General features: G+C 46.0%; 6 protein-coding genes and 1 pseudogene across 6 annotated transcripts in view; 4 read left to right on the forward strand and 3 right to left on the reverse strand.

Annotated features, from left to right (window-relative positions):
• Positions 1–11,377: 11,377 nt before the first annotated feature.
• On the reverse strand, positions 11,378–15,662 carry LOC117862707 (protein NRT1/ PTR FAMILY 4.3). Its single transcript, XM_034746208.2, has 5 exons — positions 15,027–15,662; positions 14,683–14,900; positions 13,560–14,000; positions 12,597–12,721; positions 11,378–12,473 (listed from the first exon to the last, which is right to left on the reverse strand). Exons 1-5 carry the CDS (start codon positions 15,142–15,144, stop codon positions 11,594–11,596), a joined length of 1,782 nt encoding a protein of 593 aa, XP_034602099.1. The 5' UTR covers positions 15,145–15,662; the 3' UTR covers positions 11,378–11,593.
• A 9,318-nt stretch (positions 15,663–24,980) lies between these two features.
• On the reverse strand, positions 24,981–30,619 carry LOC117864043 (uncharacterized). The gene is made up of 12 exons (XM_034748013.2): positions 30,327–30,619; positions 28,879–29,025; positions 28,679–28,793; positions 28,498–28,589; positions 28,307–28,404; positions 27,663–27,700; positions 27,189–27,424; positions 26,839–26,932; positions 26,541–26,731; positions 25,877–26,096; positions 25,623–25,790; positions 24,981–25,525 (listed from the first exon to the last, which is right to left on the reverse strand). The coding sequence occupies exons 1-12, from the start codon at positions 30,537–30,539 to the stop codon at positions 25,320–25,322; spliced, it is 1,818 nt and encodes a 605-aa protein (XP_034603904.1). The 5' UTR covers positions 30,540–30,619; the 3' UTR covers positions 24,981–25,319.
• A 9,077-nt stretch (positions 30,620–39,696) lies between these two features.
• On the forward strand, positions 39,697–45,156 carry LOC117864077 (auxin response factor 9). Its single transcript, XM_034748067.2, has 14 exons — positions 39,697–40,198; positions 40,977–41,092; positions 41,232–41,327; positions 41,454–41,510; positions 41,617–41,769; positions 41,850–41,934; positions 42,131–42,221; positions 42,363–42,527; positions 42,859–42,978; positions 43,078–43,162; positions 43,285–43,453; positions 43,608–44,080; positions 44,162–44,352; positions 44,442–45,156. The coding sequence occupies exons 1-14, from the start codon at positions 40,150–40,152 to the stop codon at positions 44,581–44,583; spliced, it is 1,992 nt and encodes a 663-aa protein (XP_034603958.1). The 5' UTR covers positions 39,697–40,149; the 3' UTR covers positions 44,584–45,156.
• Positions 45,157–46,824: 1,668 nt separating this feature from the next.
• LOC117864726 (serine/threonine-protein kinase PBL27-like) lies at positions 46,825–47,739 on the forward strand (annotated as a pseudogene).
• Positions 47,740–58,139: 10,400 nt separating this feature from the next.
• LOC117865174 (non-specific lipid-transfer protein EPAD1) lies at positions 58,140–60,538 on the reverse strand. The gene is made up of 3 exons (XM_034749312.2): positions 60,126–60,538; positions 59,026–59,100; positions 58,140–58,895 (listed from the first exon to the last, which is right to left on the reverse strand). The coding sequence occupies exons 1-3, from the start codon at positions 60,457–60,459 to the stop codon at positions 58,654–58,656; spliced, it is 651 nt and encodes a 216-aa protein (XP_034605203.1). The 5' UTR covers positions 60,460–60,538; the 3' UTR covers positions 58,140–58,653.
• A 3,176-nt stretch (positions 60,539–63,714) lies between these two features.
• Positions 63,715–66,646, forward strand: LOC140223542 (putative pentatricopeptide repeat-containing protein At5g08490). Its single transcript, XM_072295428.1, has one exon. The coding sequence runs from the start codon at positions 63,913–63,915 to the stop codon at positions 66,628–66,630; it is 2,718 nt and encodes a 905-aa protein (XP_072151529.1). The 5' UTR covers positions 63,715–63,912; the 3' UTR covers positions 66,631–66,646.
• Positions 66,647–66,681: 35 nt separating this feature from the next.
• LOC117863113 (uncharacterized) overlaps positions 66,682–69,858 on the forward strand; it is a 4,947-nt gene continuing 1,770 nt past the window's right edge. Inside the window, exons 1-6 of the mRNA XM_034746707.1 lie at positions 66,682–66,759; positions 66,878–66,946; positions 67,591–67,683; positions 67,786–67,936; positions 68,119–68,818; positions 69,198–69,858. The exon at positions 69,198–69,858 is cut by the window's right edge and continues 110 nt beyond it. Coding sequence (XP_034602598.1) covers positions 69,331–69,858 — 528 coding nt within the window. The 5' untranslated portion in view covers positions 66,682–66,759; positions 66,878–66,946; positions 67,591–67,683; ... (1 more) ...; positions 68,119–68,818; positions 69,198–69,330. The remainder of the gene's footprint in view (positions 66,760–66,877; positions 66,947–67,590; positions 67,684–67,785; positions 67,937–68,118; positions 68,819–69,197) is intronic.

The raw sequence follows: 69,858 nt of genomic DNA on the forward strand, positions 1-69,858 counted from the left end.
CAGCAGCAGAGTCCATTTTGGAAATTAATTTCCGACCAATTTTACAAATAAGTGGACCAAGACAACTACACAGTGATGAAGTATGGACTTTGGACAAATAGATTTGGGTGTTGTTGATCAGGAACAGTAAGGGGGACAAATTCAAATTTAAGCTCAAAGTCAGCACATTGTCACGGTAGACTGCATTGCTGAATTTGCCTAAGTCTGAAACAGCAATAAGTAGCTGAGTTTGGAGCCGATTTCAGACGAATGTAGAGTAAAAGATGTAAGTGTTTTTGGGAAAAATGGAATCCTTGAAGGTTGTAGAACACAAATGGGAAGAAGTTGGACTGAAAGAAAAGGATTTGGATCACTGAAATCATTTACAAAGTAGGGTAAATGACCCTGTCGAGTGACTGACGAACTGAACTTCGAGTTCAGAGAAATTCAGACAAATGAGAGAAAGAGTTCAAAATTCTACTGTGCTAGGATGATTATCTCAGGTCGGAGCAAAAATAAAACTTAGAGAGTTCAAGTTTATCTATAACTTTGCTTAAAGGACCGGGGAGTCGTCGGATTCAAAATCGACCGTGATTTGGATCTGAATCTCAGGCATCAGAAAAACAAGAAAAGTGGGGGGGCGACAGAGCAAGCAGGACGTGTCGCCGCCGGTGCTTCTGCCGCTGTCCAGCTCAGGTAGCTAGGCCACCTCCTCACCACGCAAGCCTACGAGTAGACCACGGTGTCAACCATGCGCACGGTGAAAGCTTCGAATAACTACCGCTCCCGCCGTCGTGCTTACTGCCCGCTCTTTTTACCGCCGCCGCCCTTTCTGTCCAAGCCGCTGCCGCCGGGTGAAATTCCTCCTATACACCGCAGCTCCTGTCGATTCCCTCCGTCCACACCTCCCCACACACCCCACCGACAACCCTAGCAGCTTGTTGTCCAGCCTCTCCGCCGGCATGCCATAAACCACCGACGTTTCTATCCGTCGCCGCCGCGCCTCCTGCTCACGGTGAGCACCTCCTTGCTCTTGTTCTCTTTCTTTATGGGTAGTCGTAGGCGGGTCCTTGGGGTGCTAGAAAGCCGTACAGGGAGTTGTCGGGGTAGACCAAGCCGTTGTCGTGCTTAGCCATGACCGGCCGTAGGCGCCGCCGCCCGCCGCCGTGGAGGGAATGGCTCCGGCCATTTCCCGGGGAGCTATCGCCGCGCACGGGTGCGTTAGAGCATGGGGATGCTTCCCCGGCCTAGCCCCGTCGCTAGTGGGGCGCCGGCCGACGAGTCGCACCGCCCCCTGTCGCGCCTGGTTTTGGCGGGAGGAAGAAGAAAGCGCTGGAGCTGCGGGCCCGCGCGTCAGAGGAAGCAGGGGGAGAGAAGGGGGCCGGCCGAGCGGGAAAGTTGGTTGGGCCGGGGTCTAGTTGGCCCAAAGAGCCGGTACGAGCGGCCGATGGAAGAAAAGGCCGGAGGCCCAGGAGAGAAGCAGGCCGGTCTCGCGGGAGAAGAGAAGAAGGAGAGATGGGCCGTTGGGCTGGTGCTGGTCCGAGTTAAGGAAAAGAAAAAGAAAATCGGCCCAGTAGGGCCCGGCCGAGGAGAAGTGGCCGGCGGGTAAGGTGAACAGGAGGAAGGGGTGGATCCGAGCCGCGGGCCCAGCGTAAGAGAGAGGGGGTAGAGTAGGGTCGCCTGAGAAAAGTAGCCGGGGGTGTTTTTTTGGGGAAAAGTTAGATTTCCTTTATAGAATAAATAGTTTAAATCCGAATCTCACCATTTAAATCACATGAATTTCTAGGAGTGTCCAAAATTAGTGAAACCAATTTTGTTAGGCTCATTTTATTTTCCTTTATGCATTAAAATTTTTATACCCTAGAAAAATAATAAAAATTTGGGTATTTATTTAATGCCTTTCTTTTAAGGTATTTAAATAAATACTTAATCTTTATTAAATGCATAAAATATGGAATAATATTTTCATAATCACAAATTATTATTAACTCATAGGAAATTAGATTTTAAGGCTAGAAAATAATTATAACATTTTCTAAAAATAAAAGAAAAAGCCCTAAGTAAGGTTAGTTAAGGAAATAAAATTGTGGGCTAATCTTTTCGGGTTTGTGTGTGTCGGCTTGCAACTTTATCATGATAAATTGTACAGTCCTTGTTGGCTTGCAACTTTATCATGAAGGAAAGTTGTATAGTCTTGTATTCAAAAAGTTGCATTCCTAACCCCTGCATATGCTTTGTCTTAGACACCGAAGCGCCAGAAGGGGGTTTCTCGGAATATTCAGAAGGATCTCCGGAGTTTGAAGAGATCTTTGAATTGGTTCCCTGCGAGGCCAACCCTTCAGACAGTGCTAACTTTTTTAGCGAACAAGGCAAGCCCCGGTGCATTATACCTATTATTTTGGAGTCAATATTTCATGTGTCCAATTATCGGTTATCTGCTATATGTATGCACTAAGTCTAGGAGTTGCTTGAAACCCATTCTTGTGCATTATCATACCTTGTTTTAAGGACATCTTTGCCACTTGTTCAAACCTTTAGAAAATAACCCAAGTCTAGAATTGCTTAGTTGCTCAAACACTTGCTTTACCAAACCTTAAGGTAAATATTGAGTCATGCATATTAATTATGGAAAGATAACTTGGAAATCAAGAAGCGGACAGAAGCTAGGGATGTAGTTCTATCTGCTAGATTAATCTGGTTAAGGCCCGATTCGTTGTCTTAACCTTTGATCAAGTGAAAGACATCTGATCACTTACTGGGTATGGGACCAGCAAAGCCCAGTAGGTTAGTAAACCCTCTGATTGGGAATACTTCGTACCTGCGCTTGACGTGCTGGAGATTGGCAGGGGCGTAGCCTGAAACTCACATGGTGATCGGGCCAGACGTGGGGTCCCATGTGGGGGTGCGTCCCTAGGTCCGGGTAGTCTTATTCCCAATCATTGGATTTGCTAATCGAAAAGTCGTTACGTACGACCTGGACAGTCGTATATAGCTGGTGATCAGGGTACTCTCCTGCAGGATGTATTTTGATCCGGATCGCCGCAATTCTCGGTTATGAATGCACTTGATCACTGTTGAGCATCGTAGCATAAATTCATGATTGCTATATCTTTCCATTAAGCTTTGGTGTATGACTTAATACTTTGTTATTTGCAAGTAGTCTTTTATTATCACCTAGAATGGTTAGGTAATGACTTAATCCAAATAATAGATAAAGCTAAGGTCTCACTTTAGTAAGCTTTTTGGAGAAAATGTGTCAGCCAAGTACACTGAAAAAGCTATCATGTAATTCCAAGAAAAACTATTATATTGGTTAGTCGGGTAAGCCTTGCTGAGTACCTCGTACTCAGGGTTATCCCTTGTGGCTATTTTCAGAGGCACCGCAGGAATCCACCGAGGAGGAAGCCCCAAAAAATTAGGGTATTGTTATGAGTCTCACAATACCCTTAGAGGCAAATCTTAAATGCTCTCTCCACCTGAACCGTTTATGTTTAAAATCCTAGAACTTCTGTCTAACCTACACTGTTAAGTTTTGTTTCAAACTATGTCTTGTAATAACTCGTAACTTGTGTATGTATGTAAAAATGTAATATTTGTTAATGCTATCCCATCGCGGATACAATCCTGATGTATGGCTATGGGACACGACGTGGATCTTCGAGGAGTCCTAGGGACACTCGACGGACGATCGGACTTATACTGTTTTAAGTGTGTTTCGGATAATTGCTGCATCGGCAACGATTAGGCGCATTTAAACCAGTTTAAGTTGGACGGTTCCGCCACAGTATGTTGCTCGGTCTCTGCGTGAAACCATTGCTACAATCTCTCATTATATCACCACCTTACTTTCATAAAGAATGCATTTGTGAGAACATGTATTACTGTGGTAAATACCTCTCACCAGTGAACGAGAGAAATTCTCCATAATTGCCACCTTTGCTTTGACCCAATTTGAGTTTTGATATACTCTGCCTAGGAATTTTTGTCTGGATCCAGTTTAAGGTGTATAACAATTTTGAGGAGCATATGTCGATAATTTGTAGTCTTTGTATAATTGATTCAATGGAATCAATATAGCATGTGAAATATTAATCCTTTAAAACTCTTATCTCATTTCCCACGATGATAGAGTTAGGGTGTTCCAATGACCCAGTGCCTAAATTTATGTGCATATGTACTGGATTTTTGAATGCTGAACATTCATAGGCTTTGGATTTGAATATCCGTAAAGTGTTTAACAACATGCATGATGTTGATTTGCATTTACTATCTTGGAGGATGTCTCCCCCTATTTCCGCGAATGCTTGTAATAACCTATATCTCTAGTGACCATACTTCTCTCCCTCTTATTTTAATTTGGGAGTTGAGCGATCTTGTTAGATCATCACTTTTCTGGCACACTAATTGTAGGGATTTAATATGATGAAACTTTTGGTAAGCAAATGCATTTGGCAGACTATTTATAATGTGTTACAAATATAAGATGTTCTAAACTGTTGATTCAGATATTCTTTGGTATGTACGTGGATGTGAGGATTGAATATGTGTAACATTCATTTTAGATTCCTAACATTCTATGTGTGCTATTAATCTTCCCCTAATGCCTGGAATTATCCTCAAAGTGTTATCAACATATGGGCTTGTGTGTAAATCCCTATATGAGACCTAAGGTATTATATGAATGACGGATAATAATACCTTTTGTGGGTCCCTAATGCCCATGATGTATGTTGCGGTGGTGATATTGGTGTGTAAAATATTACCAACAGGCAGATGGGAAATATTTAGCTGTGGCCAAGTTTTCATGTTCTAAATACAACGGAGGGAGCCGTATGATTGCAATTTTATGAATTTAGGTTATGCAGTGTGTAAGTCCACATATTACCAACTTGATGTTGATAAATTGAAGTCTATTTGATGATCATGCAAATAAGTTATCTCGATAAGAGATTCAGTTAAGCCATAATTGATATGAACATATGGTACTTAATGATATAGTTCCCAAAACCAAATAATTCCATATGAATGGATGTGATCTTGTGTTTAGGAAAATTTTTGCTCCAAATTGAAAATTTGAGCGATGAATTTGGTAAGAATTGTGGTGCCTTATGATCAGTAAGGGACACATGTGGGACTATTTGCAAATGCATGCATGAGTACTTTAGAGTGCCCATATAGTCCATAAATAGCTTAATATGGCCAACATATCTTGAATGCATTCAAGAAATTTGGTGGCTCATTATTTGGAATTCTAAGGTAAGAGGATCTTAAAATTAATTCTCTTGTGGCACATGCGGTGCACAAAATCTGAGGATTTTGAGAATGTATGCTATGACCAATATAATTGATAATATTTTTCTTATCATTCATGAGTTAGAATGATCAAGGCTATCATGCCAATTCATGATATGACCAAGATTGAAAATTTATTTTATATGCAACATGTCATACGGGATTGATGTATGCACATATAACATATCCCAAATGATATGAAAGGAATTATATGAATATTGAATTTTCATGTCCATCATACCAAGTTGAGTGCTGATATTTCAACATTACTCTTAATAATAGGTTTCGATATGAAACCATACAAATGGATGTCATGAAATTGGGGTATTTGTAGAATACATGAGTGCATCTACAATGAATAATTAGATACCTATGAGGAGAGTATATATTTCTCACAATTGTGATAGTGGTGATCCACTTAATGAAATTCCTTTTCTTTCTTGTTTGATCCTGAATGAATACCATGTACGAGGTACATGATATTAATGATGGACAATATAGTACATGTAGTAATATAGTGTTGAACTAATGATAATTCCATAAATTATATGGAAATATATGGAGATCTAATTTATTAAAGTGTGCTTCCAATTGATCTCCTTGAACTCACTTTCCTCTAATGGAGTGGAGATATTGTTTGAACCAAATATTTCATTTGGAAATCATGTGTACATGAATGTACAACCACACTTGAGACAAATGTGAGATTTGTCATTATGGTCACTTTTATGGAAAGTGACATTTTATGTTTGAGATCCATTGTGTTGTAAATTCCATGAACTGAAAGTTCTATTATTTGTTGATAACTCTACTAGGAGTTCAAAGAATAAATGGATCTTGCTCCTTTGGATACTCAGACTTGTAAAAATTTGAATGGAGGAAATGTAGTAACACACAAAGGTGCATGTATGGTAATGTAAATAATGGATTGGGTACTTTGATTAGGGTAGAACTATGGTGCCATTGGTGCCATGGATCTCCCAATGATATCGTTGATATCAAGTGCCCATGCTGGATAGTAAATCCTATCCAATTCGAATTTAGAAAATTCCATTTTTGGAAACATCAGTCATGTCCTACATGAGTAAGTCATGTTGTTTAATGAATTTACTCGAGGAGTAAATTATATAGCATGAATATATTAAGATGCAAAATTTATTTAAATCAAGTTGATACTTGATTATAAGTGGACTATTCTATAATTGACAAGCGACAGAAGTCGTTGCACATGTTTTGCACTCCATTCTTGTGAGAATAGATGATCTGATGATCATTGCCAAAACATAGTCTATGTATATATGACATAAGATAGTCACTTAAATATGTTGCACTTTTCTTCTATTTATTTAAGCAAAAGTTGATGCTTAATTTTGAATTCAAGATAAGTCTTGAATTATTCTATGCAAAATCTTGTACATTCAAAATGTGGCTTGAATTACAAGTAATGTTGACATAATATTTGATAGGCGATGAAATCGTTGTTATTATCGAGTGCGACTCGATTATCATGTACTAGTAAGTTAACACACGAAAAGGTAATCACCATAATGGTGTAAACTTTGAAGTAGTGGATGAGGAACTCATTGCTATAGGCATAGTTTGCATGATTGCAATAAATGCTTTAGAGTCCACTCATATGTGTTACACTAGTAATATTAGGTCATCACATGAAGAGTAATCCCCATGTTGGTGTTATGATTATGCAAAAATAGTGAAGGCAAGATGATTCTTGCAACAAAATAAGGTATATATCAATGGGTAGTGCAATTGTTGTAAATATATTATTTATATTCCTGTGGGAATAAATGACTTGATAGTCATAATTAATACAGATTTTTTTTCAATTTTTATGAAATTTTTGATATACACATTGAAGGTAATCATCATAAAGATGTAGACCTTTTAGTGATGAGCAAAAAGCTGCCTAAAAGTACGGTCTTTGGGCAAATAAATTCTTTGACAAGAACTTATCGTAGCCAGTGCCTAGGTCGCATCACCTTGTGTGATTCCAAAATTATATTGATATACATTAATTTAAATTTTACATCACCTTCTACATGATGTAGAATATTGATTAAGTATTAATTATGCAAACAAAATAGATTGCATATGTAAAGATTGTTCAACACCGATGAAAAGATATGCGGATCATGATGATGCTCAATTACTGTGGTAAGTTTGGCATCCTTATTACATTGGTGCTAATACTGGATGGTATACATAGATAATTCACAAGGGAACTCGTAAATCAGAACAATCAAGTGTCTCAATAGTAATATTCAGAACAATAGACATGCTAGACCATGTAAATAAGTAGAAACCAGGAGAGCTCTTTATTGAAATTGGGGGCAACTTGGGCTGCACTGAAATGGGGTGTAACCCCTCCTCATCCTGTTGTGCAGTACGGACCATACGATGTATGAGGAATGTGGGACTCCAGTGGTGGAACGAGGGAGCTTTGTCCATGGCGAGCATTCCAATGCCCACGGTGACAGTAGCCACCAAAACGGCAGTGACCGCGACGAGCACGATCTGACGTTGCCGTAGAGACGCACGGAGGCGCTTGTGGATGTGAGCCGTAGCTGTTGTCGCGGTGGCCATTGCAAGATGTGTTGTTCTGTCTGGGAGCAGCAAGCGGAACACGCGGCTGCTTGCCAGCACCAGCGGACTACACAGATTTGTGTCTACGGAGAGCGTGCAGAGGCACTGGCACATGATGACAGGAGGAGTCCTGCGTGGTGGCCAGCATGCACCAGTAGCTTAGGAGGATTTGCACCTGCCTTTTTCTTGAGCAACGTATGAACGTGTTTGTTCATCTTTTATCATTGCTCATAGATGCAGTGAAACCTCTTGCCCGTCTATGTGAAATTGAAGGCTTGCATGTCTGTTGAGTAGCGTGTGCCTCTGTACTTACAATGATAGTCACGCAGAGGACGACGATGGAGGGAAAGCACCCTAGTTGAAGTCAATCCCATATTGCAGAGGCAAGCAAGTTTGTGTTGTTGGCCAAACTCAATGGAAGGATAGAGCAAACGTGGCTGATAACGTGTTAAAGAATGAAAAGTGGAATGGATTGAATGGAAAGGTTGTATTGATAGAGGGAGTCTGTACGTATTTATACTCTACCAACAGACAGGAAGTGGCCCCTTCAAGATGACTGTTCATGCCTTGGGCTCGCAGTTCCCCTCTTGGTAGTTATCCACTAATTAACTAATTAATTCAATAACTATAATAATTGATCACTAATTATGTGTTTCACAACACATAATTTCATGGTGTGGTTTCATAGGATCAAAATGGCATTTTAATTTCATGACTTAAGGAGAGTTGGTATTCGCGTAGAGTTGGTTTCATCCGGATGAAACTAGTTCCCTCTCTCTCTTCTTTAATTTCATGCCATGTCATCAAAAATTCCTATGTAGTATACTAATTAATGAGAATGAAACTTCATGAAACTCCCTATTGGGAGTAGCCTAATTATATTAGCATGACATGTCATCAAAATTGTTGATGTGTCGCATCATTAAATGAGAATGAAACTTCTATGAAACCACCATTAGGTAATAGGCTAAAACTATTGGTGGTAACGACGTTGCACAGATAATTTTTATGTGACTATATGTTAAATAAGCTTTAGCATTTATTAGTTTCAATCTATGTTGGCCTCCATAATTTTTTTCAAGAAGTGGTCTTTGTTTTTTGAGGTGATTAGAAATCAAAGGTGTTAATTGATGAAGGGCATTTTTACTTGAAAATATTTCATGCTATTGCTAGCTAGGTATAGTTCACAGAGATTAAAAGGTTGATTTTCGTATTATGGGTGTGTTTGGTTGAGCTGCGGCTTTTGAAAAGTAGATGTGAACTGTGAGCTATGGGTTGTGAAAAAGCCATTTGGTGGAACAACCGTGGCTTTTGAAAAAAGTAGCGTGTGGACCCACATGTAATTCATAGTCCCCCTCTCCCTCTCTCACTAATGAGCGGACCGCTCGTCAACTCCTTCTTCCTCCAGTCTCTCCACTGCTCCACCCTACCTCCCCTGCTCCTCCTCCTCCTCCCTCTCCACGGCGTCGCGGTGGTGGGCGCGGAGAGAGGCGCCACCACCGCTGGCCGGGAGGGCGCCGATGCCACCGGCTGGGAGAGAAGGAGGAGGGCCGCCGCAACCGGGAGAAGAGGAGGGGGCGCCGCCGCCGCCGCCGACAGGGAGAGGAGGAGGAGGTGCGCCGCCGGCAGCCAGCCGGGAGAGGAGGAGGAGGGGTGCCGGTGCCACCAGCCAGGAGAGGAGGAGGAGGGCCGCCGCCGCCGGGAGAGGAGGAGGGGCGCCACCTCCGGGGCCGAGAGAGGAGGAGGGGGGCCGCCACGGTCAGGAGAGGAGGAGGAGGGGCGTCGCCGGTGCCAGTCGGGAGAGGAGGAGGAGGGCTACCGCCGCAGGCCAGGAGAGGAGGAGGGGTGCCGCCGTCTGGGAGAGAAGGAGGGGTCCGGGCACCGCGCCGGGGATGGGAGAGGAGGAGGCGTCGAAGAAGACCGAGGAAAAGAAAACGAACCGGTACCTCGTAACCAGTGGCAGGTGGGTAATTTTTTAGAAATTACCATTCCACAGCCAGAGGAAGAAGCAGGAGCGAGCGGCTGTGGATTTTGTACTCCACTAAGGAGGAAGCTGCTTTTGCCCAAAGCACCTATAAGTTGGGTAGCCCTTTGGTTAGCTTTTGGCTTTTGAGAAAGTCCAACCAAAGGCACCCTATACGGTTTTGTGTTTTCAAGCGGCTTTTAATTAATTACAGACTAATTAGATATTCTCTTGGTTTGAAATTATAGAGTTCGTTTCATTTCATATGACAAGCCTTTAACCCACTATTACTCTATTAATAAATTATTTTTAATTCAATTTTGTTGTGGTGGATTCAAATTCAAAATACTTTCCAAAGAGTATGATATAGAAATAAAATATTAAATAGAGTGGCTCTTTCATTAGGGCTGTGATGGCAATCCTTCATCGCTCATCACACCACTTTCCGCGGGAACACGCATGACCAATGCCCGACCACCCTCTTCTTTTTGTGCTGTGTATGTTTACATGATTAGTAACCACTAATGACGTTAGCATGATTAGGTTCCCACGTTCGTCAAATGTACGTACTCTTGAACTGTACAAATTGGTTAAAAATGACCTAATGTTTAATCGAACCCTAAGGTTTAGCTGACATGGCAGCCACTCAAATTAACTCAAATTTTCATCACGTCTCTCTCCCCTTCTGCGTACTGATCGGGGCTCGTAAGCTGACTCGGCTCGCTCGACTTTTAAACGAACCCAGCCGAGCCTTTTAGCTCATTTTCTTAACGAGCTAGCTCGTGAACTGCTCATGAGATGTTTGATTAGCTCATTAGCCTTGATAACGATGAAAATACCAGAAATATTTTTCATCTCATGAGATGTTCGATTAGCTCATTAGACTTGATAACGATCAGAAATATTTTTCATCAATACAGTTATATTATTATTATTTGGTTAAATAAACTTGTTGTTCAACTTGTAAGTCAAATCTAAGTATTAATTAAGTCTACTCTGAGTCTCCAAACATCTATATTATCCTAATTTATTAACTTATACTATTTATTTTTATAAGATCATCATAAATTAAACTTTTAAATATTGTTAGTATATTTAAATTATCATATATTAAGTAAATGTAATCTCTAATCATAATATTAATGTTCAATAATACTAGGCTCGTGAACCAAGCTGGCTCGAACTTCAAACGAACCGAGCCAAACATAATTTTAGCTCGTCAAGCTTAATGAGCCGAGCCGAGCTAGCTCGTTATCAAACGAGCCAAAACAAGCCGAGCCTTAATGATTCGAGCCGTGCCACCCCTATTTCCATGCCCTCTCATCTCGAGCAAGTGCACGCAACGAAAGGATATCTGTGTGTGTACCTCCTTATAAAAAAAACAGTGTGTGTACCTTGCTCCATGTGGATCGTGAGTTCGTGACTTGGGTCATGCACATTCCAGTAAAGGCCCATTTCCGGCCCAGTAGTGGGCTACAGAATATGTAGTGTCTGCCATCTTTAATCTGAAATCCCCCTCAAAAAAAAATCTTTAATCTGAAATAGGTCTCAAAAAAAATCTTTAATCTGAAATCTTTGAATTGATCCTTGCGCGAATCCTGTTCTCCGCAGAAGGCTCGTAAATATACTGCCTTTTCCACTGTGTTAATATTTTGCAATTCTAGCTGCTCATTAATTTTCTGATGACTATTTCAGTAGGAATGTATATATGTATACATACATCTATACGGATTTGCAGTTTCAGTGTTCTTGAGTTGTTCAGATGATCTCCTTGCCATCGGCACCCTCTGCTGCCACCTGACCAGAGGCAGCTGCATCAGAGCCATCCACGCCGGCGTTGTACCACCTCGCGCACAGCAAGAAGCAGAAGAAGTTGAGCACGCTGAGAGCGGCCAGCATCCAGTAGAACAGGTCCAGCCTGTCCTTGTTCAGGTCGTTGTCGCCGAGCCAGCCGCCGCCGCCGCCTTGACTGGCCGTGACCCTGTTCACCAGCGACACGAGCAGGGAGCTGAGGTAGAACCCGAACGCGTAGGAGCAGTAGGTGAGTGCCGTGAGGAAGGCCTGCATGCCGCCGGCGCACGCCTGCTTGTAGAAGAACTCGATGAGCCCCACGGCGGTGAACATCTCCGACACGCCGAAGACGAGGAACTGCGGCACGATCCAGAGGACGGACATCTGGTGGCCCCCCGCGGTGGCGGCGTCGCGGCGCCGGCGCTCGACGGCCGCCGCGGCGACCATGGAGAAGGCGACGGTGCCGAGGCCGACGCCGATGCGCTGGAGCGGGGTGATCCCGGACCGCGTGCCCGTGGCGCGCTTCATGAGCGGGACGAGGAGGAGCTCGTAGGCCGGGACGAGCGCCAGGAGCATGGCGTAGGGGATGGCCTGCAGCGACGCGGGCGGGATGCGGAAGGAGGAGCCCGGCGGGAGCGTGGTGTCCATGGCGCTCCCCTGCTGCACCGAGAACGTCTGCAGCTGCGCGAGCACGGTGTTGAAGACGATGGTGCACGCGAAGATGGGCGTCACGGCGAGGAGCGTCTTGGCCTGCTGCACCTCCGCCACCGTGCACAGACGCCACGGGCTCTCCGGCTTCGTGTTGGGACCCTGCGGCGCCATCCGGATGCATGCCTTGTCCAGGAACCTGCAAAAATTGACAATCTTTCCCCTGTCAGGGATCACATCTCGGAGCAGTATGCCGGTATGCGCATTGGCAGCAGCGGCCTGCTCCCTCTGCATGAACAGTGAATACCAATTAGATGTTGACCTGAATTTGTTGCCGTGGCGGAAGTTGCCGGCGGCGGCGCGTGCCGGCTCGCATGCTCCGGCGTTGACAGAATTGGAGCTGGAAGGGCACACTTGCTTCCTCTTGCTGTAGGCGGCAACGAAAACCTGGTGAATTTTGCACCGTTAAGCAGCTATGTCAGGAACTCTGAGCTGAAAACGCTAAGGTAAACCTGATGCTTATGCAAAAATCTGTTCAAAGAAACAGTATATGAACTTAAAAGATTTTTGTGGAAATGAACTTAAAAGATTTAAATCTAAAAAACATCAACAGGATAAATCAGTAAAGTGTTTTTTTCTGATTCTTGCACTGAATATTTAAGTGCAAATATTGCTCATGTCACAGTTTAAACAAACTGCAGTCAGTTCTGTCGTTATCGCTGTCGTCCAAACCACAGCTGCACAGTACTGACAGCTTAACAGTGCACAAATCATTAGAGCCGTTGCTGACACAGTATCTTACTAGATCAGATCCGTCGACCCAGAACTATGCAGGTTCGTTCCACCTATCATATGATCACAAACGGCCAAACGCCGATGGAGCTGCAGAATATCGCTTGCAGGGGACCGTTCTGACTGAATGGTGACAACCTACTATCTCAAGTATATCTAATGCAATCCTCAAGTACTTAGGTGATGAGTATAAAAATTGATCATACAAATGATCATGACAAAAGGTCTTGCGATCTGCAGTATCTTGGAACTTTCTTAAATCAACGTCTTGATTAGCACAAATCAATGTTTAACATGCATGAACGAGCCACTAGCAAAACAGTCCATACTGCGCGACAAAAACCAAATAGATTAACGCTTTATGTTTGTCAGGATTCATGCAGAGTTTCCTAGCATTTTGATCCTCAATGCGACTGGTTTACCGTACAGAAGAATGAAGATGAACTCAACCGCAACATGGTATCAGTTCAGAAGTTCAGAGCAGCTTGCTTACCCTTGCAATGGGGGTGAAGATGCTGCCCTGCGGGGGCTTATTCCGGTACAGTGCGGCGCCGGAAACGAGGCTGACGAGCCCGGCGGCCATGGCGGCGGCGGAGATGCCGAAGCCGACGTCCATGCCGGAGTGCGTCTGGACCCAGACCAGCGCCGTGAGGGCCACGAGCTCGCCCGCGCAGAAGCTGAAGTAGGCCGAGTTGAAGTAGGTGGAGAGCCTCCCGGCGCCGCCCGGCGCGGCGGCGTCGAACTGGTCGGCGCCGTGCGCGATCATGTTGGGCTTGAGGCAGCCGCTGCCGAGCGCCACCAGGTAGAGCGCGAGGAAGAAGACGGTGGACTTGAAGCCGCTGGCCTTCTCGCAGCTCCCGTCCATGGACGCCATGTTGCACGGCGGCGGCTTCAGCTGCGGCAGGTGCGCTTGCAGCGACAGCAGGATGAAGCCCTGGTAAGTAAAAACATAGCAAGTGATCGTGTCCATCATCAGATCATCACACATACACGAAAAACAACAAAAAATCTTCGTTTTAAAGATTGCTAGGTGATCCAAAAAAATCTTTTGTTAATAGCAGTGTTTAAACTTTTTAAGGGTCACTTGCAACTGCAAAAGGTGATCCAAAAAACCTTCATTTGGTGATGTTGCTTTCAAGTCCCCAACATCATGTTCCGTTTGCACGTGTACCACCCCGAATTCGACTCCGCTTTGGTTGTGGTGGCCGGCCGCGCGTGTACGAACGGCCACGCCGTTTTGCGTTGAATTCAACCTGGTCCCTGGAGCTTTTGGAAACCGGGAACCAAATCTCTGCTGGTCCATGACTGGTGATTGGCGCCTTTTTCAGCTCCATCCATGCACCCATGATCCATGTTTATCGATCTACTACCTCACTTTCGGTGAAAACAACGGTAAACAGGTGAAAACCATTTGGATTTGGATTGGCCTGGTACAAACCACTCTACGGTTTAAGGCTTCAAGTAAACACCGAAGTGCGTTTGACTTAAAGAGTACAACATCTATCTTTCCTCGTCAGCTTTAAGCTTTTGGGACGGAGAAAACCGGCGTGTTGGGTGGAACCAACTATTTAGTAGCGAGAGCGTGGAAGCCGCCATTAGCAGCAGCAGGAACGTACCGAGAGCTCGACGAAGCCGAAGGTGAGCATGGTCCAGAAGCAGCCGAGGTAGGAGTCGGAGAGGAACCCTCCGAGGAGGGAGAGCAAGAAGATGGTGCCGACGAAGTTGGTGACCACGTTGGCCGCCTGCGACAGCGGGAAGTGCATCTCCCCGAACACGTACGTGATAAGGTTGTTCCCCACCGCCGCGATCGCCATGATCTCGAACCCCTGGATCCCTGCAAAGCACACACAAAGGCAGGCCCGTCCCCTGGTCAGCACCAGTCGTCTCTCGCTGCGAGAACTACTAAGCGACGACGACAACCCAATGCGCCCGTGAACACTGCCAGCGGCCGCGCACGCACCTAGGACGAAGACGGCGGCGCGCATGCCGCCGTGCCGGTGCGGCCGGCACGGGCGGCCGCGCCAGTCGACGGCGACCGCCGCCGCCTCCGGCGCCCCCGCGCGGCTCTCCACGTCCATTTCCTCTGGAGCCTCTCTTGTTTCTCCCTCTCTTTCCTGCCGACACAAGTCAACCCGTGTGGTAGGTAGTGGTAGCGACTAGCGAGCTCCGCTGCGGAGGCAATGGCGAGTCGGTCAGCCTGGGCGCGTTATTTATAGGAGGATCGGAGGAAGGCAACGAGCCGAGGAGAGGAAGCAGGCGTGTGTGATTGGGCTCCTGCTCGGCAACCCGCCGCTACGCGCACGTACGCAGGGAGCTGAGCGCCAGTCACTAGTTCTGAACGCCGAAAGGAGCCGAGCCGGCGCGGCAGGTAGCTTGCTTGCCAAGTGCGGCCGGGCCTACCCCTTTCACGTCGTCGGAAAAACTCGAAGGTCCACGCCGACGCGTAGTGCTGCGTCACTGTATGCCCCCGCTCTGCTGCTGCCGTAGTGCTGCGTAGAAAGATACGCGCTCGGACACTGCACTCCATGCCTGTTGTTTAATCATCAGTGCGCCGTGGATGGACTGACGAGTTGGTAGTGGCCAGAGACGACTCTGAACTCTGGAGTCAGATTGGTGGCTGGGCTGGGTGTGTTGGTGGCCTGCTTTGACACCCGGCCTAATATGGATAGGATTCGGTAGTGGTCTATAAGGTCAGGGGTGTATGTTAGTACCATTGAATAAGGGTGGAATCAATTTATAAGTTTTTGTCCACCAGCTATAGCATCTTTAGATTAACCTTTTTATACGAAATGAGAATGAAAGTGTAAGTAGAGTACCATATGTACACGTGTCCATCCCTCGGAAGGGTTGGACGGGCCTGACCTATTTCAGTTTTGCAGGTAACTGAACCGGCCAAAAGGAGCTCAGCTGTAAACTACTGTTTGTTTGACTAGAATTTTGTGCATGCGGTGGTGAGAACTGAAATGAGATGTGAATCTGTTGCGATGGCTTTAGTTTAGTTTTATCAGTGGGTTGTTCAGATCGACTTTCAGCAGCAAGCGACTAAGCTAATCCATCCGGACACGACAAGTCATCTACGTTGCCACCTCAAAAGGTCAACGACGTGCGATCCAGTGGGGCGCGTTTACTTCTCTCGTTTTCAGGAGCAGAGGCCAGACGGACAGCGACGCCGGCCGGGAAATTTTTCAGCTGGAATGAAGAAGAGCGAGACGTTTTGTTCTTGGGAGATCGATCGGATCGACCTGCAGCGTCCAGCCTCGATCGATCTTTCCTTTTTTTGCTCGCCGAATGTCAATCGCAACAGGACTGTAGGACTGTAGGAGTAGAGGACAATCTGTCCATCTCTGCGTACGCATCGTCGCCTCAATGCTGCGCCCCTGCAGACAGATTGACACACGTCAACCACGAACCGTTGTTATGCTGATTCGGCGAGAACTGGATTTGTATCCTCGCTAGATTTGGCGGCGACATGCCGGCGCGTGCTAGGCCACAGACGTTGCAGGCCTAGGAGCTTCCCTATGCGGCAGGCCAGGATGGCCCCGGATTCGTTGCGTGCTCCTCCAAAAGACGGCGGTGGCAGCAGCCTTTCTCCATGCAGTAGTCAGGTCTTGTTTAGTTCCTAATTTGGGAGTGCCAAAATTGACATTTTGCCATAAATGCGCAACTGTAACGTTTCGTTTGTATTTGTGAATTATTGTCCAAATATTGACTAATTAGGCTCAAAAGAATCGTCTCGTAAAGTACAACAAAACTGTGCAATTAGTTTTTGATTTCATCTACATTTAGTACTCCATGTATGTACCGCAAGTTTGATGTGATGGGGAATCTTCTTTTTGCATAGTGTCAAAGTTGGGAGTTTGGAGGGAATTAAACATAGCCTCAGTGTGCAGAGATCTTTGCAGCTGCAGGGAGCAGGGGAGGTGAGTGACCCATATTCGGCCCTGCTTTGACACTATGCAAAAAGAAAATTTTTCATCACATCAAACTTGCGGTATATGCATAGAGTATTAAATGTAGACTAAATCAAAAACTAATTGAACAGTTTTGTTGTACTTTGCGAGATGAATCTTTTGAGCCTAATTAGTCAATATTTGGATAATAATTCACAAATACAAACGAAACGCTACAGTATGTTACAGTGCTACAATAGTAATTTTGCATCTCCAAACTTTGAGCAACGGCCGAAATCTGATCTGAGCTTCAAACTGACTCCCCAGCTTTGACTCCCCAGCTTCTGAAAGGCTCGTCGTGGCTCTTCTTTAATTTTATCTTTCCGCTGCAAATGTCACAAGGCACAGATTCCGCCGTCACGTGCGTGCTACAGTGCCCAATAGTAAAGGTTATTAGAGTACAAGTTCTAGACATGGTTGCTGATGATGGAAAATATAAGTTCTTCTAAGATTGCCCTAAATCACAAGTCAAACTATTTCTTTTGGAAAAGTCAATTTTAATCTCCTCACCTATTTACTTTGTTCACTTAACCCCTAAGAAAAATTCAGGCTCACTTTACTCCCCCAAACTATTTACTCCCCCAAACTATTTTATTTAGTCCAATCTACCCACTAGTTAGATTTTTCTTTTTTGTTTCTTTACGTACAAATTGAATTTTAATTTCTAACTTTGTCAGTTGACTCATAACGTTATGCTCTATGTTAGAATTCATGATTATTTTTTTACAGTTCTGTATATCTAAGATAAATTTCATATTAAATATTCCTAACCTATGAAAATAACCATGAAAAATTCTTAGTATAATTTTCTAACATAAGGCATCCTTTTTTGTATATGCTCACAAAATTTGAACTTAGAATTCAACTCATACAAGAGGAAAAAAAATAAGAGAAATCTAATTAGAGGTAGATCGGACCAAATGAAATAGTTCAGGGGAGTAAAGTGAACCAAAACTTTGTTCAAGGGGTTAAGTGGATAAAGTGGATAGGTTTAGGGAGTAAAATGCACTTTTTTCTTCTTTTTTTGACCATGATATGTAAAACTTTATATAAATGATAACATAACATTAGCATTACTAGATTCCGTATGAAGAATGGAATACTTTCAGAATGTACAACCCTTCTTCATTTTATATGATACTAAGTATATTTTTATAGATATTGCTAGTCAAAATATGATCTTCAAGATTATGCAGATATCCTAATAGACTTGTATTTCCAATCGAAGGCAGAGGAAGCACGTGTATCACCTAAAATTTTACGGTGGTATGCATGTTTAGGTCAGCGCAAGTGCAGATTCTAAAATCTATCTAGTTCCTTTGTCATCTAAAACACCATCTCGAGATGCAAAACTAAACAACCATGTGTAAACATCTCGAGAGCTACATATGGGCACCTAACAACAAGAAGTATGAAATGCGTGTGCTGCCGAAAAGATTCCGGTGGTCAGCCACACGCTTCTTGATGGTACACGATTACGCACGACGGACAACCGGCCGGCCGGCAGGCAGGGGTCTCAAACAACGCGAGAAACGGCCGGCGAACAGGCCAAAACAGCTCCTCGCGGCGATCCGCGGGCTTGTACCGTTCTTCCCAGAAAACACGGACCAAATCTTGAAAAAGGGACTAAGGGAGCGGCGCCGCTGGCCGCTGCAGCCTGACCCGGGTCCGGTGAATGAACGAGTACGAGTGGACCAACGGATCGCCGTCGCCGGCCGGGCCCCGGCGTTGGGCTCCTCATCCCCGTCGCCCGTCGGTGATCGGCGACGATCATGGGCGCATGATGCCCTGACGACCCTGACGGGTGATGAAAAGGAGTGGAATTTTCTCTGCAATCATGCGCGCGGCGGCGTGATAATGCGGTGGAAAAGCGTGGCGCCTTTGTGTCGTGTTTCTTTGGGTCTCGGCCTTCGGAGTTGGGGTTGGGCGGGGGGCCATGGGTCCATGGCTTAGCTCGGCTGCCTGCTTTTGGTTCAGGGTCTCTGGACTGGACGACCTCAGAGCAGAGCAGGGGTAGTGACGTGCGTGCAGTGCAGGACGCTGTAGTGTGTGCCCAGCTGTTGACTGGCTACTGGCGTGGGCTACAACTCCCGGCCCAGACAAGCACTCCAAGAATGAGGACTCTTCACTAGACCATGATCACGGATCATCATGATATTAAGAATTTAAGCACAATAAAAACGCTGGCACCCCCGGATGTCGATGGAGGAACCGGAGACCAATGCCTAGTAGTGGTAGTAGTAGTAGTAGTAAAATATTTGTAGACTTCTTGTAGTCGTAGGCTGCAGGCACTAGCATGGCATGCAATCCTACCTCCCCGACGATAGAAACAACACGTTGACAACATGTTTTCGCGGGTGGCCGAAAACATGAAAAGGAAGATAAGAGAAACACGTGTGCCGCGTCGCGGTGAAACGCCGATCGTGCTCCGCAGGTAGCCGCCATGGATCATTGCGGCTTTCCGCCCGTCTCGCTGCAGCCTGCAGGAACACACGGCGGCCCGGGTCGTTTTCCACGCCGCGTCGGCGGCCAGTCTACAAGTGGCGGCCGGCCGCGGCCCGCGGGCTCCCTGCAGCCAGCGGCTGGCCTCCACTTCCCCGCACGCGCACGGCGCACCCCAGCCACCAGCCGAGGCCAGGCCCCCCACCACCCCGCTTCTCGCACGATGATATGTGCGCCGCGACGTCGCGTCGGCGGAAAGGCGCGCGCGCGCGCGGCGGCCGGGGGTTTATGCCACGAAAACGCAGGGAGCCGGGGGTTTCCAGCCGCGGTGAGAGCCTGAGGGGATAGCGATGGCATCTCCCGGCCCTGAGCTCGCTTTGCTCGCTCGTTCGTCTTGCTGGTTGCTGTTGCGCGTGGTAGCCATGTCATGCCGAGGTCAAACGGTGGGCTTAACACCGGTGCCCGGGAGGCCGGGACACGGGGATCGGACGATTGGGAACGGCGTAGCCGGCTAGCTAGCTAGCCATGGCGTGGCCAACACCGGGCGCACCCAAAGCCAAGGAGGACCAAGGATCAGGACGCAGTGAAAACACCACCACCGCCCATACGGAGTCAAGGTGCAGCAGTGGCAATCGTGGTATGGCTTTGTAGCAAACAGCGCCCGGCACTGAAGGTGGATGGTTACGCCACAAATCACGGGCCTGGAAACATTATTCTCTCCTCCTTTTAGGTGATCGAGCGATCGTTTTCTTAATTCAACGGGCTTGCTGTTCAATCCAAATATCTCACCTTCGAAATCTTGCTTCAAGATTATTAGCGCCCAGGATGTTGCAACAGCATAGTGATGAGCAAGAGATACAGAAATTGCGATGCTGCCAAGGCTCCTCGTTACTCCTCTTGCTGCGCTCCTTCCTTTCCCGGTAATTCTTTGGGGTTCACTGATCCAACGAGCCTCAAAAATGGAGGAGGAGGAGAAATGGTGGCAAGGATGAGATGGACTGGATGTACAGGGTTTGGCTTGGTAACGCATTAGGGAAACTAGAGTTTTCTCATATATTATTAGTGATGCATGGATCAAAATTTATAAACTTGCAGGGAATAAAGGGTAGAAGATTATGATTTGTAATAATATGGAAATGTTACTATTAAATTTATCATGACTAATACGTTAAAATGACTACATTTTCAATAAATTTTAACAAAACTTCTAAGAAAAAGTAATGGTAAAAATACTTTATTATTATTTGTATCCAATGATACTTTCTTATGATTATACTTTTGTGTCACATAAATGAAATCTTAATGGAGTATTTTTCCTTTATCATAATCTCGTCCTAACTAAACCAAGTACGCCCTGTAAGAAAAAATGAGGGAGTAATTTATCTGTGACTAAGTGAGTATATTACTACATTAGTAGATACGCCTAAATTTCTTTACCTCATAGGGAAGTTAATTTGATTAACATAAGCAGTCCCTAAAATGCTTGTTTACTTTGCGGAGTTTATAGTGCGCTAGTGTTTATTTTACTGTCACGCATTTACGTGCTTTCTTCGTTTGCTTGGGGATCCGGAGTCAATTAACATGTCACGAAATTCACGCGGCGGTGAAAAGGAGCCGACACTGCATCCTCCTTTGTAAAAAAATAATAATAATTAAAAAAGAGCAAACAGAAGTGGCCATCAACAAACCACGAGATTACATGCTTTTGGGAACCGCACGAGCACTCCAATCGGATCAGACGTCAAGCAAAAGCAGCGACAAAAACAGCCACAATTGCAGCAGCAGGGGACAAGAAGCTGACTGGGCAGAAATTTTCCGCAAAAGAAGTTGAAAACTTTTCAACCCTGCACCGTCATTTCTGCACTTGCCGACGGCCCATTTGTCAAAAGGAAACCTGTTTCTGTTTGCTTCACATAAGAAAAAGCTCTGAAGAATTAACCAGAGAACCCATAGAATAGAATGCCTCGACAGATACAGGACGCCACTCCAGAAAAGAATCCACGTCGAAAGGATCGGAGCATGTTCCTTTGCTTATTGCGGTCTCGCTTGACATGCCCTGGTTAGCACAGGCAGCAGGCGGCATTTTCTATAGCTGTCACACAAAGGAATGCACGCAAAAGAGAGCTGCATTTTTGACCTCTTGATCACTGGAAGTGCTCTTGGTTTGCCACCAGTTGCGGTAGATTATTAGGGACGATTCTTGCACGGCCGAACCATTACTTTATTGGAGATTTTAAGGTTTGGTGTCATCGGTGGTTCTTCTGTGTCCACATAAAACAAAACCAAAAGGTAAAAGAGGCCGGGGTCGATGAGTATCTTAAGCGAAAGGAAAATTCCATTTGCTTGATGCTCGGTGGCCAGGGCACAACCAACATTCAGACCCCCTTATCCACAGACATTGCAATGTACTACTGAAAATTGCATGATCTCTCAGCTTTGGATCACTTCTTTTTCATCTTCGGTGCCCGAATCTGAAGAAGGAAAATAGCGTGCAAAATGCATGCGCGCGCGCACGCACGCGCGCACCTCTTGCATCGACAAAACAAAACTAAGAAATGGAAAGGGGCTATGAGAGTCCCTGCTACAGAGACACAGAGCGTTAGTGCTCAGGAGCAAAGTCTCTCTTCCTTTCCGCCCCGGCACAGGATTTTCCCAATTTAGCATGACAATTTGGACTTGGAGAGCCGGCTCAGTGGCTGGTTCATGGACCGCCATGAAAGGTTGAGGTTGTTGAGGGCTTTGAGAGCCCACTTGCGGCTGCATCAGTAACCTGTTTCGGCCTACTGCCTAGTCATCTTTTGCGAGCAACTGGAAAACCTGTGTGTGTGTGTGTGTGTGTGTGTGTGTGTGTGTGTGTGTGTGTGTGTGTGTGTGTGACATTGTTGGTGGTGGCGAGGGAATCCGGCATTTGACGAGAGAACAGTGAGAGGGCTCGGGAGTCGGGGTTGATTTGACACCCGGTGGCAGTGGGGTGCAGCATCGGTGAATCCGTTGACACCTCAAATCCATCCATAGCGGATCGGAATCTGCACAATTCATTTCAAGTTACAGGAAAAATTGCATTGGGGCTCAAATATATTCAGCCTTCTTTTACGGATGGCTCATGCAGCCATGCAGATTTTATCTGCGTGTGCTACGGATCATGTTGAGGCCAGATTTATGTTTCGAAAAAAATGTTGAGGCCAGAAACCCGGTGTCCTTCCAACAATACGAGAAAGAAAATGCTGGTGTTGATGGAGCCACGGCTATTACGTCCAAGACATCAAATCAAATGGACGATTTGCACGAATCCTTGTGCGTACGAGGTGCCCTCCGAAAGTTTTTCGTGTCGTGGTGACAGCATTTTCCGACTAACATGCAATCAGTCCCCCATTTAGCCCCCTCGCCGGGACACGATAAGAGATCTCGCTAACGCCCCCATGATCGGCATAAAATTTTGTCCTCACCTCGGACACATCACAGTTTGGCGTAGTGTGCCAAGACCTCTCATGCTTGCTAGCAACTTCTCTTTTCTTTTCTTTTTCTTTCCATTGTCCCTGGCTCTGGTTCTCTGAATCTATGACGAACATTGCACGCGCACGGCCGCATGTGCAGAGGGGCGTCGCGTGTGCACTGCACCTGCGTCGAACAGGGACGGGCACTTCCTGCTGGTTCTTGCCTGCGCATCGTATTCGTATCGTTGACGTGAGCCCGCGCGAGCTGCGACGCGGAGGAGGCCGCGTCGGCATGTCCGAGGACGGAGCGGCAGCGCGGCATGGGCGAGCCGGCGTCGATCGATGCATCATCCATCACGGCATCACTCGCTCACGAATCTCTGGCCCGGATCTTTCCTGCTGCTTCTTTTTTTCATTTTGTTAGTGCAGACCATCATGCCGATGTTTGACGTGTAAAATCGGTCCGAATCGTCTCTGCATTGCCTGCTGAATCTCGTATGGTGCCAAACACTAGACGCAAGGACTATTGACATCTAAGGCTAGTCTTAGCGCACAGTTTCATTGCACCGTTATCAAGATTGGGAATTAGGTAACTATGTCTGTTAAGTGTCATGAGGATGAAACTCCTCTCATATATGATGAAACTTCTCCTTTTCTCTTCTCATATAGAACTTGCCAAGTCATCAAAATTGCTGATGTCACATGGAATTTAATGCACATGAAACTCCCATTAAAACTAGACTAAATAAATAAAAATTTTAAATATTTGACCGTATTTTGATCAAAGCATATATGCATTTAAGGTGTGTTCTAAGGGCGACCATAAGTGCACCAAAAGCAGTTCATAGGGACTAAAATATTCCATTCAACATGACATGTCTGTCTGAAACATTATGCGAGTGATCCATATGGCAGACCATAGCAAAATTTAACCATAAGCTTATGGGTTGCTCATAAGAAATAAAATAGCAATTTATCTCTCTCCTTCCTCCCCTCTTTCTCTATCTCTTTCCTTGCTTTCCTCTCTCCATACCTCACCACTACTACCTACTTTTGGACTAAGCATTGTAAAATTTGTAATAATCATAGGCTACTGACACATGGCCTACCGCTGAGAACTACTTGTCCAAATATATTAGGTTTGCTCTAAGAGCAACTCCAACAGTGGATTTTGGATGGTGCCCCGAAGAGAGAGAAGAAGATTCCCATGGTGATGTGTGGATCGTAGGGTGCTTCGAAGCATCCCTTAACCATAGTGCTAGATTTTGCACCCGGTACTTCAAATAAAATATCTCTCTTTAGAACAAGTGGATGTAACGAGGGAATAGGAGAGAAACGAAAGTTATTTTTAAGGTATATTTTATTCCATATAGGTCTTACTTTTTGGGAGGGTTGAATGGCTATACGTCAGTGAGAAATCAAGCATTTTGCAACTGCATAATATCGCAACGTCTAGCATTACCACATGAATTATACGTTGGTGCTGCTCTAAGGTTTTGTCACGTAGCAGCAAGTGATCGAGTAAAAAAGGCGGATCTCCGCCGGATCACAGACTCGGTCAGAGGGAGATCCCCGCAGCGCAAGGCGCTCCCGTGTCATTCGAGTCACTTCACCTGAGTTTCGTCAACTCGTTACCAACCCGTCCACCCATCCACCGGCGCCTCTCCTACGACAGGTCCACATCGACTCCGGTCCAGTCACTTCCTGGGCGTCACTCCACATTGGAGGGGGTGTTTGGTTCCTTAGGAACTTCTAAAATTTCTATCACATCGAATGTTTGATACTAATTATGAGTATTAAACATAGATTAATTATAAAATCAATTGCACAGATGGAGACTAATTTGCGAGACGAGTCTATTAAACCTAATTAGTTCATGATTTGATAATATGATGCTACAATAAAAATATGCTAATGATGGATTAATTAGGTTTAATAGATTCGTCTCATGAATTAGCCTCCACCTAGTTTTATAATTAGATCATATTTAGTCCTCCTAATTAACGTCCGAATATTCGATGTGATATAAATTTTAATCCGTACTAAAGTACCAAACACCCCTGTATTCTGTCACTTGGTGCACTCGACTAGGCAAAGCATATCACGGCACTACGAGCAACTGATGATGCTCTCAAGCAGATGCAAAATCTTGTACAAAAACCGATCAAACAAGCATATCACCTAGTAATGGTTGCTAGAAACAAACTTAAAACGTAAGATGGTGTGTTTGTTCGCCCGCTGCCCTAGACAGGACTAATGTGTTTGTGTTCCCCGTTACACATCTTATAGTCAGAATCTCAGCAAGGCAAGTCCAGCGTCCGATTCAGCAAAGAAAATTTCACGTCCGCCGGGAGAAGTCCACTGGGAGAAACAAGGCCGGTGTTGCTGAGAGGTGTGCTATCTTTTGGATGATGGAAGGTGTGGACATCACTTGGTCTTCTTGTCCTCTGTGCTCGTCTCGGCCTCAGCTTCAGTCTTGGCCTCCGTTAGCTGGGCCGCGGCTGATGAATCACTTCCTTCCAAAGCCTCCTGGGCAGCAGGTTCATCCTCGCCTCCGAAGCCAAACTCGTTGACACGCTTCTTGTCAACTGGATATTTCCACCTCTGGTACACGTATATCAAGAAGATAACATCTGTCGACAGAGAGCAGTCAGTGAAGTCCAAAGAACATAGATGTTTCCTGCTGTTACCAGCAGTTATCAGCTAGAACAGTGATAGATTTCATCTTACCATCTCTGAAAACTGAGAGACGATGAAGCATTGGCATTTTAATCACAAATGCGAAAAGGTCATCTATTATGGTGTTGAGGAACTTGTAGGTCATTTGTCTCCATGGCATATGAGCGACGGACTTCAGTTTGTAGTTGATGAATAGTTGGGGGCACATCATAATGAAACCTGAAGAACGCAAATTTACACATATAAGCTCTACTGCTAACCAACATTATCACATAAACTGACAAGATTTGGAATTAGTTGCTTACCAAACATGTACACACAACTTGTCATAGAAGAAAGTATCCACGAGTACCAGCTCTTGTGCTTTTCATACTTTAGCGAATAGATCGAGAAACCAACCACAAGGAGGAAAAGGACATAGGTAAGGTACTTCATTGCAAGCGCATCGTACTCCTTGGTCTTATTCTGCGCATATGATTCACGGTCCCTAAACCTCAACATGGGAATCTTTCCGCTTCTATCGATCTGGAGAACAAGATGAAATTTTCATTTAGTACAAAATGTCACCAGGTATCTACTCTGGATCAGCAATGTCATCATATAGGAGCAATATATATCTATACCGACAAAGAACAAGTTGTCATAATACGCATAGCAAAATTTGACATTCCGATGTCATTTAATATATCAAAACACATCAAGGGTCACAGTGGTGATAGTAGTTCAGCACAAAGTAAAACTGTGCACTTGAAATGCTTGACGCGCCAACTGGTATACTATTACAAGTGAACAATGAGGGGGCAATGACTAATAACGATAAAAATCTTTATGTTTATGATCTTGATTATCACCATTCTTTAGTCAAAATCCGTTTTCTCATTGCTAAAAATATTTAAGTTTCATGTGAAAATCACAAGGTCTACTTTGTACAATAAATTTAAGGCTTAGAGAACCACAGATGCCATTTACCTCAATGTGCATTGCCTTTCCAATCTTCCAAAATTCAATGCACACTCCAATTCCAGAGCTAGCAAGGATCATCCATGATGTGTCATTGTCAAGAAGGTACAGGAACACAATTAGTTGACACACAAAATTCAGAATCACGGATTTTGCCGATAGACCTTCCATGGACTTGTTCTTGTTCCAGAACTGAATATCTGAAAATAGCGCACCCAAAGATCACAAAATAGTAGTTTGTTAATAACTTATTATTAGTGCGATTCTTACTACACATTCTATTAAAAAAAGTATATGGTGTACATACCATTTTTGAAGGCCAGGAAATCAAACAGAGAGTGTAACAGAGAAACAACCATGGTCAATCCAAGAAGATAAGGATTTCCTTCGAGGAAAACCCTCTGCAATATACAAATATATGTCAAGAGTCAGCAGCTGACTGACAAGGTAAACCAATAATGACAGGAACCACATCCCAAGGACATAAACTACAAGTAATTGTACATAACTACATAAAAATGGCACCTCAAACAACATGAAAGGGTGCAAAGGAATTTGGTCCCCAAAAAAGAAAATATAAGAAGAAAAAAAAGGGCAACATATCCAAAAATGTCAGCATTTAAATAGCTGCAGTTTAGAGTATGGGCACTTGTGTACCTTGAGTTCATCAGCCTCGCCTTCGAGCATACTTCCATAACTACGATGAACCTGGAAGGATTGCTCAATCTGTAAAAATAATTGCCACTTGGTCATGCTCATAGGACCAACTTCAAGGTTTAAGGGCAGTTCCTCCACAGTCTCGTTAAGCGCTATTAATTTATCCCTCAGTAGCCAAAACTCATTGAAGAATACAGTAGGATAATAGTTGCCTGTAGCTGGATCGACATTCAAATCTGTATATCGTAAAGGAAAACCAAAACCATCCTCACCAAAAGCACATAATTTTTCTGAAGGTAGTGTTTCAATAACAGATTATATTCAGCAGAAGTTGGATTCAAGCAATGTGGCTTTTGAAGCAAATGGGTAGCAGTGACCACAATTTAACGTTTAGTACATGCATGTTTTAAGTAAAAGCGGAACTATCACAAAACAGAAAAGGTAATGTTACTATTTGTTATAGTTGAAGGATACATGGAGCAACAATGGGAGGGACATTATTGTGGGGATACCTGCAAAGTATCAAGGGGGCAATGTTAATCATACGTATAGAGGACGCACAGAAACGAAGAAAACACATAAACAGCAAAACTGCTGCGGTATACACAACAAAAACAACAAAGTTTTGCTGTTACATAAATCAAGAAAGTATATACTAAAATGGCTACGGTGCAAAACCTGAAGCTGTTAATGAGAAAAATCATGGAGTTTCATCCAGTGTCACCTGAGGAGAACCTTAAATTTAACCATCGTATCATTAAGGCTATTTAGCAGTATTTAGTTTGCGATTACCATACATGGAAACAGTTTTTATACTCTAAATTCAGCTTCCGGTTCATTGCAATCACATTGATCTAGCTGAAAATAAATGTTCAACTGCACACTGATAAAGTGCTTTGTCAGTTATATAATAGGAGTGCCAATGTGGCATAGCTCTAATCAGTAACTCACAAGGCAAGGTAATGATTCATAACTTTCATGTCATCAAAAGAGCAGGGCTGAGAAGTATCAATCATGAGCCAATGCCACCACAGGTCGAATGGAGCATAAATCTTAACATTTAAAATCCTATGTATGGTACAAATCGAACTTAGAGACAGATTGGATTTTGTGAATACCGTGTGAAGTCCTCAACAAGATTTATTGTTACATTTGGTTTCCAATAAGATATATATTCGGCCGGACCCTCATCTTTATCCTCAGATTCTTTATTCTCCTGCAAACCAAGTCTTTCATTAGCTCGGCAGATATAAGGAATACCATAAGTTGGTAGTTCATATACTGAATGAGAAAGAATGAAGATAATGACCTTAGGTGGTGCTTCCTCTTCAGGTTTTTCTGAATCTCCAAGCAAGCTCTTCTTTTTACCAGCTTTTGATTTTGGCAAGAATGTCACAACAGCTAAATCAAATGTACAGTGCAATCAGTATTCCATAAATATATGTTATAACACAAAGGAAGACCATGCAATGGAAAAACAAAACACATACGATGTGTCCTCCCAAATGCAGATTTCTGCTCATATTCAGCATCTGTAGGGTCCACAGGGTAACCCGAGCGGGCAAAGTAAACATGAGCATACAAAGAGCCATTACGCTTGAGAGCCTGTAACAGCACATCCACGAAATTCAAACAAACAGACCATAGTTGCATAAAATAAAGTTTAACACTACTGCAATCAGTCGCCTACCTCTGAAGGATAGTATGTTAACGATCGTGTTCTGGTACTGGTAGGTCCCCAGACTGCATATGGCATGTTTGCTTCGTGCCAAATAAGTGCGTCCTCATTAGCAAAATCATTGAACTTCTCGTTCTCTGACAAATACATCCACATATCCTGCAACAGCAAAGCCACTGAGCACTTAGTGTTTTAGCATTTGAAAAATGACTATTGACAAGGGGCAGGGCCTAAATCATGAACACAACAATAACCATTTAGTCTATTATACTACCTATCGGAATAGAATTTGCACGTTACAATTACAAATTTGGATGGAATTTTGTGCCATTACTGTATTACAAGTATAGATCTATAATGGCATAATGCCCCTATTCAACTCTTGCTATATGATTCAATACATATCATCTAAGAAGGTTTATGCATGGTGCACAGACTTAACAAAAGGAAGAAAGTCAATGAGGTACATCAAATGTAGGTGATCTCAACCTATGAAACATGATCAACAAAAAACAGCATACATCTTAGGATCTCATGAGCAAATACCACAAGCAACAACCATACAGAATTCTCAACTTGATATAAGCAGCACAAGTAAGACTTAAATTAAAATCTATCTAGTCTTCAACTCATAGCGGATGCACAAATACCTGAAAACTTCAAGAGGAATTTTTAATATGCATGTGTTTGTTTCCCATGGTCAGGATCAACAACACAATATCCAACCACCAGTCTTGGCCTTACGGAACTTACTGCACAGGTAACCTAGGACAAATGTTCACTCCAGCATAAACACAAGTATAACGAACATCAACAACCCCCCCCCCCCCACCCCACCCCCACCCCCCAAAAAAGTCGAAAACCCTAACCTAAACAGTGAAACAATTCAATCACCACGGCACCAATATACTGCACATAAATGCTCACACTGTCACACAACTTATTGAATTCAGTGGCATCCGGTCATTACCAAAATTCACAGATACTTGAATTCAGTGGCATCTAGTCATGAACAAAATCACAAAAAAAACTAGTCCAGAAAACCGTGAACAGCCCTTAACTTAGCCTCCTGAGATCCAATTAAACCCGTGAGGTGTTATCTTCTCTGTCAGACTATCACCATATAACGAATAATGCTGCAGAGCATCAATACTTTACATAATCTCCAGGCTCAAAAATATCCTACTTGCACTGCAAAACCTGGATCGTAGCTACTAAACAACCACACAGCTCTCTCTTGAAAACATCGCCCGCAAGCTATAACGATACAGCTTACGGATCACAGCAACCAAAAAAAAGACGGAATAAAACCCTAAATTACCTTGGCATCAGAGCAAACACTTCGAATTACCCGCACTACACAACCTAAACCTACTGACGAGCGAACCGCGATACAGACCTAAGACGCATCTTCGAACCAAAATCCTGCACACAACCAAGAGGGACGAGGGCGTTCTCACCATTGGCTCGCCCTTCTGGAAGAGGTTGGACATGAGCATCCCCGGTTCCGCCGGAGGGCGCTTTGGCCCGAAGAACTTGGCCGCGAAGTACCAGAACACCGCCATCCGCACGATGCCGGTGATGCTCTGCCCCAGGCCGCCGCCCTGCCGCCCCGCGGGGCCGCGCCCCTGCGGCTGCGCCGCCGCGGCCACCTCTGCCGCCGGCTGCGACATCGCCGCCGGCGAGCTGGATCGGAGCGAGGAGGAGGGGCGGCGAGATGCGAATGTAGACGAGGTTTTTGGGTTCTGTTTTTTTCGATCGCGTGAGTCTTCGGGGATTTTTAACTGGGACAGTTTTGGGTTACTTTATGGTGTTATTTGCAGATAAGGGCTTGAGTTGAGTTGTAATTATCTGTTTTTGGAGAGTCCCTGTTCGTGGAGACGCCGTTTGCCCGTTTGGGTTCTTTTTGTCTGTGATAGTTGGATCCAGACGTAATTGTTAAAAACTTTAGGTGTGTGCGAGTGATTAGGCTAACTATATGCTGCAGCTGGGATTTGCGCAAACGAGGCAAGTTGCCGTCGTGATAGGAAGCAAAATGCTAAACGTACACGGAAGAAAAAAGTCATGAGCGTGTAAACTAAAATCAACTATGGTTAAACCGTCACTGTTATGCGAATTTCTATTCGAGCTTAGTGTGTGCCATGCTTGCGTCACCACATCAATGATTAGGTAAGCACTATTTGAAAATGGATATGGTCTTTTTAGGAAGTGAAAATGGTTATGGTTATTTGTAGGATTTTGTTGATAGTTGAAATGACGAAACAGCTTTGTTCTAGAATCATGGGGCAAAATGTGTATATCTTGTTACACAATCTATTCTTGGATAATTGGAGTATGTGGATCAAGGTCCCAAAAGTGGATATATCTAGGTAAAAGCATACGTACCTTCAAAAACTACAAAATGTATGCTCCATACTCTTAAAATGCATATCTAGCTTCTTAAACTTGAGCTCATGTGTCACTTAGGTCCCTGTACTCTCAAAATGCATATCTTACTCCTTAAACTTAGCTTCGGGTGTCATATAGATTCATAAACTCTTGAAATTCAGTGTCATCCTGCTAATACAACATGATAAGATCAAAGTTTGTACTTTCAAGCAAGCCATTACTTTCATTGTCACATTTCTGACTTGTTTTATAGCCCCTTCAGCTTCTCCTAATATTCATCTAGTAATTTATCTTATAAACCTCTAGTTTTAGTTTAGTAAGTGCAACTACGTGTTATTCAAATTTGAACAATTTTCCAAGAATAATACATGCGCACCTAGCAAGTAAAGATATTGCCCCAAGCAAAAGTCTTTCTGGATTCAGCACATCAAATATTCTCCACACGCGTTGAGTTGAAATTCACTTTATTTAACTATAATTAAATTATATCTATGTAAAAATAAGTTTTCATCAATTTAATTGAGATGACGGATGCTTTTAGAGAGTATATGGACCTAGATGACATCCGAAGCCAAGTTTAAGGGGCTAGAGCTGCATTCCGAGAGCATAGGGACCTAAATGACACCCGAGTTCAAGTTTAGGAGTCAGATATGCATTTTAAGAGTATGAAGACCTAAGTTACACAGCCATACACTTTACTCTTTTCAAAGTTAGATATCTAAAAAATCATTTGTAATGCACTTGCGGTAACTTATCTAATGTTGTATAGAGATATTATTTGTGAATTTATGTATTTCTTTAAGCGGTCAAACTTCAGTAGTATCACCTGACAAAAAAAGGTATTTAGTGATTTAATCTTATCACAATAAAATTTGAAAACAATGGATGCATTTGTAGGTTTGTTTTCTATGCCATTATCGCTTATTTTAATATCTGTAAGGAATATGCTAAGAAAATAATGGTCAACGAACATGCAAGTTTGGATATACCATATTACAAACGAGTAGGGTACCCTGCAAGAAGCTATACAATATAATAACTTGTTAAGGGACTACATCATCTATCCCCCAACCCAAACCCACACACCTAAAATTGAATCATTGTTTTTTTTATGAAAGAGGAGGGGAAGGTCCCCTACTGGTTATATATTAAAAATAAGAAAAGAGGAACAAACAAACTGTCCAGTACAACTCAAGACATAAAGAAGGAAAAGAAAAAAATCATAAAGATTACAATATATGCTCTAACCATTCCAACATTGATTGCTTCCATTCCTCTTTTACGCGAAGGATAACCTGCGTAAAGACAGTCTTGAAACGCAGCATAGCACTATGAACTGATGGAGTGATTCCTCTGAATATCCAGTCATTCCTTTCCATCCAAATACACCAACTCATGAGAATAATGATTTCCATAAAGAACTTGACTTGAAGCTGAATTCTGAAGCTATTGAGGATATTGTAGGGTGACAAGTTTGCAAACAGGCTTATATTGATCCAACATTCCTGAGCAAAAGGACACTCAAGAAGAAGATGGAACAAGGTTTCCTCTCTGTTATGCGTGCATAGGACACAAGAGTAAGAGGGCAAATCCATATGTTTCCTTCGGAGAACATTTCTTGTACTCAGTCTGTCATTGAGAAGTAACAAAAAAAGAATTTGTGTTTGCTTTGGCATTTAGATTTTCAAAGCCACCGGAAAACTGGATGAACATGGTGATGTCCTGAAAGTGCTCTATAAGCTTTTGATGAGGAGAAATGTTGATTGCCCCAAATATATGTCCAACAGTCTTGCTCATCATTTATTGAGATAAAATCCAAATCGGCAACTAGTTGTAGTAATTGATCCATGGCTAGGGCTGTTAGAGGCAAATTGAAGAGTTGTTGTAAATCTGATAGCACATAAGCCTGTCTGATAGATATGTCTTCCTTTTTAGTGAAGGAGTAAAGTTGTGGATAGACTTGAGCAGGAACCTTATTGTTCCACAAATTATGCCAAAGTAAGCATGTTCCTCCATTATGAACTGTTACTAACGCTAAGCCCTTAAATTTGTCCATAAGCTTGACAATATCTCTCCACCAAAAGGATCCTTTTCTTACCCGTCCTGGCAGTCTACCAGTAATGCTTCTCCCAAATCAGATGAACCTATGGAATATCTGCCCGGTTAAAGAATTTGTGTAGGTATTTGAAATTGAATCATGGTTAGTAGCGAGGATTAGAATTTTAGAAATTTGTCGACGCAGAATGTAGAGACTGATCAATTTCTACTAGAAGAAGGATGCACATTGTACTTTAACAGTTCGTGTAGGTCTTTCGTGAACAGAAAATTCGTGTAGACCTTAGATCTATTGGAAAAATAATCGTAGCTCTCCGGGTGTCTCCAGCAGCAGTTTCCTTTAGCAGGAGGGACCCACATGTGCGAATCTGAGCTCGGCCGAGAGATATTTTGCGTGCTGGAGCATCTGGGGCCCGCAAAGGACTCTCGATGACGTCGAGCCGTCGAGGCCGTGTTCTCCTTTTCATCTTCCACTGCTTATCGCGTCATCAGCAACTACAGCGAGGCCCATTTCGAGTTCCATTGAAATTAAGGCCGAGAGCAGGTCCAGCTGGGCCGTCGTCTCGTCGGCTAGCTCTTGGGCTCAAAAGTCCAAGCAAGTATGTTGAAACGGAGCCCGTGACTGCAACACTATGGAAAATTGGGAAAGCAAGACCTCCTTGGATTTCACACGTTGTAGTAAGTTTCTTCTGCCATTGTGCGTGGCGCGGGCGAAAAGCATGGCATCTGATCCCCGTAGCTGTTGTTGTTAAACGCCTGCGAGGCTACCAGGCTATCTAGCTGCTCTGCCTAGCCACCATGTTTTTCATCTGAAAGCCGGTAGACGAATTCCACGTCGTCTTAACGGATGCCGCTCCAATAGTTTAGTTTGCCTTGCGGCACGAAGCAAGCACAAAATCCAACCGAGCCATCACAGATCGGGAGGCAATGATGATGGCAGTGGAGAATGGAGATGCACGGCTCTCTGCGGAGAGGATGCTCATGCTGATGACGAGGATGGCACTGTGGGCTGACGAGGCAGCCGAACGAGCAAGCAACGAAGATGCAGCTCAAGGCGATCCAGGCCCGGTGTCTCTGCAGCGCTCGGTCCCAGTCATCATTCTGCCTCTCGTTTTTCACGAGGGGTGATTTTTTTTGGTGCGATTTTTTTTATAGCTCCTTTGTTTTAATCTAAGGACGTGCGTTTAGCAACAGCTCTATCTTTTCTGCATGATGGATCAGTGGATGTGTTTTGGAGGAGTCCTGGCTTCAGCAACAGATTAAACCGCGCGGCATATATCCTCCATGCACATTGGAAACGAGAGATCCCCGATCGAGCCACGCGTCTTGGCGGCAATGCAGCCTCCTCAACGCACGCAGTACACTGTACACCACCTCCTCTGCCTTTTCCCGTGCTATTAGCTTACGAGCAAAGCAAGTTTAATTATGGCCGGCCGAGGGTTCTGCTTAATCGCGCAGCATCTTATCCTCCGCACTTGTTTACGTGCCTAGCTGAGTGGCCAGTTGTTCTCTTTGTCGATCGCCGATGCCTCTCCCAGGCATCGAGCAATCTGCACCCTCATCGATCGTGTGGACGGCACTGACAGTGCGTGCACAATAACAATGCTCGGGCGTTAAGCATCGTCTTATGGTTACCTATCTACGATTTGCTCTTGCTTTTGTCCTGCTTTACAAGATATTGTGCCGGCCGGTGAGCATCGATCTCTGGCAACATATATATCCAGTGCCTTGGTCAAGCAACTAATGGAGAATCAGGAAATGGTAAAGGGAAAGCTAAAGAGTGCCTAACTAGCTCTGTAGCCTGAAAACTAAAATCAATGTGCTACCTGATAGTATCTCAGTTTTTATAAGCTCAGGTGCATTTCACGACCAGGAATTGAAACAAATCCGGGTCTCTTATAGAAAATGTGCAAGGGAGGTAGGTGTCCACAGCACCAGATAATTGCGTTCCTTGATATGTGTCTGATAATACTAGTTCCTCCTGATGAGCCTGTCTAGTTTTTCTTGAGCAGCACTATAATTTCTTGTGACCAAGAAATTCCAGGCAATGGCCTCGTCCTTGGACGAACAAATTGTTGTTGAACAACCTTAGGATAGATCTGTTTCTTGCAAAGTTCTAGGATGGATAGCAAGCTTCATGCTACTTACAATCGGGTTGGATCATGTGAAATCGGAGCGGATGCTGGATCGTCATGGTATCCGAAACCCGTCAGCACCGATAAGAATAAAATTGGGGATCAAGAGAGAACAGTGAGGATCTTGGCCTTTGCTTTTCTCTTCCAGTTCTTGAGAAAATATTGCTACCAAGCATCTGACTGTTCAATTGCTCCAACAGCTAAGGATGATCCGCGAATAAGGAATCATTAGGACGAGTACTATTACCTTACTGGCCTGACAGATGCACTAGCAGACGCAGAGTGAGCTTTTGGCAGGCAGAGCAGCTCAGGTGTGTATCCGAAGATGTCTGTCTCACGTATAACAAATCCTGATTGTTTATGAAATGTTCTTTGCAAGGTTATATACTTACTGGAACAAAATGCAAATAGTGTTTCTTTAGGACAAACAAACTCTGGTTTTTTGACTTGTGTTCGAGTGTTTCTTGGCAGTTAGGCAGGGTACATACAGTGTGTTTGGTTGGACTGTGGTTTTTGAAAAAGCTGTTGTGAGCTGTAGAAAAGCAACTGTGAGAAAGCAGCTGTGAGAAAAGCAGAAGACCGTTTGGTTAGAACAGTTGTGAAACTGTAGGCTGTATAAGAAATACTTGTAATGCTCCTAAAAGTCCGAGGGTCTGTTTATATGCAAATTGCTCGTAATAAAATAATGTGTTCACTAATTCGCATGTAAATAACTATTTTAGAAAGGGAAAAAATAAATTTCCTATATTTTTCATCCATCAAAGTGACTGATCCACATAAATAGAACAATATCTATCAAAAGGCTTATACAATGATGTCATCCCTCATAACTGTCCTCCTCTCGCATCCTCATTCTCCACATCGTCACTCTCATCTCCTTGTGTTTGTCTCGTGTCACTTTCATCATCCCTCAACATAACTATCCTCCTCTCGCATCCTCATTCTCCACATCGTCACTCTTATTTCCTTGTGTTTGTCTCGTGTCACTTGTACGTCGTACCAGGTTTGCCATTTCAACTCTGAAAATAGTGTTAAGTAGCCAACTTTGGCTCAAAGTTTAGAAAATTTCTACAAAAGAGTGTTGGACTATAACATGCAAAATTGAATGTATAACATATGGTTAACAAGTTTTAGTAGTTCTTTGACAAATAAAAGTTGGTTTAAATATTTAAATTGGAGCTTAAAGATTGAAGTTTGCATCGTTGAAAAGCACAACCAAAGTACCCGTAATGCGACGATTATTCCACAAAGCTGCCTGCAAAGGGGGTGGGGGTGCTGCAGTGCTGCTTTTGGCCCTGATCCACAGTATTTCATTCGACAGATACCACCACCACCTTAATACCTTATAATAATATAACAAGTTGCGCTTATACTACTCGAGCGGAATCAAGAGGGGAATCAGTGACGAGGATCTTGGCCCTTGGCGATCGTCAGGAGGCCACGCCGGCAGGAGCATCAGCACAAACAATAATAGCCTCCGTTCCAAGGTTTGGACGAACGGATGGATTAGCCAGCGGCAATTCTTTAGTGTCCCGCTGCATGTGACGCTAATTGAGGCACAGCCTTGCCAGTGCTGGGGTTTGGGTTGGTGCCGTCCCCGTCCTGCGTTCCTGGCCCTGCCCTGACCCCTTTTCCTGCGGCCTGCTCCCTCCCCAGCCTCCCCGCCGGCGACCAATCGGGTGGCGGAGAACCCGTCGGCCCCCGCCATTGTTTAATGCTATTGTTTAGCCGTAATAATGGAGACTAAAGTATTGGCTTTGTTTAATCGCGGGACGGCAGTTGGGAGTAAAGCTAGCTCCTGATTGGCGCGGGGTTATTCTAACTACTACTAAGCTCCCCGCGCTTGACTTGTGACCAGGATCCACGTTCCACTCTTGGGATTACCTTCTGGTTGTAGTAGTACTAAGTTGACCGTTACTCTTGTCCACACGCAACGCAAGGTGTAAATTGTAATACTAGTTTACTGGACGGTATAGTATAATCTAGTGGTAATTCTGTATTTCTGTTGCAGCTGTACTACACGGGGAACAACGCCTCGCGCGAGCCTGCATCTGCACGGCCGTCCGATCCTGATCCGTTTTCACGCGATCAACGTGCACCAATAATCGGGCACGCACGTCACATCATGGGCACAGAAATGGCGAGACCAAAATGGCCACATAAACTCGCATGATAAGCGAGCTCGCGTTGCTAAAAGAGGAGAGAAGGAATAAACCGGAAGCAATCAGAGAATGATGCCCCGGCCGGGAGGCAGCAACCAAACCAACCAACCGGCCGCTACCGAAAACCCAACCAAAAACGTCGCGCTCGCACTCGTTTTCTGCCGGGGAAATCATCGACGGATCGACGGGGTTCGGGGCGGAAACGTACGCGAAGCCCCGAGAGGCCGGGGGTCTGGGACAGGGACGCGCCCTCCGCCCCCACTGTTCCCGTTCCCGTCAGGCCGTCACCCCCGCTCCTTTTTTCCTTTGTTTCTCCGTCCGCGTCGCTTTGTCGCTGAATTTTTCCGCCACTTGCTCCTCGTATCCTTTTCTCGTCCGGATTTATTGCTGTCAGAGACCGTTCCCCTGGATTCATCTCGTGCCGACTAAGGGGGTGTTTGGATAGCAGGAGTTAAAGTTCACATCGGATATTCGGATGATAATTAAGGGACTAAACATGAGCTAATTATAAAACTAATAGCAGAACCCCTAGACTAAATCGCGAGCCGAATCTATTAAGACTAATTAATTCATCATTAGCGAATAGTTAATGTAGCACTACATTGTCAAATCATGAACTAATTAGGCTTAATAGATTCGTCTCGTGATTTAGCCTAGGGGTTGTGTAATTAGTTTTGTAATTAGTTTATGTTTAATACTTCTAATTAGTATCAAAAATCCGATGTGACATGGGCTAAAGTTTAGCCTATGCCTCCCAAACAGCCCCTAAACTTTGTAATGCTCGGTGTACGAACTGTGTAGAGACCATGCAGCAAATCCGGTTGCGAGGAGCATGTTCCTCAGGTCGCCAATACCGGTAGTATTTCTTTTTTATCTTTCGAATAAAACTAGTAGTATTTCTTTTAATCGTGTCGACCAAGTGCCCGGTTTTTTATTTACCACTGAAATTGACTTTGAAGAAGTACACAAGGGCACCACCACCACAGCTGCCTTGTTGGACTCTGCAAATCGCTCACCGTTCACACACCACATGCAACGCAACCACATGGGGGCACCCATGGCACGCGCGCGCCCGTTCCCACGACACGGGGGTTTGGTTTGGTTTGGTCCTCGCCTCCTCGGGGTGGCCTGTTGGGCGAGCGGGAGGCGGGCGGGAGACGGTGGGAGAGAGGAAAGACTGAAAGAGGCGGCCGAGCACCCCCTTCCGTTCCGCTTTGCCTTACCCTTACCTGCCGCGCGACATGCCGGGTTAGCGAGGGACGCGGTTGGTCAAGATCTAGAGGACGCGGTTGCATGCCGGGTTAGCGAGGGACACGCCAATGCGCCCTAGTCAGCTAGACAGCCTAGGTCTCATCCTAAGGGGCCCATGCGCCAGACGGCGTCGATCCGTCGACGGCGTCGTGCTGGCGACTGCCGGGGCCGTGGCTGTGGCTGTGCCCCTCTTGGATGGTGCAGGCGCGTCGGTCGCCGCGCTGTAGCTGTGACTGACCAGCGACGTTTTACAGTATAGGAGCACGCGGCTCGACTGCTTGTACCGAGTCGTAGCAGCAGACAGTACTAGGCAGTAGCCCCTCCTCTGGCTCCGATCACGCCGCGCGAGGCGTGCCCGTCGGCCATCGCACATGTTGGGGTGCGCAGGCTGCCAGGCTCGCTGTCGTGCTCGTGCCCTGCCGCCGGAAGCCTCACGGCCGCGCGGCCGGCCGGGCCGCGCAGCGGGGGCCGGGGGGTGGACACGTAAAGGACATGCCGGGTCGGCGAGTGGCCCCGCCTCGGCAGCGTCGGACGCAGGGAGGTGGCAGAACGAGACGGGCCACGGCATCCGCATGAAAGATTCGCGCTCGCTCGCGCCGTGGCCCCGTGGCCGTGGGGGGCAGCAGCGGCTGCGTACGGTACGGCGATGCTCGCATCGGGGTCGGGGGGTGGGGCGCGCCACGGGGTACGGCAACCCGGAGCCGGCCGTGCCAGCCACCACCCGCGCGATCCAGCGGCCAGCGCCAGCCAGAGCCAGCCGCCCCCGCCGGCCCGCCCGTGACAAATTAACCGGGCCACGGGCACCAACCGGCTCCAGACGACGCCACCCACCGCCCGCCCATCTCTCTCGGCGCTCTCACCATCCTCCACTCCCCGCTGCCGCCTGCCCGCCTGCCTCCCCCTTGCCGCCGCGACCGCGACCGCCGCTCGCTGTCGAGGCCAGGCTAGTAGAGGAGGAGTAGTAGTAGTCAAGCCCGAGGCCACCCACCCAGGCTCACACCTCCCCCGCTCTCTGCTCAGGCCGCCCCCTCCACGCCACACACACGCGACGCGCGGCTTCCCTTCCATTCCCCGGCGACCCGGATCCCGCGCCCGCGTCGTCAGCTAGCTTCCCCGGCGAGACGTCCGCCGCCCGGAGCCCAGTGAGCTGTGCGGAGGGTCTGGGTGTGCCGGCCCGCGGGCGTTGTTGGAGCAGATCCATGGAGCCGAGCCAGTAGATCGCGAGGAGTGTCCTGCTTGCTGCTGTTTTGTTGGGTTCTAGCCATTTTTTAGCGGCGTTCGGCTTGGAAGATATGGCCGCGGCGATGGACGTGGCGAACCCTGGAGCGGCTGCTTCCTCAGGTTTGGATTCCTGCCTCTGCATGAATGAACTCCCGTTCCTACTACTGTCCTGTCCTCCGGGGCTATTTGTTCTTCTGAATTCGCTGCGGTTTCGCTAAATTGGGTTGTTTGCGAACTGAGGCACTGGGAGGCCTGGATAGAGTTCGTTCGGTGGACTTCAATAGTTGACTAATTTGTGTGGAAAACGCTGTGGAATCCTCATAATTTCAGTAGGTATTAGTAAACGAAAATACTGGGGGAACTGTGTGGAAAACGCTGTGGAATCCTCATAATTTCAGTAGGTATTAGTAAACGAAAATACTGGGGGAACCAGCGATTTTCCTTGGAATAATTGTGGGTTGCCACCTCTTGATGGTTCGTTAAAATTGTTCTCTGCCAACATAATTTGTTGCCCTGTACAATTTTGCTTATTTTTAGTTTCATATTTTGTCCTCGTTTCTCCTTGTGAAGAGGCATGCCAATCACGATTTCTCAAATGGGGAAAAGTTTGGATCAGTGACCTATAACGAATCTAGATCCTGTTACTTTGATTTTTTGGTGTCTGCTATATGTGGCTACTTTAGCATCAGTGCTGCTTCTCAAAGGCGATGTTTCGATGTGGTGGATCCATATGCAGATACGCTCCTGTTCAGTTTATTCTTCGTTATACTTCAGATAGCTCATGATTAGCAATTACAAGTTGGAACTATAAAGTGAAGAAGCGAACGAGTTCTGTATGTTCTTTGTTTCTTCAGTTCTTCTGATGACCCTTTGATGCAAATCAATTGCTTCTATTCAGGAATGTCAAGCGATGCTCTGTACCGGGAGCTATGGCATGCGTGTGCCGGTCCGTTGGTCACAGTGCCTAGACAAGGCGAGCGCGTCTATTACTTCCCCCAGGGCCATATGGAGCAGGTACTCATTGGTTTAGATACCCTTCCTCTCAACCTGCCTTTATCAATCTTATGTTTTGTGGCACCTCCGGATGCACATGCATTAACTGATTGGGGTTTCTTTTCCTCAAATTGTTCATGATTCATGATTTCTTTTATAGCTCGAGGCGTCTACACATCAGCAGCTTGACCAGTACCTACCCATGTTCAACCTACCATCCAAGATCCTATGCAGTGTTGTCAATGTGGAACTACGGGTTAGTGTATTTTTTAAAATCTGTCTGGTGCAACCTCCTTGCATATGTGTGTGTCATGGAATTGGTTTGTCTAGGTACTGAAGCGAGAAATCTTGTAATTATGCTTAATATTTGGTACTTCTGCAGGCTGAAGCTGATTCAGATGAAGTTTATGCTCAAATTATGCTGCAACCAGAAGCTGATGTAAGTCTGCATATTTTTGCTCTTGTGATGATATTCAAGTGCTATGGCTTTCATTGCCATTTTAGATGCACAAACATTAATTTATTTCCTGAATATGCTCGATCAGCAAAGCGAACTCACCAGCCCGGACCCTGGACTACAAGAACCTGAGAAATGCACTGCACATTCCTTCTGCAAGACACTGACAGCTTCAGATACGAGCACCCATGGCGGTTTTTCTGTTCTTAGGAGGCATGCTGAAGAATGTCTTCCCCAGCTGGTTAGCATCAGAAGCATTATATGCCTCAAAGAGATTTCTTAATAATTACCAGATATATTATTGTGTGCAACCTTCTGCAGGACATGTCTCAGAATCCACCTTGCCAAGAACTGGTTGCCAAAGATCTTCATGGCACCGAATGGCATTTCCGGCACATTTTTCGAGGTGAGTTTTACTCTTTACTACTTGGCTTGAAAATCCCTTCAATTCCTTGAGAGAATAGCCTTTCTTAATGTATCTTTGTGGCTCTTAATTTGATGTAATCTACTTCAGGCATTTGCATAAACACACAGCGAGTATTGATGCAGTAGCTCCATTTCCATTTCTTAGTCTCATGCCTGCCTTTCCATGTTTCTTTCAGGACAACCCAAGAGGCATCTCCTTACTACTGGCTGGAGTGTCTTTGTTAGCTCAAAAAGATTGGTCGCTGGTGATGCATTTATTTTCATGAGGTACAATACCCTAAGCATGATAAATGCAGATGTTTGGTGCATTTGCATCTGTCCCCCGGCTTTTTGTTGAATTGTGGATGAACTTAATTTCTGTAGTCATTATGGACTATGTTTACTAGTTATTGTTCTTCTGAATGGCAGAGGTGAAGATGGTGAGCTAAGGGTTGGCGTAAGGAGGCTCATGAGACAAGTAAATAACATGCCGTCATCTGTCATATCAAGCCACAGCATGCATCTTGGAGTCTTGGCAACAGCCTCCCATGCCATCTCCACTGGAACCCTCTTTTCCGTTTTCTACAAACCAAGGTTTGATAATATTTTTGTTTATACATTTGATTGTATTGCATTGTTTTTCTAGCATCACACTGTGTATTGAAAGGAAAAAATAATGGACAAAATGTATTCTATTTGCTAATTTTACTTTGCTTCAAACTTCGAGTCAATCACGGATTCTATACTCTGCTTTAGTTGTAGACAAGCTCAATGTTTGTAGCTACACCATGCATTGAGATCCATTCCCTTTTCAGTACACTGAAGTGGCCTACTATGGTTATCCTAATTAGCACTAATACATGCATGTTTATTTCCTTCATAGTCTTGCCAGCTAAACCTTATGCTCCTTTTGTTTTGTTCCCAGAACTAGCCGCTCTGATTTTATTGTGAGCGTCAACAAGTACCTTGAAGCTAAGAAGCAGAAAATATCTGTTGGAATGAGGTTTAAGATGAGATTTGAAGGTGATGAAGCTCCTGAAAGAAGGTAAAGTTTGGACTTGCTTTCAACAAGTTGGCGCTGCTTTCATTTTAACCATTTTATATATGCAGGGAGCAAAATTAACATCTCTATCTCTGGTTACAGGTTCAGTGGAACAATTGTTGACATCGGGAGTTTGCCGGCAATGTCAAAATCTCTGTGGGCAGATTCTGACTGGAGATCTCTAAAGGTAATGAAGATTTTTTTGGTTAAATGAAAGTTGTTTGCTACCTGTAAATTGTTCAGTGTAGTTCATTGTCATTTGTTTTGTTTTGTCTTCCAAATACTAATCTAAACTGTAATACCTGCCAGGTCCAATGGGATGAGCCTTCATCTATTCTTCGTCCAGATAGAATCTCACCATGGGAAGTGGAACCACTGGATGCAGCTAATCCGCAATCCCCTCAACCTCCATTAAGGAATAAGCGTGCACGACCCCTGGCTTCACCTTCTATGGTTGCAGAACTGCCTTCAGGCTTTGGTAAGGAGTCCCCTAGTACTTGTTACAATATATGGCTCTGCTTCTTGAGTACAATTTTGAATGCTCAGTTGATGGATACCTTAATGTATTCTCGGATATGAATATGATGTGCTGTCCTGCTGTAGAATCTAAACTCTTGTGCTATTCATGTTAGGACTCTGGAAACCCCCAACGGATTCAGCTCGGACTCTCTCATTTTCGGAACCGCAACGTGCTCGGGAGCTATTTCCTTCAATTCCTCCATCAGCCTTCTCATCGTCATCAAACGTCAGTTTCAATTCAAAGAATGAGCCATCCATGCTAAGCAGTCAGTTCTACTGGTCTGCAAGGGATACAAGAGCTGACTCTTGTGCTGCTAGCACCAACACAGTCATAGTTGAAAAGAAGCAAGAACCAAGTTCTGGTGGTTGCAGATTGTTTGGAATTGATATATGCTCAGCTGAGGAAGAAGTATTACCTGTGGTTACTGCACCAGGTCTTGGTTATGACCAAACTGCTGCCTCAGTAGAGTTGAACTCGGATAAGCTCTCACAGCTATCTGATGTCAACAATTCTGATGCCCAAGCAGCTAGCAGTGAGCCATCACCTCTTGAATCCCAAAGCCGGCAAGTGAGGAGCTGTACCAAGGTGATTTTCTATCACTTCATTATCAGGTGTTGTTTTCTTGCTTTTGGTTAATCAGATAACTGATTAATGTTGTGCACACAGGTAATTATGCAAGGAATGGCTGTTGGAAGGGCTGTAGACCTGACAAAGCTTAGTGGCTACAGTGATCTTTGCCATAAGTTGGAGGAGATGTTTGATATCCAGGGGGAGCTAGGTTCCACACTCAAGAAATGGCGGGTCATTTACACTGATGATGAGGATGACATGATGCTTGTGGGGGACGATCCTTGGAAGTAAGAACCCTTGCATTTATCTCTGTATGAATGAGTGCATTTTTTTCAGTATTGAAGTCCTAATCCCTGTGCAATGCATTTTCCTTCAGTGAGTTTTGCAGCATGGTGAAAAGAATTTACATTTGCACGTATGAGGAGGCAAAGAAGCTGACATCCAAGTCAAAGCTACCGGGTAACAGTGACACCAGCAAGTTGAGCGATGTAAACTCACCGTCTGAATGGGTCATCTAACCTGGAGTCCGTCTATAAACAAAGACTGCAACTCGCTAACGCCCCTCTAATTCTGTTCTTTCTACTGTTCATGGGGTAAAAATGCCATCATTGCTCCGTGGGCTGAAGTCACTGTTTGGCATTCATTTGCCTTGAATTTTGGAGGCTTTTGGATTGCCAGGCCAGCATGGGCCTCCTGGAAGAGGTACTTGTGCCATTTCCCATTTGTTTCCGCTGTTGGTTAGGAGCCATCAGCCATGGCATACTCGCCAGGTGTCGGGTTTGAAGAAAGGACCCGTCAACTGCAAGGTGGACAATGCCTTGCCTTTCCTTCCACTGCTTAGCTAGTAACTAGGACTATGTATGTAATGAATGTATATAGTGTCGTTAGGCTGCCCTGCCCAATATGCCCTGGTATTGAGGTTCGGGCATTTGTATGCATTGATTGCAGTTTGGTAATTGTTATCGTTAGCAGCAAGAAACCTGAGGGTGTAGGTGGTGTGGATGTATGTTTCTTTCAGCAACAATCTTTGTGGAAGCGATCTGTACATAATCTACTGTTTAATAAGCAATGCTGTGCAACTTGTGCTCCTAGCCTTGCACCTTCCACAGTTCCACTTCGACGCCCTTTCTTTTCTTCTGCCGGTTCTTTGCCTGATGAATCATCCATTTGCGTGCATTTTGGATTGTGCTTTTGGCTGTCTGTGTGGAGTGAGAACCAGAGGACCGTGTGCTCCGGCCTTTGTGACCTCATTGCAGATAACGCAGACAGGCGTCAGGCGTGCTCCTGCTTCAGAACATCAGGTCAGGACCCCTTCGATGAGAAGAAGCCTTCTTGTGCTCTGATCGATTTATTCATGTAGCAGCTGGTTACGCTTCTGGCTCTTCATTTGCACGAGGTGGTTCAGATTACGCTGACTCCACAAGGTGCTCTGTTCGATATATTCATTCATGTAGCAGCCTTCCAAACTTTATGATCGTTACTTGAGTTTGCCTTCGCATTCTGGGTTCTCCGGATAGGTCTGAAAATATAAATTGAATGCTCCACGGAAAGCTTGCATAAAATATTTTTCTGTCAGCAACATATCCTAGCAACGAATCAGACCAGATCATCAATCCGTGAGAGCCCTATTTCAGCATCTAACAGAGCTTCCTACAACACGAATCGTCAGCTGTAGCCATCGACGCATCGCCTATCTTGTCCAGGCCGACATGCTGACCATTCGCCCGTTCCAAATTCACAGGGATATGATGAGCAAAACAAGACACGTTGAACATAATTCAGCACCAACGCGATACCCATCCAGTAGTAGCTTACTCCCAACGGATGGGCACTCCAACACGTCCATACATCTCTCTCACACATTTTCATATACTAGTAGCTTACTTAAACAAGGAACATCGCCACCAGTAGCATTTATACCGACGAACGCATCCGTCAGCATCGGTACCATGCAGAGCGGCGATTCCGCAATGCACGACTCCAGAGCTTCCCACAAAGGCCCGTCGATCTTGAGATGCAGGTACACGGTGTTATATGATAATATGAGCGTGCCGATCACCGCTGCAGAGAACATTATCTGCAGAACAAATACAAGTCAAGTTTAAGTCAGGTTCGGCAGAAATGTGTGCAGCTTGGGAACGGTGATAAACTGATGACGGCCATCCTAGGGTTCATGACGACAACTAGCTGGTTCTGATGAGGAAACAGATGAGGCGGCTCTTCGTTGTTTCTTGCTATTGTGATGTGGGCATGTGGCAACGGCCTTCCGTCCTACAAAAACAGTAGAGAAACTTCAGCCATATATTGCCTGCTCTTTTCTTGTCGAAAGCAGACGGCAGACCGCTCCACTAGCTCCGCTGCCGACGGTGGGGTGGAGACCCCCGCCAATGGACTTGACTTAAAGATAAAGTCTAGGTGAAAATTATGATAAAGCTAGTTGAACATATCTGGAATTTATTTTATTATATTTATACTAGAAATATAATTGATCTTTACCATAGCAACCACGGGTATTTTGCTAGTGTGTGTGTCTATATATATATATATATATATATATATATATATATATATATATATATATATATATATATATATATATATATATATATATATAATATTAAAATGCAGTTGTTTCTTTCCACCGTCATGGGTGTTTTGTAAAAAATTTCTTAACTTTTTCTAATAAACCCACAATCCTTATAATAGTTCTTGACGATTTTGAAAAAAAATCCTTCTGCGGCGTTATCTGTAAATAATTGTTCACGTACGGCGAGCTCGCGGCGGCGATGGACAACTTCCAGGCGGAGTGCTTGCTGGGGGAGGGCGGGTTCGGGCGCGTGTACCGTGGCCGGCTGGAGAGCGGGCAGATGGTGGCGGTGAAGCAGCTGGACCGCGAGGGGCCGCAGGGCAACCGCGAGTTCGTGGTGGAGGTGCTGATGCTGAGCCTGCTGCACCACCCCAACCTGATGAACCTGGTGGGCGCTACTGCGCCGACGGCGAGCAGCGGCTGCTCGTGTACGAGTACATGGTGCTGGGGTCGCTGGCGGACCACCTGCTGCTCATGCCCGGCGGCGACGAGCGGCACGCTTTGAGCTGGGAGACGCGCATGCGCGTGGCCTCGAGTACCTGCACGAGACGACCCACCCATCCGTGATCTACCGCGACCTCAAGTCCTCCAACGCCCTCCTCGACGACGCCCTCTGCCCCAAGCTCTCCGACTTCGGGCTCGCCAAGCTCGACCCCGTCGGCGACCGCTCCCCGCGCGTCATGGGCACCTACTGCTACTGCGCCCCCGAGTACGTGCGCGCCGGAAACCTCACTATCAAGACCGACATCTACAGCTTCGGCGTGCTGCTACTCGAGCTCGTCACCGGCCGCCGCGCCGTCGACTCTATGCTCGAGCTGCTCGTCGCCTGGGCCCGCCCCATGCTCCGCGACGGCAAGAGGTACCGCGAGCTCGCGGACCCGCTCCTCGGGGGGCCTTCCCGGAGAGGGACCTCAAGCAGGCCGTGGCCGTGGCCGCCGCTATGTGCCTGCAGGACGAGGCGTCCGCACGCCCGCTCATGAGGGACGCCGCCGTCACGCTGGAATACCTCGCCGAGGTGGCGGCAGCGGCCGATGCAGCACTTGTTGGATATATAAGCACTTTTAATTTTAATTTAATCCAGAAATAAATCATGAATACAGATAGTAGATTAAACTAGACATGTCTATGCAAGATCCAGACAAGTCTATAATTGCAAATAGAATCACACATTCTACCATACTATCCAGTGCTATCAGACTGCAACAGATCATAATAGCTAGTATGGAAGACATAATTTGAGATAAGAGATCGTACGTTTCTTTCTTGATGAAGACCGGCTCCTGGACGACTACCAGGTACAGCAGGCGACGACGATCAGCAGCCTGACGTTGTTTGCGACGACGAGTGACGCCCGAGCGACGAAGAGGTAGACGAGCCGTGGTGAAGGAGTCGACGAAGAACTTGACGAAGCGGAGGAAGCGATCGAGCAGTCGCGCAGAGCGCTTCCCAAAAATCTTATTCGCCCTCTCCCGGTGCAGGATCGCTGAAGACGATGGTTCCGGAGACCTGCTCTCCCAATCGCCGGTGCACGCCGACAATCGGAATGGAGTAGACTACGGTGGCGGCGCAGCAGCGAGAGGAGGCAAAAACCTAACTAGCACAGACTACCTTAGGGATACCCTAACCTGGGGGCCTTCCCGTATTAGTAGTCTATATTGCATCTTTTTTATGAGGGAGGTGGTCCATATATATAGGGAGGAAAAGCCCCAACACCCTCATCTATTAGCAATATGGGACTAATAGATGGTGTACCCCCTCTTTACGCTAATGGGCCTTTGAGATTTATTTGAAATTCTGAAATTACTTATGGGCTAGGCCCATTATTTCAACAATCCCCCACCAGATCTCAAATGCCCATCAGAGATTTTGCCTGTTTCTCACTGTTGTTTATATACTAGTGTTTTAGAGAGGAGGAAAAACCTAACTAGCACAGACCACCTTAGGGATACCACCTTAGATTTTGCCGCTCATGAGGGACGCTGCCGTCACGCTGGAATACCTCGCCGAGGTGGCGGCGGCGGCCGATGCAGCACCACCGAGCACCAGCTAGCTCTATGGCTAGAGGCGTTGGCCTAGCGCTCGAAGCGGGAATGAGGCTAGGCACGGGAAGGACGAGCGCTTGCCTGGGCGATGGCCAGGACAGCAAGATGCGCAACGCCTAGCGATGGCAAGGATGGGGTAAGATGCGGGTGGCGCCGATGGACGAAGAGGCAACGACTGGCTGGATGACGATGATTACGGGGAAAATCAAATGAATGGATAGAGCGGAGGTTAAACGGTGAATTTTTTTATTTCCATGTGTGGGTCCCATGTAATAAACAGAGAGGACTACTAGGGACAATGCGCCAATATATTATGAAGCGAAGCCAACATATTAGGAATAAGTGAATAATAATATGAGAGAGCAAGTAAGGATCTGTAGCAACGCATGGATATTTACGCTAGTAAAGATAAACGAAGGGAGTAGCTAAGAAAATGGGGGGAGGAGGAGGGCTGAAAAGTTAAGGCATTGGTAGCACACAAAATTCCTTCCATTATCAAGCTAATAACTACTGTAATAAGGCTTATTACTTCATGTGCCTTACTAGTACATGCTGAAGTGTACGGCCGGTGTACCCCTTATTCATACAAGCTTATTTTTTTTTGACAAAACAGGAGGGGAGAAGATCCCTGCTGGTTATATATTAAAATTAAAACAAAGGTACAAATACATGGAGGGAAATCAAGAAGCAAAGAAGGAGAAAAAGAAGATTAAGAAAATTACAATGTTTGCTTTAGCCATAGTTTCATCAAAAAATTGTGATCCTCTTTTACCCTGAAAAAAATTGTATGGAAAATCATCTTAAAGAACTCAAGACAGGACTGCATTGAAGGAGCAACCCATTTGAAATTGAGATCATTTCTACTCATCCAAATGCTCTAGCTCATAAGAACCACAATTTCCATGAAAAAAGGCACATGTAGCTGATGTTTGAAACTTTCCATAATGTCATACGGTTGAGCTTGTAGGTCAATAAATAGACCAATGTGAATCCAACATTGCTGCGCAAAAGGACATTCAAGAAGAAGATGAAAGAGTGTTTCTTTGACGCCATGTGAACAAAGCACACAAATGTATGATGGAAGAAACATATGTTTCCTTCTTAAAATATTTCTTGTGCTTAATCTATCGTTGAGCACCAACCAAAAGAAAACTTTGTGTTTGTTCTGACACTTTGATTTCCATAACCATTTGAAAACCGGATGTATATGTGTAAAGCTTGTCAATTGCTTAGAAACCTTTGAGGAGGGAAACCTTGGGCTGCCCCAGATATATGACCAAGTGTCAGGCTCATTGTATAAGACTAAATCTTCTAGCTTCGTAGCCGGAAGGAGTAATTGATTAAAAGTTTGTGCCGAAACAGGTAGACTAAAAAGTTGCTCAATGTGCACTATCCTTTTTGCTGCTTGAACATATATAAAAGCCTTCTTGGTAAAAGAAAACAAATAGGGATAAGCTTGAGCGTGGATATGGCCATCCCAAAAATCATCCCAAAAATCATTCCACAAAGTACAAGTCCTGCCATCATGTATGTTAACTAAACCCAACCCTTTATATTTATCCAGCAACTTGAGAATAACTCTCCACCAAAAAGATCCTTTCTTTACATGATTAGAAACTTTGTCATTTGAATAATGTTTCTCCTAGACTAACTTTACCCATGGGATGTCCATTCTGTTGAAAAATTTATCCATAAATTTTAAAAGTAGAGCTTCATTTTGTGTCCTGATGTTTAGGACACCCAATCCTCCAAGTTTTTTTTGACACATACCATTTCCCAAGCCACCTTTGGTGGTGCTTTATTATTGATATCAGAGTCTCTCCACAAGCAATATTTATCTATCTATTTATAAACTATTTTTGGGAGAAGAAAGGTGCACATATGAAACATGGGTATAGAGGTGAAAACTGAATTTGTCAATTGCAGCCTCCCAACTTGAGAAAGAAAGGAAGATGTAATCACTAATCTTTTCTCACATTTGGAGATCATGGGAAGAGATTCCTTTATTCTTGGTTTGGTAAGACCTAAGGGTAAACCCAAATATGTGAAAGGCAGAGTACCTTTTGAGCATCCAAAAGATTGTGAAAGGAACTAAAACCTATCATCCCCCACATTAATTGGCACCATCATTGATTTGGAATAGTTTACTTTCAAACCTGTGGATTTAGCAAAGGAGTCCAGTATTCCTTTAAGGATCTATAATTGTGTGGGACAAGCTTCCATGATGACCAAAGTATTATCAGCATACTGAACAATAGGGAAATCTTGAGTATGGAGGAGTGGTATAGGAAAATTTAGCAATCCTTGATTTTTTGGCATTATTTATGACACTTTACAACAAATCAGCAGCAATAATAAATAATAAGGGAGATAACGGATCCCCCTGTCTAACCCTCTCTTGCAGTGAAAAGTTTTGCCCGGCACTCCATTAAGTAATACTGAAGATGTGCCAGAATTAAAAATCTGTTGCATCCAAGATATCCATTTTTGGCCAAAACCTTTATGACGCATGATTGTCAACATTGCTTCATGTTCTACCCTGTCAAAAGCCTTTTCAAAATCTAACTTCAAAATAACAATCTCCTTTTTGGAAGTGTGACAGAGGTGCAGATATTCAAAAGCCCATGCCAAACAATCCTGAATAGTTCTTGTCTTAATAAATCCATATTGATCGTTATGAATAATACCCCTGATCACCTTTTGTAGTCTATTTGCCAGCAATTTTGTCACTAATTTCATGGATATGTTTAAAAGTGAAGTAGGCCTGAAATCAGATACTCTATAAGCTCCATCCAATTTAGGCAATAAAGTAATGAAGGGCCCATTAATAATATGTAAGCAAACAATTCCTGAATGAAAGGACTCACAAAGATCACATAAATCCTGTTTTATTATGGGCCAACATTTTTTAATAAAATCTGTGTTAAATCCACTAGGCCTGGGGCCTTGTTAAAGGGCAGGCTCTGAATTACTGCATTTATTTCTTCATGATTGAAAGGATCCTCAAGACAATCCAAATTTTTTGCTGCTTGGAAGATCTGTTCTAAGTTGAAAACCATGGGTTGTGGGTTTGAAGTGCCTAATTTTTCTTTATAAGCTTCCTAGAGAAGAAGTGCTTTTTCTTCATGCTGAGTGTGTAAAGAACCTTGAGTATCTACTAGACTAGCAATGAAGTTCTTTCTATGCTTTATAGTTGCATTAGTATGGAAAAATTTGGTCCCCTCGTCTCCAAACTTGACCCACTTAATATTACCTCTATGTTTCCAATATATCTTTTGTTGATGTAGTAAAGACACCAAATGATCAGATAAAATGGATTTGAAGTTTCACTACACTACAGATAGATCTCTATATTCTTCAATTGTTTCCATAAAGGCCAAAATAAGTTTGACATTAGAAATATTATCCTTGAGGCTTGAAAGTTGTTTCTGCTAGGCTCTTAAAATTCTTCTAAGATTCTTACATTTTGCTGTAATTATTTTAGCTTTATTAGAGTAATGAACAAGAATAGACCAACCATGAGACACCACATTCATAAACTGCTCATGCTCCATCTAGTAGTTTTTAAATCCGAATATGTTGCTTTTAGGAATATCTGTACCAACAAAAATAATGCAGGGAGAGTGGTTTGAAGTTTCCATGACCAATGGGACAGCTAAGGTGTTGGGATATGTCAATGTCCAAGTATTCGATGTAAAGAACCAATCAAATCATTCCAGTAGATGTGATTGTTGCTTATTGGACCATGTGTATTGCTTTGATTTTTAAGGAATTTTAACAAGGCCTAAAGATGTGATAGTTTCATTGAACATAAACATTTCATTATGATCACCACCTGGTTTATTTCTATTTGAAGGCTCTCCCATTAAGTTGAAATCACCAAGAACTAACCAGTCTATGTCCTCTGGTATTTGTATGTGCTTGAACCATTGAATGAAATCATTTTTTCCTTCAGAAGTACATGGGCCATATACATTTGTAAGCACCCAGTCACTACCATTCAGTTTAGATGTGAATTGGACAAAAATAGCGTAAGCATTACTAAAAATGAGGTGGCCATAAAAAATTGCAGATTTCCAAACAATTGCAATACCACCGGAGGCATCTTGAGAAGGTAAAAACTCAAACTGATCAAAAGACAAAGGATAAAATTTCTTTATAAACTGAGAGTCCAGGCTCTCCCTTTTAGTTTCTTGAAGACACACAATATCACTTTTACTTTCGACAATTTTGTCTCTTACTGAATTCCATTTTTTGTCAGAGTTAATACCTCTTATATTCCAACATATAATATTCCAGTTTCTTCTACTATTCATGACTGATATAATAAGACAAAAGATACTGAAACTTGCAGTGAGCAATCACTGATGAAACATATATTGTTCTTATTACACATATATCAAAAATGAATGCTATCATCCAAAGAGGCATGCTTAATAGGCCTAACCAGTATAACAAAAGAGGTGAATTGGCTAGCAGAGCACTCCTACTGCTTCTTGGGCTTCTTAGTTGATTTCTTGTGACCCTCATCTTCATTTTTACCAGGAGTTGTTTTTTTTATAGGCTTCCTGCCACCAGGTGGAGCCAACACTTTCTTCTTATTTAAAGCCTCTGAAGTGAGCTTGGAGCCATCTATTTTGCAAAGGGTTTCCCAAGGTTTCTTATGATAGATGGTGTTAAATTAGGAGGTTTGACAGAGCAGCCAATACAGTTGTGGTAACCCTGATTATGTGCATGAAATCTCTTACTTCTTCTCAGTTCTTCATCAGATAAGACCTTGTCCCCCATGTTATGATTAGAAGCTTGTTGCAACAAAGCTTTAGACCAGGGACTAGGAGTGGCAGACACTTTAGGGAGCATATCATTCATTGGTGTAGCAGGTGAAATAGACTCTGCTTGGGATGTTTCATTAACTTGAGAAGAAAAACCTGGCTGATTTGAGGAGCTAGCAATATCTTTTACAGGAGTGCCTTCAAAGATAATATCCTTACATTTTTCTGACTAACCGGACTTATGTTGCATAAAGGCAGTACAATGTGGCTTGGCCAAGGAAGGACATTTATCAGGAATGCTGAAAGAAACCGAACCATTTCCGGAGTGCAAATAATCCAAAGCTGCTGAAGACAAGAACTCCTTAGCCCAGACAAAGCTTAAGGGGTTTAGCAACTGAGCTGTGAAGAAATCAGACCAAAAGACCGGGATATTTACCAATTGTGAAGACATGCCTGGAGCAAAGAAGTTGGCCCATTGCCTGACTGCTTCAGGATTTGCCTGAAAAGACTGAATAGGAGACATAAGTGAAAACAGGATCATAGTCAGGCTGAATCAGTTTAACAAACCCCAGTTGCATGTCATTATTATTCTCGAGATTCTGCTGATCTAGAGCCTCATTAACATTGTTATCTCCTAGTAAGTCTTGCTCATCAATTTCATCCTGGACCATGTGGAGAGGCTGACCATTATCCTGTGGTATGAAAACTTGCACCTGTGCTACATTCCCCTCCAGATGCAAAGCGCCACCTTGATTACTGATATTGTTAGAGTTAGTAGCTTCAATGACTTGAACATTTTAGGGAGGATCCACAGCTTCTATGTTTTCCACAACTTGAGGAAGATTTTCAATACCACCTAAGTCACCATCAACAGCCATGTTAAGGTCAAAATCCAGACCATTAGCATCAGGATTAAGATTATTAGCCTCATTTTCAAGTTCAGGTGGCATCGGATTCTCTTGGGTGTCAGGAAGTTCAAGCTGCTATGGTGGTGGTTGTGGGCCAATGAAAGGGGTATTTTCTTGAGCATCAGGCCCATCACGCCAAAGTCCCAACTGATCTGCAGGCCCAACATGCGCATTTAAATTATTGTCCTGCCTACCCTGTTGAACATTTGAAGGTTGACCATATCCAAAAAAAAATCAAATAAATTTGGCTCCACATCATCTGGTGGCTGGTCCTCATCTGCAGGAGCACCTCATAACATCCTGTACTGAAGGATCTCACACTGTGTTGTCCAAGAGTCCCCCTGAAAGTCCTCCCCTTCAGAACACACAATGAACCAGGGTATCTCTAAGAGATCAACCACCCTTGCCTTAACCACTATTCTTACAATATTATGAGTTCATACAAGCTTATTACTCATACCACCATTGCTACTGTTGTCCCGGGCACCACCGCTGCATATATGCTGACGAGATCTTTCCGTAGCATTAGCATCCCGTAGAGGGGCAGGATGCATAGAACAATGTACGCAGCCAAGCACGCAAAAGCTCCCCAGCTGGAGAACGGCTCGTCGACGGGGAACAACGCGTACACGTTGCGCACGAAGATGAGGATCACTGCCACGCAGGAGATTACCCGCATGCACGACAACAAGATTATTGGAAGGCCAGAAAAGAAATTAAAAGAGATCAGATTGTTCCATGATCATCCACATAAGGGAGCTAGGTCTCAGTTGGGCGATCGGTCGAGTATATAGAACGAGATGGAACATCAGGGGCTAGGAGTGGTGGAAGCTTACGACGGCGATGTTGACCAGACAAGCCTTCATAGGTCCGTGGGCGTGACCTCCAGCTCCATCTCCTTCGTCCTCAGCCGCCACGGCGGCATGGCTCATGCTCCTTGCGAGAGGTTTCTCAAGAACATGCAACTCTTTGTTGTCGTCGCCGTCGTGAAACCTTATTTCAGGAACCCACCTCTATTTTCTTCCTCGCCTTGACTTGAAACTATTTCTAACCAGAAGTCCCATTAATGACCCCGATCACGACTAGATCGATGATCGAGCGTCATTTAGAAATAGATTTCTTAGGAATATCATCAACACACACTGCTTTTTATGGAAAACCCCAAAAGGCGTGAGTTTTTTTGGTAAATCTAAAATAAACCCACTAAAGGATTAAAAACCATTGAGGATAGGACAAGGAAGCAAGGGGATAGCCTTAGTGGATCATGTCCCAAGAGATTACTTCGTTCATAAAAGGACCGGTTCACGGGCAAGTCTTTCTAGTGAAACGTATAACCATACGTGCCAAAAAAGGTACAAGCTTCAGGAGTGTTTGTTTATGTGAGGCCTTGATTCACACCCCGCTAGTTGAACCTAGAAATCCATCCCAAGGAGCCATGGGTAGACTGGAGCAGGTAAGGCCCTTACCGCCGGTTCAAAGCTTCCTCGGGTGCCACGCGGAGCTTATCCGGTGGGTGACCGTTGAGACGTTTCGCCTTACCGTCGATTCAGCGAGCGGTATAAGCCCATTTTTACAAATTTTTATTCGACTATATATTTCTGCAAAATCAAAAAAAAATAGAAAAATAAAAAAATTCGAAAGGGGAACGAACAACCCTTGCGTATGGCCCATGATGTGGCCCCCCTATATTATTATTGTTCTTTTTCAAAACTTTTCATGCAAATTATTTATTTTTTAATTGTTATTTATACAATTATACCGTGCAAATAGCGCGCGCAGCTAGCTTTTTGTTAATGCTAATATTTAGATGTTTTGTTTTAAAAAAGTATAGACGCACGATTTTAGTATTAAGAATCTAAAATCGTGAAATTATTTAAATCTTAAATTGAAAAGTTATTTAAAGTGGACACGAGCAGAGCAGACGCGCACACGCTCGTGCCGCTCCTCCTCCTGCCCGATGCTCCTCCAGTGATGATCTTCCAAGCCTCAGTGATTGAGGTGGGATCATCGGGTATCAAAATGTGCAAGTGCCACCTCAAACCTGCGTAGGTGGACTTGACCGCGGCGCCAACAGAATCTACTGTCGTGCACATCAACAAAATGCGAGCTGATCAGGCTGCGATAAGATCAAACGCTGCTCGACAACTATTCTTGCGGCTAAACAGATTTCTGCGCATTAGAACTCCAATGGATCTCGCGGCTAAACAGATTTCTCACCAATGCTACAGAGAATTGCTCTGAAACCGTTCTCAACAAATCCACCTAGGTTCCACCCATGATAAGATCGAACGCTGCTCGGCATCCGTTCTCGCGAACGTTTTGCCACGACACTCTACCATGCGCGCCCCTCGGTGAACTGCCCGACGACATTGATCGCCACCGCGCGCTACTCTGCGCACCGCAGCGACATGCTGCTACGAACAACAGACTCCCCGCCACACTGTGGCTTCGCTCAGCCTTCCACGCGACTTCCCGACAATGCAAAACCCCACCCCTCGTGATCCTTCAACGAGATGCGCGCACCGCAGAGACAATGCAAAACCCAACCCCTCGTGATCCTTCAACAAGATGCGACGCACCGCAGAGCAAATTTGAATTCTGCGTCTATTTTTATAGACCGCCGGGGCACACGACCAGTCGAAATCCGCACAGCTTGGAGTCAAGTACCAGGCGGTTTGGTTTCCCCCTAGGCTTTGTGCGATGCACGTGTCAGGCGAGATGATACGACGGACGTTACGTCCACGGAATCTGCAGGCCGTTTGCAAGGACTCATCAAAACGAGATCAGATCGACGTGATGCTCTCCGTTTGCTAGTTTGCTACTGCCGATTGTGATCTTTTACGGTGTCGACTACGGCGCGGACCAAAAGATCTTGTAAGCTTTGTAATTTCAAAGAAAAATAGAGGCTTTGCGCTCATGGTCCTCAATTGAAATTGTGTGCTCCTAATGTTTGCTGCTTTAGCTTAATTTGAGATAGAGATATGTAAATTTAGCCATAATTTTTAGTTGATTTGGAGAAGAGAGCTTTCAAGTGAAAACAGTCAACTGTGATACTGCAGCAAATGATCAAAGCTGCCAGTCATGGAACACCCATTTCATTTCAGATCCGTTTGTTACACATGTGTACAACTGTTGGAACGACGTGAACAATTCATTTTCCGAAACGAAATGAACAATTCATTTTGGATTATTAGACTCCTAGATTTATATGAACAGGCCATCAAATAGATGCCATTCACTGAAATCAGAGACTGTCTCTACAAGTTTTCAGGCAGTTTAGAACTTGAGGTAGGAATTAGGCATCCACACATGAGATTCACAACGACAAATGCAATACTAGGCAACAATCATTGCTGATAAAAGCAGGCATAGCATTCCAGTAGAACTAAGCAGGACATCTTAAGGAAAAATCAGACCATCATCAACATAGTAGTATGCATAGCACCTAAGCAAGTCCAACAAAACAGTGATCACCAACTGATCATTTACCAGCAAATAAACCTTATGAAGGAATTGGCCGAACACACTACATTTTGGTTCAGTTCAAAATTTACAGTCAAGATTACAAGTTTTCAGTCAGTTCAGATAAGAATTAGCAGTTCACATGAGATTCATGCCAGCTGGTGACAAGTTCATAGCTAGGCAAAAATCTACCAGTCTATCACAAAGCCAACCAACACAGCTTATCCAGGAATATTAATCTACTGCCAAAGAACTCGGCAACATTTGTACAAGAATTCAATTCAGCCACAAAAGCAGGCAAAATTAATGCAAACCATGCATACCATCCAAGATTTCATCACTATTCATCAGACCAAAAGCATAAAGCATATATAGTTCAACTGTAGAGACAAGATTAACCAAAAAAACGCAGTGTTCTCCTCCTCGGCCACATTTGATTCGCTTGTTCGAGTCACTTCACCCAGGCAAGTGATCGATCCAAGACACACGGTGAACGCCCAGTAGAAACAAGGCGACCGAGGAGGAAGACGAACGAACATACTGCAGGTATCATCATACGGGTACAACTACTACTGCTAGACCAACCATCACCCGCCCTTCAGGCGATTCCACCGATCAAGTACGAATGATACTACTAAGATAGGATGCAACAACAGAACTACGATGAGTGGACTACTACTACTGCTGCTGATGATACTGCTATACTACTGCTGGAGCCAAACCGAGAAGGATAATAGTACTGCTGCTGCTGCCGCTACGAGCTCAAGTCAGGCACCGGCGATGGTTGGCGGCCGGCCGGGGCGGCGCCGCGGGCTCATCAGTAGAGGACGATGATGGCGGTGAGGAGGAAGAGGATGACCGGGGTGCAGCTGCACCTGCCGTCGGAGCCGGAGGTTGGCGGCGTGGGCGTCGTGGGCGCGGCTGCCGGCGCCAGCGGCGAGGAGGAGGCGGCCGGGCTGGCGGGGATGGCCTTGCCGTGGGCGGCGGCGGCGCCAGGCTGCTGCTGGGGTGGTGGGGACGGCTTCTCGCTCGTCGCCGGAGGGGGAGGGGCCTCGCCGCCTGCGCAACAGCACAAGAGAAACAGAAACCAGCACATGCATTAGTTCAACTCTCGCATCGATCAAACAGAGCACGCGAAAAGTTAAAGCGGAAAGTAGCAGGAGCAGAGCGGGTGCGGGCGGGTTCGTACGTGCTGGCAGCCTGTGGCGAGGGGCGGCGGGCGGCGGCGGGGCGATGACGGGGACGGTGGCAGGGGGTGACGGACCTGCAGGCACGAAACACGAGAGGTTAACGCCGTTAGTCCAGGCTTGTAATAATTCACAGATTAAAACGGCAAAAATAACAGAAGATATTTATTGCAGGGGTAGTATCGTCTTTTGGGCAGAAAAAGCATGCGCCGAGGCGCCATTTCGTGAGGGCCAAGAAACCAAGCGGGAGAGAGAAACGGTGCCGAACGGGCTTGGTCTTGCCTGAAAGGCTGCAGCGCTGCTGTGCAGGCTGTGCAGCTGTCCGCTGCAGAGGATCAGAGGGCGGTTGCTCTCTCTGTTCAGAAGGCTGGAACGCAGCAAGCCTTTCAACGCAACGGAAACAAGGAGACAAAAACAAAAAAAGGAAGCGGTGAAAAAGCAAAAAGAAACCCAGCCTTTCGACCTCGCTTGGGCAGTTGAACAGATTCCACTCCACTGAAACGGGTCAAATCATCAGGAGATGCATGGCTAAAAGCCCAGAGATCGGAACCAACGCCTTGAAACCCAGAGAATTTGCTTCCAAACCAAAACGAAAAGGCACAGAGAAATCGCTTGAGAAAAGGAAACGCACAAATAAATCAGGAGACGTGCGCGCGTACGGAGCCACGGGTACATCTGACCCCAAATTTGCCCAACTAGTAGTAGCGCTCGCGTGTCCCGAAAACACAACCAAACTTCGGAAGAGAAAAGAAAACGAAGGAAAAGTGTTCGAACAAACCAGAACAGGACGTACGGGTAAATCTATCCCGAAATATGCCCAACTAGTAGCATTCATGTGACGCGAGAACCATAGCCAAAATCCGGAGGAGAGAAGAAAACGAAGCAAAAAAAAATGTTCGAACGAACTGGAACAAGACGTACGGGTTCGTCGCCACAGAGGAAGACGGGAACTCGCATAAAACACCATTACCCAAGAACGGAACCACGAACAGCTCGCTCAAGAGCCACGGCCATCTCGCACCTAGCACACCCATCTCGCGCACGGCCACGGCACAGACGCAGATCTAGAGAGAGGAGAGGCGCGGGCGATGGTGTCACGTACCTTGGCAGGCGGCGGCGAGGTGGGCGCCCCCGGTGCGCAGTCCCCCGCAGGCGGTGTAGAGCGCGAGGAGGTGGGAGGCGTTGAGGCGGGCGAGGACGAGCTGCGGCTGGGCGGCGACGCGGCAGAGGCAGGGGACGCCGCCGCCGAGGTCGACGGAGGCGACGACCGGCTCGCAGCAGGGCGCCGTGGGCATGTCGGGCATGCAGAAGAGCGTGATCTGCGTGGCGAGGTTGGAGGGCTCGCACGCCGGCTGCGCCGCGGCCCCGGTGGCGGCCGCCGCCGCCCAGGCGAGGAGGCCGAGCAGCAGCGCGAGGTGGCGGAGGGGGCGCTCCATGGATGGTGGGTGGGATCTCTCGCTTGCTAGGGTTTGAGGGCGGAGGGCTCAGCGCTCTGTTGGGATGAAGGCTCTGGATGGAGAAGGCTGGTGCGAGTGGGGAAGAAGGGGGGGCGTGTTTTATAGCGGAGCGGCCGAGGTGGGGTGGGTTGGTGCCAGCTGCCCGGTGGCGTGGTGTGTCGTGGGCTGGGCCGAGTAAGAGGTGTGAGTCGAGTTCAGTGATGGGTTGGGCCGTTTGATGGGCCCTCATTTTCGGCTGGGTTGCTTGCTCGGTCGGGCCTGCAGCGCGACGTGACGACGACTCGATCGGACTCGTGGCGTCGTGTCCAAGTCGGGGTCGATCCGTCCGTTGCTGCCAGGGGCTATGCCTTTATATTTTCAAAGTGGGAGACGGGAGAGGATTCACGGGCTCGACGTCGATCCAACCAGAGCATCCGCATGCAGCTATAGGCCCACGACCGTGCACGTCTTCGAGCGTAACGGGCGGCACACGGCCGCCCCGTGGTCGTCGCGCGGACACGTGTTCGGCGAAACACATCGGCTGGCCCCCATGGACACGGCGGACGGCGGCGGCGGCGCCGGCACTGGCATCGACGCCCTCCCTGGCGACATCCACGTGGTTGTCCTCCGCCGCCTCAGCGCGCATTCCCTCGCCCGGTGCCGGTGCGTGTGCGCGCTCTGGCGCGCCCTCGTGGACGGCAGCGGGCTCCTCCTCCCGCACGCGCTCCCTCCGCGCGCGTTCCCGGGCTTCTTCGCCAACGCCCGCGCCAAGCCGTGGAGGAGGCCCCACCCCGGCTTCCTACCCCCGCCGGCGTCGCGGGCTCCCGCGCGCGACAGGCTCGCCTTCCTGCGCCCGCACCTCCCGTGCGCCGGCGCCGCGGCCGCCGTGCAGCACCAGTGCAACGGCCTCGTGCTGTGCTTCGTCCAGGACTACTTGGCCGGCGTGGGCTTCGTCTGCAACCCGGTCACGGAGCGGTGGGCGCGCCTGCCGCCGCCGCCGACGTGGTGGCCGCGCAGGTACGAGGGCCTTTTCCTCGCGTTCGACCCGGCGGTGTCGCTGGACTACGAGGTGCTCTTCCTCCCGGTGCCACCTCCTCGCCAAAGCAATGGCGATGCCGGCCTCAGGCAAGGGCACGTGACGCTGGGCATGTTCATGCCAGAATCGTTTGGGAAACCGCAGGAACCGGACGACCAGAAGCTGCTGCCTTTGCTCGCGTTCTCGTCGGCGACCGGGCGGTGGACGAATAGGCTGCTCACGCCGGGCCGGTGCGCCCCGGCGCGCCTCTACGACAGGGTGATGCGGCGGCGCAGGCGGAGTGCGGAAGGCGGCGACCCGTGGGCGCGGACGTGGCGGTCATCGGCCTTGTACCGCCGCGGTTCGCTCTACGCGCACTGCGAGAAGCGCATCCTGGTGGTGCTCCACTGCTCGGAGGGGACCTACGACATGGTCAAGCTCCCGGCCGTCGCCGACGCCGGCGCCGGCGCCGGGCAGGGAGAACGCTACGCCGCGGGGCACGTCCTGTCGAGCCTCCCCGTGGACTCCATCTTCCCGGGCACAGAGGACGGGGTGCTTGTGCGGTACGCGAGCGCCGACGCGTTCCGGGTCAGAGTATGGGCGCTGCACGAGTCGGCGGGCGACGGCGGCGGGCGGCTGCTGGAGTGGACGCTGACGCACGACACGGACCTCGCCGCGCACGCGCGCATGCTGGACCTGCTACACCACGCGCCTTCCAATTGCGTCCCGCTCGCGCCGGAGGAGTCCACCGGCCGCGGCAGCGGCAAGTGCGTGTGGTTCTCCGACGAGGACGGCGAAGAAGCTGCCGGCAATGGTGGCGACGTGGGCCACGGGTGCACAGGTTTTTGGAACTGGGACGACGCCAGCCTTCTGGACATGGATATCGGCGCGGATGAGCTGATCGACGTCGGGGCCGGTGCGCCGTCTCCGTTCTCGATCCTGGGGTGCCACCCGGACAAGGAGGTGGTCTACCTCGCCGCCGGCGCGTTCCACGTCGTGGCGTACCATCTCGGCAGCGCCAAGGTGCAGTACCTGGGACGTGTAATGTCGCTGGGTGATGGTGACCGCCTCGATGGCGTGTTCCCTTACCGCCCGTGCATCGTGGACGCGCTCCCTCACGACAGCTGGTGAGTATTCTCTTTGCTTGAGAGTTTTTTCTTTGCAGTGGATTCACGCTTAATCTTTTTCCCGAGTATTGAGTTGGCTCGTAGCAGGTCGTTATTATTTCCAGTTCCCTCCATTTCAAATAATTGTTCACGTTACCTTTTGTTCCGAATCAAACTTTTATAACTTTAACCAAATTTGTAGGGAAAAACATCAATATCTAGAAACATCAAAGTAGGCTCTTAGCGCTCATTACATGTCCCGTAGTGCATTTATTTGATATCTTATATATTATTATATATTTTGTACAAACTTGATCGAAGTTAAATAAATTTGACTTAAAAGGAGTAGTACTTAATATAATACGTAGTTACATCATTGACTTTGATGTTGAGCTTTGACCATAAGTGCCATGAAAGCCAATTGCTCTAAGTATAGATTGCTAGCAAAATACTTTTGATTATGAATCTAACAAAGCCACTTTCCACTACATAATTGGATGTTTGGGAGAGAAAAAAGGCGATGTAGTAATGACAAGACTTCTTTTTTGAACGAACCACACAACACAAGATAGTGTCAGAGTTTTTATTGATATGATATAGCAGTAATGACAAGACTTCTAACTCAAATTTCATTTGAGCTTATATACATGGAAAATTGCTACACGTTTTATAACCAGAGATTACAACTTTGCATATATCTGGAAGTTGATCATCTTGTACTCGAACTAATCCAGTTTCATCTTCATCCTCAGCCTGTTCCCAAGCTTGAAGAGCGCCGTCATCAAGAGTCAATGAGTGGACCACAGCTCGGCAAGAGATGCTAAGATTTCATTTTCCAGTTTGCCAATAATACTAGATGAACTTAATTTGTTGTTACTTCTAGATTCAGATTGTATCATTAAGTCCATCAACAAATCTGGGTGTGCTGCTTGATGCCAGTACACAAGCATAAGATTGTAATAGAGTTCACTATCATCGTAGATTTTTTTTCTTGTTTTGTTCAGAGTAAGATAATATTTCGCTAGTTAAAATCGCGAAGAAAATATTTTCTAGTAGTTGGTTAATTTGTTACCGTGAACTAGTGAACTCACAGAGTCACGAGTGCCCGCGTCGCCGCGCACGCTGCCGTTGTCCCCGGCCCGTGCGTTCGGCGCTCCCTCCTGTACTCCACGTTTCCTCCTGCGCGCGAGGCGAGACAGCGAGAGGCCGAGAGCCCTCTGCACACGCGCGCAGCTGCGCTGCGCCCCTTCACTTCGTCTCGCCCGAGGCCAATCCTCCCAGACACGCCCTCGACGCGTTCCCAGTTCCCACGATAGCCTCCTCAGCCTTCTCATGCGCGCGCACTATCCCCGCCTCAAACGCGCGAGCTATGCAGCAGCGTCAGCCTGCGCTTCTTCCGGCAATGCGCGACACGCGCTCCACGCGGCGGCGGCCGCTCCCGATCACAGGCGTCGCGGCGGCGCGCCGCTCGGGCTCGGCGCGCCGGTCGATCAGCGGCAACTCGGGTGCTCGCTCGGCGAGGGCCTCCGGCCGGGCGCGCTCGAGCTCGCCGCGGCGATCAGGTCGGCCTCGGCGCTCCCGGATGGCGGCGGCGCCCTCTCCCTCGGGAGGTGCCTCCACGGGCTCGCCGTGAAGGCCGGGCGCGTGGCGAGCAGCGCGGCGGTGGCGAAGGCGGTCATGGACATGTACGGGAGGTCGGGGGACCTCGTGGACGCCCGCCTGGTGTTCGACGAAATGGCGCGCCCCGACTCCGTCTGCTGGAACATCCTCATCACCGCGTCCTCCCGCGGCGGGCGCTTGGAGGACGCGTTCGGTCTGTTCAGGTCGATGCTCGCTTGCGGGGTGGCCCAGAGCATGCCGACCGCGGTGACGGTGGCTGTGATTGTTCCGGCATGCGCGAAGGGGAGGCATCTGCAAACTGGCAGGAGCGTCCATGGGTACGTGGTCAAAACTGGCTTGGAATCAGATACTCTGTGTGGTAACGCACTGGTGTCAATGTATGCAAAGTATGGTGGAAGCAGGGCAATGGATGATGCACACAGAGCGTTCTCCTCGATTCGTTGTAAGGATGTTGTTTCATGGAATTCAATCATTGCAGGGTACATAGAGAATGGGTTATTTCAGGAGGCACTTGTGCTGTTCAGCCAGATGATCTCACAGGGATTTCTTCCAAATTATTCAACAGTAGCTAACATTCTTCCCATGTGCGCATTCACGGAGTTTGGGAGGTATCATGGGAAAGAAGTGCATGGTTTCGTGGTCCGGCATGGTTTGGAAATGGATATATCTGTTTGCAATGCACTGATGAGACATTATTCCAAAGTGTTTGAATTGAAGGCTTTGGAGTCAATATTTGCGAGTATGGATGTGAGGGATATCGTTACATGGAACACCATCATTGCGGGATATGTGATGAATGGGTATCACTCTAGGGCGCTAGACCTGTTTCAGGGGCTTCTGTCCACAGGAATCCCTCCTGATTCTGTTTCTTTTATCAGTCTGCTCACTGCTTGTGCTCAGTTACGTGATGTCAAAGCAGGGATTGGGGTTCACGGTTATATCCTCCGAAGGCCAGTACTTCTTCAAGAAACATCCTTAATGAATGCTCTCGTCACATTTTATAGCCAGTGTGACAGGTTTGATGATGCTTTCTGTTCTTTCACTGATATTCTGAACAAAGATTTAATATCATGGAATGCAATTCTATCTGCTTGTGCCAACAGTGAAAAACGTATTGAGGAATTCATTAGATTGTTGGGTGAAATGAGCCATCAGTGGGATTCAGTCACAGTCTTGAATGTTATACGCATGAGTGCCTTCTGCGGGATTAAGAGGGTTCGTGAAGCTCATGGCTGGTCCCTACGAGTCGGTTATACAGGTGAAACTTCAGTAGCAAATGCTATTCTGGATGCTTATGTGAAGTGTGGCTGTTCACAGGATGCAAGCATACTTTTCAGAAACCTTGCTGGGCGGAACATTGTAACTGACAATATAATGATTTCTTGCTACATGAAAAATAACTGTATAGAGGATGCTGAGGTGATCTTCAACCATATGGCTGAGAAAGACTTGACTTCATGGAATCTGATGATCCAGTTGTATGCACAAAATGACATGGATGATCAAGCTTTCAGTCTGTTTAATCACTTGCAATCTGAAGGATTGAAACCTGATGTTGTCAGCATTACAAGCATTCTTGAGGCTTGCATCCACTTGTGTTCTGTACAGCTTGTGAGACAATGCCATACCTACATGCTCAGAGCATCCCTAGAAGACATCCATCTTGAAGGGGCTCTTCTTGATGCGTACTCAAAGTGCGGCAACATAACCAATGCATACAACATCTTTCAAGTCAGCCCAAAGAAGGATCTTATCACATTCACTGCCATGATTGGATGTTATGCGATGCATGGAATGGCAGAAGAGGCAGTAGAACTGTTCTCTAAAATGCTTAAAATTGACATTAGGCCAGACCATGTAGTTCTCACCACACTGCTGTCAGCATGCAGTCATGCAGGCCTGGTTGATGCAGGCATCAAGATTTTCAAGTCCATCAGAGAGATTCACAGAGTTGAACCTACAGCTGAACACTATGCTTGTATGGTTGACCTTCTTGCCCGTAGTGGACGTCTCCAAGATGCATATATGTTTGCCTTGGATATGCCCCCTCACGTAGTCAATGCCAATGCATGGGGCTCCCTGCTAGGGGCATGCAAGGTCCATGGGGAGGTCGAAATTGGCCAACTTGCAGCTGATCACCTGTTCTCTATGGAGGCAGGGGACATCGGGAACTACGTCATTATGTCAAACATCTATGCAGCTGATGAGAAGTGGGATGGTGTTGAGAGTGTCAGGAAACTGATGAAGTCCAAGGATATGAAGAAACCTGCAGGATGCAGCTGGATTGAGGTTGATAAGACCAGGCATTTATTCATAGCCAGTGATGTTAAGCACCAAGATAGGTCTTGTATCTATGATATGTTAGGAAGTTTGTATCAGCAGATCAAAGATACGCAGACACAGAACATGGCAACGGTGAAATCTATGTGACCACATGCTGCGGAAACTGGAAGTCGGGTGCTCTTTGTCGAATATATGCTTATTGGCTTGCCTGGCTGATGGCAGGACTCCCACTTCCTGTCTCCAAACTAGGGATGAATGTGTGTTTGACTGACTGAGGTATGCAGTAGCCTCGGCATGTTTTACTGCTGGTGCTATTGATCTGTGCATGAAACTAGTATTTGTAGGCATTGATGTTTGTATTACATCCATACTGACAAATTCATCCTATTGGCAGTGGTAAGAATGGGGATTTACAGTTGTCATATGTTCAGAAACAGTATGCATCTTCACGCCCTAGTATATGGTAATTAATAGCATCCCATGCCATCTCGATTTCATTTCTTTTAGTCTTTCTAAACCCAGGTATAATAATTTATCATTTTATTCATGAATTATAATTTAAAATAAACAGTAAGGGTGTGCCTGCTAATTTTACTTAGATCCAGATGCAAGAATGCATTGTTTATTCTGCTCTAAGTACGATATAGTTCTTTTTGTGCTTAACTGCAATATGCCTATAGCCCATCATAGCCTTATGCTCATACCTGTTACTAAAATCCTTCATGTGGCTTATTGTTTACCTTTTCCGGTTATCCTTCCTTTCTTACGAATGTTATCTGTTATGGTGATTGTAGTAGGCTTTGACATGAGTGCGATTTGTTTCCTTTCTAAAATGAGGCAAAAATAAAACCTGAAACCTGATATGTCGTCCACTGCTTCCAATTTGTTTCCAGAGCAGGTTGACCTTACTTTGTATGAGCACTAACAATTTATGGCCATGTGCATTTCTGGTTGGTGTAGAGGGTGCAGATTATCTCCATTACCTAAAAATATGTGCACTGAATGAGGTTCTAAAGTGAATTTCAAGTAACCAAGGTTCTTAGAAAGCATATAACTTTGTGACTTTCTGTTTAAAAAAAGTTGATGTTTTTCATTCCAATAATTTAGGTGCATACCGTACACACTTCAAGTGTGTCAACTCTCTACACTGTCAATACTCAATGGCATCTCCATGGGCAGACTCTGACCGGAGATCTGAAGGTAAAGAAACATTTGGTTTCAAAGGAGTGATTATAATTATTTCCTCTGCACAATGCTAACGGTGACCATTAATTTGTCCACCGTCTATTGTTTGTCCTCCAGATCTGAATTTTTCATAGTTCCAGTGCCTGGGCCTTAATGTGAGTGAAATTTCAGTGGGAAACTTTATCCAATTGCTCCAGAAAGCTGCTTTCAAGAAATAAGCATGCGGGACTCCTGAACCCGCTATGTTTCAGAAGTTCCACCAATTTTGGTAAGAAGCTCATTAACACTCGTTACAGATTGATTCCTGATTCTTAAATTTGGGGATATATATTATGGCGTGGTTTTTTGCATTGGGTGCTGCTCTGCATATCTAAGCCCTCCATGCTGTTAAACCTAACTCTTAAGGATTCTGGATATCCCTGACCAAACTAACAGAGTTCTCATTTTCAGGATCAGATTGGAGAGGGGTATCTTCAGACCCAAGATCGAATTGCTCAAGTTGATCACCAACTGGTGGATCCAGTTCAAAGAGCAAGCCAAAAAGCAAGTTGTTGTGGTCACTGGTCTGTGGTACGCTCAATAGTTGCTGATCATGTTCTTCCGCTCTGCTGTTAAGACAAACTGTTTGCAGATTTCTTCTCAACGCATTGTGATAAGGAGCTTGATCTTTGAGAACGAAGCTGCAGGGCAGAGCTGTGTCTCAAGTCGAAGCCGAATCCACCACGAACACGAACCAAACCAATGGGTCCAGCCGTCCAGGGCACGTGTTTTTTTCTTCTTCCAGAAATACCCCTGGCCGCTGTGGCGCTGTCCACGAAATTTCGAGCCCGAACAGGTCACCAACCAAACTCGGGGTGGGGGAAGACCGTTCGGCCGTACTGCTATAATATCCCTCCCCTCCCACGAAGCTGTTCGCCTGTTCCCCTTCGCGGCCCGCGGAGAAACGGAAAAAAAAATCGATTCCCCTTTGCTTTGCTCACCGGTAACCTCCGCCGCCGTTGATGGATTTCGGAAGGACCAAATCCGCCGCCGCCGTAACACTGACGCTCGAAGCGACCTCCTGCCCGTCCGGTCTGCCCTTCTCGTCCACCGCCACGCCGTGGTTCCGGGAGCTGTGGGTCAACGCCTCCAAATAACGGGTCTCCGAGAGGTTCGCTCGCTGACTCGATTCAGTTGAATACGTGTGATCTGAATTTCTGGGGGTGGGTTAGTGGGTAGGATGCTCAGTTCGACGTAAGTTTTGATGGCCTTGGTGTTAAACTGGTTTGGTTGCTGTTGACTTTTACAACCAGTAGATAGTTCATTCGAACTACTTCTCCATTGCTTCTCCACCATCCAAAGATGATCCCGATTCGGAGAATCATAGTGATGACAAGTCCCAAAACTCGTGACAATGATTACTCCAAACATGGTAGATAGAAGTGGAGCATGATTGTAATTAGTCCCTTTTCAGCTTTCACTCTTCGAAGTCTTGTTATGAAGAAACTGTGTTGTGTTAAGTGATCTGACCTTTTTCACCCACGTTACAGGAGAACATTGGTGGATTTCTCAATTGGTGCGGGAAATAAGCGAAGGCCCCATCATCCTTGTGATAGCAATCGCATCATTGGGGCCTTCTTCAGTTTACACTGAATTAGACTGTTAAGGCGGTCAACTGTCAAAATGCATAGACAGAAGATCCCAAACTCTGGTTGGGCTGCATTTGATCGCAAGTGGCGCAGTGCAGATGGCAGAGGGGATGGGGGTGAGGGCAATTCATTTCCGGCACTCTCGGATTTCCCCAATCCTGCTAGCAGCTCCATTACAGGAAACAATGGGCCGAAACCAAAGCCTTTTGCTTCAGTGGTTCGCCCTTCTGTTGATTTCGCTGCTGTTAGCAATGGGAGCGGAAATAAGCATTCAGTGAATAATGTGAATAATTTGAATCGTGGTGCAAGCGCTGCATCTGATAATAAAATTAAGCTATTGAAAGATGCCCACAGTTGGGCTGACAGTAATTTAATCGAGGATGTATTGGCTGCTGTGAATAATAATGTCAGCCAAGCATCTGATTTGTTGAAAGCTATGGTCTCTCCTGACTTGCAGACAGGAGAGGGCAGAGCATGTGGCCAGCTTGCTGCTGAGATGAATAAAACTCATAGTTTACCATCAGAAGATTCTAGAGCAGACAATAGAAATCCAGATAGCTCA

This window comes from Setaria viridis, chromosome 7 (genome assembly GCF_005286985.2).
Source record: "Setaria viridis chromosome 7, Setaria_viridis_v4.0, whole genome shotgun sequence".
Classification (NCBI taxonomy): Eukaryota; Viridiplantae; Streptophyta; class Magnoliopsida; order Poales; family Poaceae; genus Setaria; species Setaria viridis.

Excerpts from the sequence above, each read along its gene's own strand:
- LOC117864077 (XM_034748067.2), top strand. The coding sequence starts at position 40,150 with ATGGCCGCGGCGATGGACGTGGCGAACCCTGGAGCGGCTGCTTCCTCA. Across the intron at positions 41,511-41,616 it reads TGCTGCAACCAGAAGCTGAT|CAAAGCGAACTCACCAGCCC; the intron begins GTAAGTCTGCAT and ends ATGCTCGATCAG. Across the intron at positions 42,222-42,362 it reads GATGCATTTATTTTCATGAG|AGGTGAAGATGGTGAGCTAA; the intron begins GTACAATACCCT and ends TCTGAATGGCAG.
- LOC117862707 (XM_034746208.2), bottom strand. The coding sequence starts at position 15,144 with ATGGACGTGGAGAGCCGCGCGGGGGCGCCGGAGGCGGCGGCGGTCGCC. Across the intron at positions 14,001-14,682 it reads TCGGCTTCGTCGAGCTCTCG|GGCTTCATCCTGCTGTCGCT; the intron begins GTACGTTCCTGC and ends TTTACTTACCAG. Across the intron at positions 12,474-12,596 it reads CGCCACGGCAACAAATTCAG|GTTCCTGGACAAGGCATGCA; the intron begins GTCAACATCTAA and ends CAATTTTTGCAG.
- LOC117864043 (XM_034748013.2), bottom strand. The coding sequence starts at position 30,539 with ATGTCGCAGCCGGCGGCAGAGGTGGCCGCGGCGGCGCAGCCGCAGGGG. Across the intron at positions 28,405-28,497 it reads AAGAGGAAGCACCACCTAAG|GAGAATAAAGAATCTGAGGA; the intron begins GTCATTATCTTC and ends CTTGGTTTGCAG. Across the intron at positions 25,526-25,622 it reads TCTCTCAGTTTTCAGAGATG|ATGTTATCTTCTTGATATAC; the intron begins GTAAGATGAAAT and ends CTCTGTCGACAG.
- LOC117865174 (XM_034749312.2), bottom strand. The coding sequence starts at position 60,459 with ATGGAGCGCCCCCTCCGCCACCTCGCGCTGCTGCTCGGCCTCCTCGCC. Across the intron at positions 59,101-60,125 it reads CCTCGCCGCCGCCTGCCAAG|GTCCGTCACCCCCTGCCACC; the intron begins GTACGTGACACC and ends TCGTGCCTGCAG. Across the intron at positions 58,896-59,025 it reads TCGCCACAGGCTGCCAGCAC|GCGGCGAGGCCCCTCCCCCT; the intron begins GTACGAACCCGC and ends GCTGTTGCGCAG.
- LOC140223542 (XM_072295428.1), top strand. The coding sequence starts at position 63,913 with ATGCGCGCGCACTATCCCCGCCTCAAACGCGCGAGCTATGCAGCAGCG.